The 71,463-nt window shown below is 39.4% G+C and overlaps 2 protein-coding genes across 5 annotated transcripts; one reads left to right on the forward strand and one right to left on the reverse strand.

The window, feature by feature from the left end:
• Positions 1-1,723: 1,723 nt before the first annotated feature.
• Positions 1,724-41,300, forward strand: NSMAF (neutral sphingomyelinase activation associated factor). Of its 3 annotated transcripts, XM_074898923.1 has the most exons (31): positions 1,724-1,936; positions 12,886-12,975; positions 14,004-14,082; positions 14,172-14,239; positions 14,329-14,365; positions 17,113-17,163; positions 19,494-19,565; positions 19,958-20,005; positions 20,104-20,156; positions 20,661-20,790; positions 21,784-21,855; positions 22,694-22,802; positions 25,234-25,410; positions 26,197-26,276; positions 27,671-27,761; positions 27,860-27,923; positions 28,040-28,091; positions 29,087-29,207; positions 29,485-29,616; positions 30,036-30,078; positions 30,518-30,681; positions 32,111-32,219; positions 33,565-33,623; positions 34,351-34,418; positions 36,044-36,111; positions 36,341-36,464; positions 37,172-37,255; positions 38,261-38,411; positions 38,748-38,850; positions 39,849-39,958; positions 40,941-41,300. In XM_074898923.1, the coding sequence occupies exons 1-31, from the start codon at positions 1,884-1,886 to the stop codon at positions 41,033-41,035; spliced, it is 2,757 nt and encodes a 918-aa protein (XP_074755024.1). In that variant the 5' UTR covers positions 1,724-1,883; the 3' UTR covers positions 41,036-41,300. The 3 variants fall into 3 exon arrangements, with proteins under 3 accessions (XP_074755024.1, XP_074755025.1, XP_074755027.1); XM_074898924.1 differs by lacking the exons at positions 1,724-1,936; positions 12,886-12,975; positions 14,004-14,082; ... (4 more) ...; positions 19,958-20,005; positions 20,661-20,790 and having other exon boundaries at positions 20,138-20,156; XM_074898926.1 differs by lacking the exons at positions 1,724-1,936; positions 12,886-12,975; positions 14,004-14,082; ... (16 more) ...; positions 30,036-30,078; positions 33,565-33,623 and having other exon boundaries at positions 30,551-30,681.
• A 3,062-nt stretch (positions 41,301-44,362) lies between these two features.
• On the reverse strand, positions 44,363-60,680 carry SDCBP (syndecan binding protein). Of its 2 annotated transcripts, XM_074898927.1 has the most exons (9): positions 60,571-60,680; positions 56,551-56,616; positions 52,794-52,872; positions 50,165-50,274; positions 49,701-49,859; positions 48,091-48,266; positions 46,570-46,741; positions 45,934-46,025; positions 44,363-45,073 (listed from the first exon to the last, which is right to left on the reverse strand). In XM_074898927.1, the coding sequence occupies exons 2-9, from the start codon at positions 56,599-56,601 to the stop codon at positions 45,019-45,021; spliced, it is 894 nt and encodes a 297-aa protein (XP_074755028.1). In that variant the 5' UTR covers positions 56,602-56,616; positions 60,571-60,680; the 3' UTR covers positions 44,363-45,018. The 2 variants fall into 2 exon arrangements, with proteins under 2 accessions (XP_074755028.1, XP_074755029.1); XM_074898928.1 differs by lacking the exon at positions 60,571-60,680 and having other exon boundaries at positions 56,569-56,601.
• Between the last annotated feature and the right edge of the window lie 10,783 nt (positions 60,681-71,463).

Genomic DNA, 71,463 nt, shown 5'->3' on the forward strand with positions numbered 1-71,463 from the left:
AATATGTATAAAGAAATCTGGTTTTCACCAACCTGGGAGTTAGAAGACAGAATTAGATTTCAAAACCAGTGTCATTACTTGGATAAATGTCTCAAGTTAGCAGGATGAAATCAAGGCTAAGGCAAAATATTATACCCCAGAAGAACTTAAATGTACAGCATAAAATGGGGAGAACTAGGTAGCAGTATGTTAGAAATTATTCTGAGTGGAAGTTTCTGTTACAATAAGAAAAGCAAGTTATTTCTGGGATGTATTTATAGATATTCCTCTTGTGTAATACATGGGACATAATTACTGCACTCTAGTTGGTGTTGATGCCTCAACTGGACGCTATAAGGGGCCTTATACCTTAAGATAAAGACAAAAATAATCCTGAAGTCAGAGTAAAGCTGTAATAATTCTTTATGAATGCAGTGAACAAAATTGTTTAGTCTATGAGATGTTATACATATCAGCACATATAAACAACTGTATAAATATGTATCTATATATTTACACACACATACTTATTAAAACATATGTGAACAACTTAACAAATATTGTCCATTTCCACTGGAACTTAAACAAGGAATGCAGCAAAGAAAATTCAGGTGGGATATTGGACAAATACCTATTCATATATGCTCTTAGACATCTGTACAAACTACAAGTGTTGCACATTTCCTTCAAACAGGTTCTTTTACAAATTGATTAGGCAAACAGTCCTTGTGGATATCACTGGTTTTCAACCTTGATCTGCTGCTTCCTTAGATTCTGTGAACTACTCCTAAGAGGTCCCTGAAAGACAAGCAGCAAAAGCAAACCTCAGTACATACACCACTTCTCACACCCATGTTTATGGATCTGCAAATTGAAAATGTTTGAGTAACACTGATCAACATATACCTGATTCAGCCTCAGAACAAATTAGATTAGACAATCTCTTGAGGCCTACAAACCTATCAATCTTTTTACTCCTATCTGAAAAATTACATTCCCTCTTGTGAATCATTTTTTTACTTGTAAAAATGCAAATAGCTGTATTTTTCTATCTCACAAGAGATCGTGTCAGTAAACACATTATAAATTGCTCAGATACAATAGCAGTTATATGAACCAAAGTGTTTTATATGAACTAAGGGATTTTATTTACGTCCCCCCTTCGCAGAGTTTTATTTTTAGGTTTTGAACACCTGGCAGATCTTTACCTCCTGCCCGAACAGCATCTGTCACACACATTACCGGCAGAAGGAAATCACTGCAATGGCTTTGTATTTACAACTTTTATTTAAATGCAAGTAAATAGACCCTTTCGCTAGGTAATAAAGCGTGCGCTTCCCTCTTTAAAGCACACGAAGACGATTTTCGCCCCGGGCGTTACACTCCGTGGCCGCCCCGGCAGGAGGCCGGGCCCACCGTCGCCCCGGGCCCCGCGTTTCCACGCCCAGCCCCCGCTGCCGTGAGACATGGACACGGGTGGCACCTCCGTGCCAGCGACAATAGAAATAAACAGACAAAAGCTTTAAGAAAAGGGATGGCGGGACGGGTGTGGGTGGGCGGCTGCGTTCCCGTGGTGAGCGCCCCCCCTCCCCGCCGCCAGGCCGCCCGGCGGCCCCTGCCCAGCCCAGGCCTCGTGGGCCCTGAAGGGCCGCAGCGACGCGGCAGCCCGGGCGAGGGCGCAGAGCCCTCGGTGCCGACAGGCTCCCTTCCCTGGCGGCCTGTACCACCTTCCCCCGCCTCTCCGGCGGTATAAACGGGGCGGGCGCCCCCGGCCGGGCCCGCCAGACCGGCTGCCTGCCTGCGGCCGCGGGCCAGCCCGCTCTCCCCGCCTCCCTCAGTCGCGGCACGGCACGGCCTGGCCTGGCCTGGCCTAGCCTGGCCTGCACTGCTGTGGCGGCGGCACCATGGCTTTCATCCGCAAGCGGCGGCTGGAGCGGGAGCTGTACTCCAAGGAGAGGTGAGCAGCCCTGCCCCGCCGGCCCCCGCGGCTCGGCCTCGGCCCCCGCGGCGGGGGCGGGGGAGCCGCCCGCTCCCTCGCCGGCGAGGGGGGTCGGTGCCGCCGTGCCCCGGCCTACACACACCCACCCCCCTCCGCCTTCCCCGGCCTGCCCCTTCGCCGAGGCGGGGAGGCGAAGGGCCCGGCGGGGTGCCGCGGCCGGCGGGGCCGCCTCCAGGGAGGCAGCCGGCCCCGGCGGAGGGAGCGCCGGCATCGGAGGCTAGATGCTGTGCTGGGCTTCGCCTTCGGTGGTACTGCTGTTTTACTCAGATGGCTAATGATCGCCGAGAGTTAAGGCTGACGAGGCTGGGAAAATATGAATGCAGCTCGCCTTGTGCATACTGCCTGGAAATAGCATGTGTAGATTTTTATTTATTTGTTTGCTCTCAGTAGTGGCACGGAGTTGCAGCTCTGCTTCACTATAGATGGAGTTTATTATTTTTAATCCTGAACATTATAATCAGTGTATTGCCAGCCCTTTAATTACAGACTCTGTGATGGTTCTTTAAAGTGTTAAATTCAATTAGCCCGTTCCTGCTTTCCGACTGTAATCTCTATTTTGTGTTCCTGTGGCTAACTGAATGTATAAGAAAGGCTTATTACACATGCTTGAGTATATCCTGAATTTGCTCTCTTATTTTCAGCTAGTGTCCTGCTTTCCTTTGTGTGTTTTATCTGCATCTGACTTGTCACCAAGTTTCAAACCCCTTTTCAATCTTAATATTGCCATGTAGGAAATCTCTATAAGGTGAGAGTAGTATTACCGTCAGTGCGGGTCATACAGTGGAAGGACACGGTTTTCTCCTCTGGGGTGAAGTAGGATTCCCTCTTTGCCTCCCTCTGCAACAACCAAGGGGCCAGCAGGCGCGGGGGCCGGACATCAGACGAGTCCTGTGCAAATTCCTGATGCTGCTGGTTACGCAGCACGGTTTATTGTTGGTGAGAAAACCCCATGACAAAGAGCTTGGTTCACTTTGTCCATATAAATTCTGATTCATAGCTATTCAGCCTGGAAGGCCACTACGGCTTTTGAGGTGTTTTTGAAGTACAGACATATTCTCGATCACTTTTTATCTTGTATGTCTTCTCCTTGTTGCTTTTGGGGGCTGCTGTGGTTTCAGTTGTGTATGAGGGGCTGTAGGGAGAATGGATAAACGTCCTGTGCAGAAGGAAAAGAGAAGGATTTTAAATTTCGAAGTAAACATCTTAAGTATAGGAAAAGCTAGAAGAATGACTATATTAGCTCTGTTAAGTATTTATTGTAAATAGTCTCCCTTTTTTGAGAAGCTGAGAAAAAGGCCGAAACTCATCAGATGCATCCCAAAGAACCCAAGGGAGTTCTAACTCTCTTTTAAAAACAAAACCAACATGTCAGTGTCTGTCAGCATTACTGCTCTGCAGTTATTGAAAGTCTCTAATGAGAAATATATTTCTTTGCTCATATTTGGAAGCATTTTAGAATGTTATTATTTGAGTTTGTAATTTGAGCACTTCATGAAAGATGAGTCGTTCTAATTTGCACTGGTAGCTTTTCTTATTTAAATATCTGTAAACTCTTTTCTCTGTTTCTTCCCCTTGCCTAACAATTGATAATTGTGTGAAACAGAAGTAAATTTGTAGATAACTTTGTACGCTATATCAGGTCTTACCCCCTCCTTCTCTTCTTGTGCTTTTCTAAATTAGGAAATCTTAATAACATTTTAGTAATTTAAAAGGTTTTGCACTCTGAAATATCAGATGAGAAATTCCAAATTCTGTCTCCTGTTTTCTTTATAGTCCTGCCTTAAAACAGTTCAAGAAACCCATCCCCTCTTTATATCACTTAATTGAAGGAATAGCCTCTGGAAGTTTTTCTTTTCACCTTCTTGCTGGGCAATTGTTTAACAGAGATACCTACTTATGCTTCAAAGCTTCTCTTGATTTATGTAATTTTGATGTAGTTATTTTCTAGTGAGATGAGCCGGTCTCTGCAACTTTGTGGCAACTGCATTTGGTGTGTAGTTTGTTTTTGTTTGGGTTGTTGCTTTTTTTTTTTTTTTTTTTGTTAGTAGTACCTTGCTTCCTAAAAAAACGTAAGCTATGAAAGTTCTGGTTAAGACTACTGTGAAACTTCATAGGTAAAAAGTTAATCTTCTCATGCAGTTGCTTTAGGGAGAGAAGGAAGATCTGATCAGTTTTAAAAGGAAATACAATTTTTTTCTTCAGATCACTTAACTAATTAGTTGGACTGCTTTAATTTCTGGTTACATAAACCTGCTTTTCTGGCTGTATGCAGTTTTCTAGAAGAAAACAAGAAAATACTGAAATGTCCTGTGTGCGCTTTCTGAGAACAAGCAGCAGGTTTTACTTTACATGTGATTAAACAAATCCATATCCTTACTAAGCAGGGTTCATTCTGGCAGGAATTTTCCCTTCAAATTCTTCTGTATTGATAGACATCTATTTTTGAATATGAATTTGAAGATGAAACACCTATTTGCCCAGGTGTTCAGACTAAAGAAAGATGAGATATGCCCCTTTTTAATTAGTGTTGTGTGCATGCTTACATAATTTGGCATTCATGAGTAGGAATCCTTTTTTACAAACAATTTTAGTTGCAAAACTTAAAATTAAATGGTTTAGTGTTTGGCTCAGGTTGTTGCTCTCTCTACAAATCGAGTTTTTGGTTCTGTTGGTGATGTGCCCAAAGAGGGCCAAGTCTAACGCTTGATAGAGAGGCTCTTAATAACTCAGTTCTGCTGATTTGTCTTGGACGCTGCTTGGCCTCCTGTTCAAGGGCTGCATCTCTCCTGCTGGGAACATCGGTCACGTGAAACAACCCACTGGCAGCATGTAGGACCTGTGGATGGATATTTTTGCATGACAGTTGCTTGGGCATTTGGGTTTTGTTTTTGTTTTTTTAATCTGTAACCTTATCTTACTCTCTTAGGACAAAATTTACATAGTAAAGGTTTTTAATCAAACATCAGCAAAAGAGTCCTACAGCTGGCCTATAGATATTTTGCTCTCATTAGGAGGAGGTTTAATTTTAGAATTGGTTTTACATAGCTCTGGGCTACTGCTGATTTGGGCTAGCCTGCTTTTTCATCCCTGGCAATGTCATTCTGTTACAAGGATTGTACTTCCAGTATCAGGTCAAGTGATTGTGCATGGTGTGTCGCATCAGCCACTTGAAACCCTCATGTCCAAGTGTATTTCCATCATGTGCTTTCCTGATGAAGGGATGGAAATGTTAAGAATTCAATTACAGATTGAGAATTTGAAGCAGGATCAATGGGGTGCTTTCTCTGGGTGGTATAAACAGGATTTTGCCAAGACACTGGTTGTTGTGCATTCATTCATGTGTCCTGTTTGGACAAGTCCACTGCTTCAGTTGATAGGTGACATTGGTACATAAGATAAATTGTGTGTTTGATGGGAGTTTTATTTTTTTCCCCTCCGTGTTGTTGGATCTCAGATGAGATCTTTTCAAACTGAAGTGTTTTAAAACATCAAGCATGTTTTAAAATTCTCAAGTAGACTCATCCTGATACAACATACTCTTTATTTGGATAATATTTTATAGCATCTTGCCAGGATTCATAAACACCAGGTTATAGTATGTAAAGTGTGATTTGCTTCTTCACTGCATACACTGAACAATGCTTGGAATGTTTGGGTGCCATTTGGGTTCCCAAGCCTTGTATATAGGTAGGTGATGACATCATATGGGCTGAAGTTTTGTATGTGTTTTCATGGTACTTAGTGTCATGCCTAGTTTTCCTATGCATCTTGGGTGTGTTCCTGACTCATATTCCTCAGCCATTTTCTGAGTAGCAATTATATGGGAGCTTTTCAAAAAAGGCAAAAATAAACAAGTTGCTTTCAACTTTGTATTTGGAAGAGAGAAACCAGAGTTCTTCACTGCTTTGTTCATTTACCAGTGTCACCCTTCCTACTGCTGTAGGCTAAGTTCTGCTTTTCTTGGCAAGGTGCTTGCCTTTCCCCCTGCCTCCTCCCCGCCCCCAGCTGCCTCTCAAACCACTACTCATTCCATTCACAAGAAAATACCTTCCACATCACTTCCACATTAATTTTTTAGATTTTCTCAATGTATTTTTTCTGGGACAATACAAAGACAGGAATTTGAAATAAGTCTTAAAGCAAAATTATATTAGCATGCTTTAATTTACCTCTCCCCTTAAGTGTAGGTGCTTACCTTTTAAGCTCAAACAGCTCATACACTATTAAAAGATTAACCCTTTACTCCACCAGGTTCTGTATACCTCTGACACTGAGTGGGAATTGAAGATGTTCCAACACAAAGGCTGTTAGAACATTCATTAAAGTTATCTGGATGGTCTGGGGGTGTGTGGAGGTGTGTGTGACTACATTACACTGATTATTTAGTGCTTCCCCTCCTGCCCCCTCAACATACACCCCCAGACAGACACACACAACTGTAACTGAACAGTTTTCCTTCCATTTCAGATCTGGGAAGCTCCTTATGTTCTTTAAAGTTGGCTGGGGTTTTTTTCCAGCTATGTTAGTTGTTATAATAGAAGATGTTCCCTGAACTAGAATGTTCTTCTCCCCACCCCCTCCTCATCTGCTTCTGCTGTTGATTTCTAATACAGGGTTTGCATTAAACCAGGGATGTAACATCTTAAGTGCCCTTCCACCCACTCTAAAGGTCAAAGGTTTGCTCTGGTAAGAGTGGTGCCTACCCATGTATTTCAGCTGGGCAAGTGAAACTGCCTCTTTCTCAGCATCTCTGATGGCAGAACTGCTTCACAGGCTTGCTGCCTTCCAAAGGCTAGGGTCTCCTTCCTGGCCACCTAGTTCTTGTCCCTGACCCCCTCATATTGCACCGTCTCTGGTATGTCATGTTCCCTTCCATGGACTTATTCAGGTTACTAAATCTGTGCAAAGCTGTCCTGGGGAAACTCCACAGCTCTGAATGGAAGCTTGTATTCTGATCTAGCTGCTAACATGACAGTCTTTTCAGTCAGAAGTGGATGGTCTCCACAACCGTAAGTAGTTGCATTACAAGTTAGTGGGCTAGGTTGGACCAGTGAAGCTGCTAAAGCTTATTTTTTTCTTAAATCCAGTTTTCAAATTATCATATGTATTAAGAATGTATCATCTTCTGAGAAGTTTTCTGAAAGCCTGTTGCTAGTGGTGAGACTTTGAGGATAAAGACCAGAGTGTTAAGAAGCTATGGTATTATGCATTGAATGTCTTTTAACTCTGACCCCTAACAGGTACTTTCATGGAGTTTGAGCTTTCTTTGAACATCTTGTCTCTTTGTCATTTTCAAAGTAATGCTTTTTTTTTTTTTTTAAATACTCTAGTATGTTAAGTTCAATACAAAAGAAAATTATAAATGATCCCTGAAGATATGACTGTCGTTTAACAACTTCATCAGTCTGTTGTGAGCTATTAAATATCATGCTGACCACAAACTTTGTGATCATAAACCTGGTAAATGTGTTTTCATTAGGAAGCCAGCATAAAAATAGCCTGTAATACACTTCAAGGTGTGAGTTTTATTGCTTGATTTAAAAGGATTTTGTGTCAATAGATGTTTGAGTCACTTTCCAAGAGAAGATATAGGATTACCCTTCTCTAAGTTGATTTTTAGTAAATGCTTATTAAATTGTTTATACTTGGGAAGTTTCAAGTAACAGTTGGGTTATACATTTTGAAAATGTGTTAAAATGAACCACTTCCTGATGCTAAGAAGAATATCTTAAACTTGGTCCTTTTTTGTTTGCCCGAAACAGAATAGTTTCTGATATTTGATTACCACAGTATTAAAGAGTGCGAAGTTTGAGAACAGCAGGCACATGCAGAAGATCCCTTTGCTTTTTTTATTAAAAACCACAACTGTTTGTGTTAGAACCAGAACTGTTTTTTACAGTTACTAGTTCTTGCTGATAATTTAAAAGGACAAAGGAATCCCCAACTTTTTTGTTTTAGATATGCTGGTATTTTTATACCTTTCCTAGTTAATACTTATGGTTTGCTTTTGGAGAGAAAAATTATAATTTTTTGATAGGTTCCTTTATTTTTTGGGAGGTAACCAATTGCATTATTGAAGTTATGCAGTCCTCCTCACTGGAAGACCAGTTTGCCTAGTTGCTGAGGTTGAGGTTTTTTAACGTCTTGGGGTCAGACTTGAAGGCAAGGGAGAATAGGCTGGGAACAGACTTGCTTGGTCTTACTTTACTTGACATGGGTTTTATGATCCAGGCTGTTCTTCCAGGGCAGTGTGGTTAAGTCATAGGCTTACAGCATGTGCTGTTAATTACTCAGCACAGGGTACAGTACAGCTGCTCAGTGGCTGAAGACCGAAATACAGTTCTCAACTGTACAGATTTAATCAGTTTCTTATACAGGGTATCATGCATTCTCTTCCTACTATTGTTTGTTGTTTTTTTGGTGTTTTTTTCCTTCCTGTAGTGCACAGAAGAACTAAATTACTCTTTTAGATCTATACTAAGTGTGTGTACAAATTCCTGTCATAGGACTACATAGCTGTTGATAGTATATAAATTTTGTATGTCAGTTTATCTTGCTATCACAAGTGTCTTTGGAATACCTTCTTTAGCTCTTTGAAAGATAGTCAGTCTAAAGTCCAATTGCTTAACTACATGTTGAAGATCCCCATTGCTTTAATTATAATAGCTACTGTGATTGATTTCCTATTTTTTCAGGCCTTCATAACACTGTTTGCCTACTCATGTAACATACCAGAGACTGATCTGTTCCCTTGCTGTCTGTAAATGCTTGTTTAAAATTCCTGTCAAGCCTGAAGTATCATCCTGTGCAGTGATGGTTCTCAAGAGGTACCCTGTTGATACAGTAACCATCAGTGACTCTTACTTATTTACATGGAAGAAGTCTGTTCTGTGAAGTTAAAAAGCTCTGACTGTACTCTGGTAACACCTGATGAAACTTGACTTTTCCTTTTTTTTTTTTTTTTTGACAACCCTATGGATTAATAATGCAGACTAATGAAATTTAAATACTTAAGCTTTAAGGACTGAGTTGAGTTGAGAAATTCCAGAAGGTTATTCCAGAGATCATGCTTCATAATCTTCAAAGTCGGTAATTAGCAGTAACTGGAACTGGTCTAGATTGGTTTGTCAGTAGTTGAGATGCAAGTCTGAAAGTTTTGGTTGCACTTATGGTATCATAACTAGAACTTGAAAATGTATTTGTGAAAATGAAGGTAAGATGGACTATTATCAGGAGCAATTGAAAGAGAATAGCAAGAGAAAAGGAGATGTGAAAAGCTCCAAGGACCTGGAACACAATGACAGTATCATGAAAAAGAGTTAAAGATAGACTTGATATGTGTATGCAAGCAGTTGGATTCCAGAAAAGAGAATTAGCAGTATTTCATCTTAGCTAATGATGTCTTTAATCATATGTTCTTTTGTGCTGATGAAGAAGCAGACGGTGAAATCATGTGGTTTGAGGGGTGCTTTATGGCCACGAAGGGTGGAATTTTGAAAGGTGCAGTTTTTGTGACAGGATCTTTGGACAGGATGTAAGTTCATCCCAATTGCAATGAGTGCTTGAGAAGAGTAGCAACTGGTGACTGTATTTGTGGAGATGTGATGTCTGGCTCTGCCTGCAGAATTGACTCATAGCAGCCTGAAAATAGAGGAAATGGAAAATAGAAGAAATAGACTTGCAAGTAGGAGACAAATACAGAATTACTTAGAAGAGACTGCAAGGCCACCTGGAAGACTTTGTGGAGAGAGTGGGGGCAAAGATAAAATGTGGAAAATGCACTTAGCCTATATGACATACAGTGTTTGGAGAAAAATGCTTTAACAGCTGCCAGCAATACAACCCTTTTTCAAGACAGGGAAGCTGAGACTGGAAAGTGGCATGAGGTTACAGCACAGGAGGTCGCTGGTCTCCAGCACGGAGCTCTACAGCGATGCTGTCTCTGTGAAACTGGGTAGTGAGTAGTCATGTGGAAGAGACAGAGAGACTGATAGAAAAAGGATAGACTGGATGCTGCTAGTAAATATTGTCTTTAAAAAGAAAAAAACATACAATTTCCCACAGTACCTATTGAGCTTATATGAAGAGTTATTCTTGAGTTGTGCATAACTTGAGTGTTATTTTTTTCATGAAATCATGAGCAACCTGGTCTAGTGAAAGGTGTCCTGCCCATGCAGGGGGGTTGGAACTAGATGATCTTAAGGTCCCTTCTAACCCAAACCATTCTATAGTTCTATGATCTGATTCATTAGGAGTGAGAATAATACCAGGGAAATGTACCTCAAATCCTTCCCAGTAGCACACAGCTTCTGATTTTGGGAAGGTGAATTGATGCATAAGATGCTGAGTATAAATGCAGTATAAACAACAGTTTCTAGGGGATAGTTATCCTCAAAAACTTGAAAGAGAATTATCTTGGTTTATGTATTTGGGCTTACGTAAGCATGATACTGTGAATAACAGAGCCAATATTTTGATGTAAAAACATGGTTTATCTTGAATATATGAAGGATTCCTGCATTTAGCAAAAACTTAAAAGGACAGTCTAATAATTACCAGTGCTGCCAACAAGTGAATTTGGAAAGAGTATAAAGATGTGGGGAGTTTGTCAAAAGAATAGGTGGAGACAAAAGAAAGAGCCCAAGAATTAAGAATTCCAGATATATAATTCTATCAAACAGGCATTACTGATTGTCTTGGAAGAAAAATTGTGGGACCATGAACATAATTGCTGTGAAGATCGTTGTTCCCTATGTCAATAGTATCTGCCCCCTGATGAGAGAGATTTTTTTCAAACAAATCTGGGTATTACCTCTGTTCTTAACTCTTTTTTTATTTAAATATTTTGGCTTGTGGATAATAAGTTCAGGGTGTATGCTTATGTATACTAGAAATAAAAACATTCTGATGATGAATTTTTTTTTATCTATCCCAACACAGCTTTATTAAAAAGCTTTTAATCAAAATGTGATTCACTTGCTCGATCTGAATTTGCAAAATCCCAGGTATTTTAAGTTTGTCCCAGATGATTTCAAAGGGATGATGTGTTGAAATATGAAATTTAATGGTAACTGTGGAAGCTGCTTTGATTTCATACTCCTCTTCCCTCCTAGCTGGTAGACTGTTCTTAGTTTTTTCTTCAAAAATTCTCTTCAAATTTTTTCTTCAGAAATGTTCTTTAAAAAATATTCTGTTTTTTTCTTCAAAATGCTGGACTAGACCTTCTATTTTAGCTTCCAGAAGGTGAGTGATCAAAATAAATATGAAAAGAATGATTTGGCTCCTTCAAAGGCACCAAGGCCTCAAACTTGGAAATTCAGTTTACACCTGTTGGTAGGACATGTTTTCTTAGGTGGCAGTAAGTTTGGAGAACAGATGTCTATGAGGAATGGAAGGCAACTGAAGTTATGTCTTCTGAGAATGGATATGTGAAGGCAAAGTCCTAAAACCCCACTGGAAACTAGAGATATTTAAGACCATTACAACAGCAACTGGGATAGAGGGTGAAGAGATTTTTTTGAGACTTGTGTTGAATTTTCTTAGGGAGTTTTGTATGGTGTATACTGTTCTAACATATGGTTTCTAACATTTTAACATCAGGTGTTTCTTAATGGCATCATAAAATATATGTTTTCAAAAGAGGAGAGGTAAAGATAATGCATTAGGAAAAAGTGTCTTGGACACAAGCAGTTTTGAGTATATAGACCCACTGTTACTTGTAGTTACAGTAAACCTTTATTGTTATGTTCTGTTTAATATAACAGGCGCAACACAAATCTTACATGAACAAGATGTATTTTCCAATAATGCTGGTTTTTCTACTGTGAAATATGGTTTCTTAACGAGCAGGCTATTCAGTACAGTCAGTTCATTTTGTGAACTCTCGACATGTTTACTGCTATTTGAATACTGCTCTGGGAACACTTGGCGTTTATTAGCATTGTCACAGGCATTTCTTGTGAAGCACATCAGGAACACAGTACAAAAAGCTCAAAGTGTGGATGTGAATAAATACTAAGTACTTCTGCAGATCAGACCCACGCTGCAAATAAACAAGCTGTTGTACTTCCAACTGAAGTGATACAAGATGTTTCTGCCTCCTCCTGCTGTGCCATTCCCCACAGCTGAAATGCATAGGTAACTGTGTGTTCACCTTGTTAGTAAAGTTGGTGAGTTTTAGTCACTTGCAGCAGTTTGAGTCATTAGAGAACACAGTTTCATGTTCTATCTAATCTAGCCTATTTACATTTACCTCATACCAGCACTGGCAGTACTATGATCCTGCAATTAAATACTTTAGAATATTTTAATTTTTTTGTTATTGTTACTGAGGTTTGTTTGTCTACTGGATTAGTCCATAAACAGGCTTCCTGTGGGTTTGAACAGGCACTGATGCACAGGAAGTGCAGAAATGTGGTTGGAGAGGAAGGTAATGCTTCCTCATAGGGTATCCATCAAGTCACTCAGCTGTGTTTTAAAAACTGTGGCCATGTTTTCACTTAACAGTTTAGGCCAATGTAATTTGACTTTGCTTCAGAAAGATCCAGTATCCTCCACTCCTAGAGATTAGTTCCTGCCCCTCCTTTTGTGTCGTGTATTTTGACTGGCATACACTGATCAGGGCTGAACTAGTGTTTACTGGGGGGAAAGCCTGTGTTAGGATAGTTCCCACCTAAGACACATGAACAGAATCAAAATATCTAACCTTATATATGTTGGAAGATCATCAATCAATCTTCATGTGTACATACATTTTCCATACGACTTTCTTCTTTAAGTGAATTCATTCATGGGGTGTGGAGCACAGCACAAAAATCAGTGAAGACTTCTCAAACACTTGATATATTTTATTAAGAATACTGTTATGGTCTTTTCTTTTTGAATAAAAAATTTTTATTTATTTGTAGGTTTTCACTGCTTCTTCTTAACCTGGAAGAATATTACTTTGAACAGCACACAGCCAATCATATTATAAATAAAGGTTGCAGAGATGAAAGGTACAAAACTCTTAAATACATTCATTTACTGGAATCATAGAATCATCTAGGTTGTAAAAGACCCTGGACATCATCTAGTCCAATCGTTCTCCTAGCACAGTTCCCACCTACAGCATATCCTTAAGCTCCAAATCGACCCTACTCTTGAACAGCTCCAGGGATGGGGACTCCACCACCTCCCTGGGCAGCCCATTTCAACACCCAACAACTTGTTCTGTAAAGAAATGCTTCCTAATACCCAGTCTAAACCTTCCCTGGTCAACTTGAGGCCATTCCTTCTGGTCGTATTGCTTGTTGCTTGGTTGAAGAGACTCATCCCCAGCTCTCTGCACCCTCCTTTCAGGGAGCTGTAGAGGACGATGAGGTCTCCCCTCAGACTCCTCCAGACTAAACACCCCCAGTTCCCTCAGCTGCTCCTCACACAACCTGTGCTCCAGACCCTGCACCAGCTTCTCTGGACACGCTCGAGTCATTCAATGTCCTTTTTGTAGTGAGGGGCCCAAAACTGAACACAGGAATCGAGGGGCGGCCTCACCAGTGCCGAGTACAGGGGTCAGATCCCTTCCCTGTCCCTGCTGGCCACGCTATTGCTGACACAAGCCAGGATGCCATTGGCCTTCTTGGCCCCCTGGGCACACTGCTGGCTTCTGTTCAGCCTGCTGTCAATCAACCCCCCCAGGTCCCTCTCTGACTGGCAGCTCTCCAGCCACTCCTCCCCAAGCCTGTATCGCTGCTGGGGGTTGTTGTGGCCCAAGGGCAGCCCCCGGCATTTGCCCTTAGTGAAACTCCTCCGGTTGGCCTCAGCCCATGGCTCCAGCCTGTCCAGGTCTCTCTGCAGAGCCTCCCTACCCTCGAGCAGATCAACACTCCCACCCAACTTGGTGTCATCTGCAAACTGACTGAGGGTGCACTCGATCCCCTTCTCCAGATCATTAATAAAATTGTTAAACAGGATTGGCCCCAAAACAGCCGTAGTTCTAGTCTCATGTATCTCTAACACATACTTTCTTTTTAATTGTTCCTTTTAGAAAGTTCAGAGGCTCTCTAAAAATCTGTTCGAAGTCAATAATTTTTGAACCTGATGACAATATCCAACCCATTATCAAGGTAAGCAGTGCAAACTTACTATTTCTTGGTAACTTAAGATTCTTTTCAAAAATCCTTTAAGGAGTATGTATTTTTATAACTTGCTGCAGATACCACTGAGAGACTGCGTTAGTATAAAAGCCCCAGAAGATAATGAAGCAAATAACCCTTTCACACGGTAGGTGAATTTGAGTTGCTGTATATATGTATTTAATGCCTTTTAAAGCTGAAACACCCATCTCTTCAAGTGTCTTATTTACATTTCAGGGATACATCTGGAGGGATTTCTGTTCTGTGTAACCAGGTAAGACCTGCATATAACAGATTCTTGATGTATAAATTAGCAAGGTTATGTTCTTTAACAGTGTCTTTCTCGAAGCTGGAGTCTTAGGGTGGGGGATTAACTGGAAACAAAACTAATTAGTATCAAAAATTTAGCATTAATGTGAAGCTGTTGATGCTGGAAATTTCAAACTGTTAATGACTTCATTAAGTCATTAATTTGATAAAGTGAACTTTTTGCACTGTGCATTTTATAATGGAGCTTAGGGCAATTTTAGAGTTGAATGAAAAAGGAAAATAGACTGAAATTAAACTGGTTATTAATCATCTCTGGTTTGGTCTTGCTATGTTGCTTTCTCCTGCGTTCTTCAGTGTGTAGTGGTAATGTCAAAGCTGTCTTGATCCTTGCAGTTCAACTTTGTGAAAACATTAGACTGTGCTATACATCCACCAAATAATTTTCAGTAGCTGTTCTGAAACATTGGGTTCAAATTTCAATCATGAGTTGTGATTTAACTTGGATATGTTCATACTTAATGTTAACTGAGGGAATATTTCAAGCTTTGATGAATTGCAGCTAATAGATGTTCCAAAGCTGTAAAAATTTCAGAAAAAAAAAAAGTTCATATTTTCCTTTCAGGAAAGAGCAGAGATGAGGTGGGAAATATCCTTTTAAACATTCTGGCATCTTTGTAAAATCTGTTTTTAGCAACTTTGATTTAGCTAAAATTGATAGCATTTCTCAGTTAAGTACTGCTGCAGTCAAAAACAAACTCAAACATTTAGTATTATGTATGTTGGAGAAGTTTGTGGAATGTGTTAAAGTAATCAGTATGTTTAATTTCATCTTGAAACTGCTTCTGTGAAGAGTATTGTGTAGTCAGGGTTTCTTGTGTTGACCGTTTTCTTGTGTATTGAGTGTTTTTTAAAAAAAAGGTATTTCTAACTGTTCCATGCAATTTTTCCACCATACATCATTAGTATATGTTTTTAAGAAAAATTATTATAAAAGCATTTCATAGGAGAGGAGAATTAACTTAAAATGGTTAGCACCTCCCACTCCCTGCCCATGTGTAGCTTGCCAGTCATCCTCCTGTCTCTGGGGAAATGTTCTGAAATAGTGGGGTGGCATGATAAATACTGGTATTTTGTATAAAAGTCATAAGACTTTTGAGTGTGAAGTACTCACTAGTTGTACTTACGACAGATCATGATCTAATTATAAATATTTTTTTCTAAGTAGAATTTCTACCCTGTAGGAAACTGCGGGTAGTGAATAATTGGAACATCTTAAACATCTTTGCCTTTGCAGCTCAAAAAAGCCTGTTAATGCATAGCTAGATAAGTTTTGATTTACATGGCAGGCAACTTAGAAATTAATGGCTATAAAATACAGCAATTGGAATAATAATTGGAGATATTTCAATATGTTTTTCTCAAGATAAAATTGGGGAAAAATCCTCCAAAATAGGAAATGAATACAGTATGCTAAAGTTTTTGCTCTGATTACATTATTTTTTTGATTTTTGCTTGCATCGTCTACTTTTTCATGTAATTTGGGGCTCTCAGTGTAGAAAAATGTTCCATTATCTTGTAGAAGAGCAGTCTGAGGGTAAAGCAGGTGTCTGATTCTTATTCTCCTATGGCCTGATTCAGGTCTGTATGTGCTGATGTCAGATGAAAAGCACTAATTGTCATTATTTTTTAATGTAGCACTTAGAGGCATGCTGAGCTTGTAAACTTCTAAGCATATCACTCACGTTTTGCTAGCTGGATGGTACTGTGAGTGACTGTGTGCTGCAAGTTGACTCTGTTGTCAGCCAGCGGTAAGTGGGAAGGCTGTATGTACCAGCCAGAAGGCTTCTGGCTAGAGAATGGTACAACATTTGTTCTTGCAGGTTTAATATTTGCTCTTGGTTTGAGGCTGCTGCCACAATGCCTGGGAGTGTAGAACCACAGGTGTGGTGCTAAGCTGTAGGAAGCAAACCAATGCACTGGAAAAGGCCCTTTGATCTGCCAAGTCTCTTGGGCCATGGAATAGAAGACAGTTGGTAGTGTAGTCCAGTGTGTTTTGTGCAGTTCAGAACCAATCCTGAGTCTTACACTCAGGCCTGAAATTTAGCAAGTTTGAGCCTTCCCTAGAAAGAGCAAAACCATGACTTATTTCTGGCTTGTCTTCTTTCAGACATCAAATAGTAAGGTGATATCTACAAACCAGTGTGCTAGCGGTCAGGTTTGACTATAGGAGTTGTGAGAATGTTGTGAAGAAGGAGAGTATTTTCATGCAGGTTTTGGGGAGGGAGGATTCTCTTGGGTGTGAGAGTAGCATCAGAGAAACAAAACTGCTCAAAAACATGCTGTTAGATGAGAGAGGAAATCTGGTATTCATGGTGGTTGGAACTGGAAGCAAAATGTTCAGCAGTGGAAAGGAGGAGTTCATTTGAGAAGGTTTACACAGTAGTTTGTTGTGAATTGCCACTGTGTGGCTTTAATGTTGCAACTCCTTCAAGGTCATGTGATTAGAATAAAAACCCACTAATAAACTACATAAGTAAGCCTCTGAACTAAATTGGACACTTGACCCTCTTGCAGTTAGCTGCTCTAAAAGGTCATTGTTTTTCTTCAGTTTATCTGGGGTAGCTAAAGCAGGTTATCACAACCCAGTGTCTCACTTGCTTAAACAGCTTTCTTAGCTTTGTCCTTTATCAGTACTTTTGATTTATTATTTTTTTTCAAGGACTGAAACTGTAACATCTCTTACTCTTTCAGGTTTTTCTCATTAAAGAAAGAAACATTATTGCACCTTACAAAACAGTAAGAGTAAGTGTATAATTTTTTTGCTTTTTTTAGCAAACAAATGTTTTGCAAGGATTTATGTTCTCATTTCTGAAAGAATAAGATAATTATCACTTGACAATTATGACAGTAAAGCTTTTTAAAAAAAGTAATTATGCATATTGATAAAACAAATGTCAGAATTCTCCCATAACGGGTTTGTGATATTTCTTGGAGTACATACTGCAGACTTGACACTTTACCTCAATGTGCAACTCTGTGGGCTCAACAGTCAGAACTGTCAGCTGGCTGCTAGTATTCAGTGGACACTGCATCCTGGCTAAATGGCTTCTCCTCAGTTCTGCCCACACGTGAGATGAGAGATTACTAATTGATACTTTCCAGCTAAGTGCTTCACAGTTTGAAGATGTGGCAGATAAGACTGCTCATAGCAGAAATCAGAACGAACTTGTGGTTGCTCTCTGCTTATGGGGTAGGTCTGCTCTGATTCTGATCCTGGAGGCATCAAGGCATAGAAGTAAGGGGTTTTCACTGGGAATGTGGGATGGATTAAGACACAAACACAAAATGAAAATGCAAAACACCATATTTGCCCAAGAATTAAAACAGACAAAATTATATTTCTCTGCGTATTTGTTCAAGTAATAAATTTCAAGAATGATAAAGTCCATAAATTTGTGTTATTGTAATGAACAGAAAAGAGGCAAGAGATTATCTCTGTTCTTTCAACTGTTTGGGTTGGTGTTGTATTAGATCTGTCTCTAAACTAGGATTTTTTTCAAAATTTTATTTGTTTATTTGCTTTATGCCAGTAATTCTTCATGTATTGAACCTGTTTTCTCTTCTAGTCCTTCTATTTTCTGTTTTGCCTCCATGTGCAAGTTTTTTTAAGTATCATACAAATATCGCGTTGCCAACATTATGAAAAAGAATCAAAAGGGCTATTTAGATGGCTTTTCACTTTATTTTCTCAAGTTCTCTTTCTCTTAAAACATTCCTGAGAGTTAACCATCACAATTTACTTCACAAAAGTGCAACTGTGTTTCTGCATATTGAAACAAGAAATCTAGTTTGTCTTCAATCATTTCAGAATTTTTTCTGTTGCTGCTAAGTATCTTCTGCTTGAATAGATGCATCACCAAATGCTGGTATTTGGTAGTACATTTTATCTTCCATGTCTTGCATTGATTGTTTCAGATCAATTACAAAATACTGAGCTTTTGTCTTTGCATCTGACTGGAGAGCTACAGAGAGAACTGCTCTCAAAAACTTTTCTGTTGTTGTCTGTAAGCAAACCTTGCAGACCATTCACTAGGTTTTCTGAGCGTTGTGCTTTTCCTGTTGAAAGAAAATGGTGCTCTGGGTGTAATGTTACAAGGCTTTTATTTAATTGCTACTGCATTTCTTGTTTCCCCTTACACCAGCTCCGTTTGCTTCCTGAAGCATGCTTTCCTCTTGGATTGCTGTATGTTCAGCTCAGATCACATACATTACACTGAAGGTCATCTAGATTTCTATGTCTTCTTTCCTTCAGTTTTAAATTAATCCAGTTGTATCCACTGATCAATGTCTTCATGTAGTCTAACTGATAGCTTTTTAAAGTCTAGTGCAAGAAATTACATAATTACAACCTACATAAATGTGTTGATTCAGTTTTATACTAGATTCAGGTGTCATCAAATGATCCCACCACCTTTGTTATGAGTTATGTTTAAGAGTTAATACCAGTTGATTCATGCACATACTTTTAATATACTTAAGTCAAACCCAGAAATATGTACTATGAAAAGACTCTTAAGAAAGCTGGGAGAACTGTGTAGGGAGAAAATGAACATGCCACATATGCCGGGTGATGTGTTAATGAGCTTTTTATAAATCACTAGTCAAAACAGGTTGTGATTGGGTTTAGGATCTCTTCAGCTCAAAACTGTTTATGTAGAGGAGGATGATTAACTTTTATAGCCTAGTCTTTAAAGATTTGATGGGCTGGTCTCTTTTGTCCAAAAGAGATACAGTAGTTTTTTAAACGTTTAAATGTAACGTGTCATTGACTAATTTTATATTTACATATGTTTACCTGATATTAAAATAGAGCAGGTAATAGTTCTGCATTTACTGATGTTTACAGTATATTAACTTGTTCACTTCAAAGCTGTTGTGTTGTACTGTAGTAAATAACGGACTAAATATTGCACAGAGAGCTTACCACAGAGCTCTTGAAATGTTTCAGGTATACTGCAGCCTTTGATAGCATACTTTGACCAGGTTTTAGAGTATTTAGATTTTAGTTTTAATTTTTTTTTCACTCAGCTTTATTTTAAACTTATGTGTTGTAAATGTGCTTTTGGTTTTAGGGTAGAACAGAACACTTGTTCCAACTGGATGTTGCTGGGAAACTAGGAGATGTTGTGCAAACACTGCATCAGGTATGCAGTTATTTAATATCGCTACACAACTCACCACAGCATCTTTTTTTTTTTATATTTAATGGAGAGCTTTCTTTAAATACTTATTTTCAAGTTGAAATTCTTTGAGTATCTATTTTTAAAATGCAGCAGTTGAACACAGCATCGAGTTCTGACAGCTGTTGAAAGTTACCCAAATTAGCTTTTACTATGCATGGTGACAGTATACAGATAAAGTAATAACTTGACAGTGAACAAACATGTCCTACTGTAAAAAGAAATAATAATTGCTCTCTTAGTATGCTGTCACCAAGAATGCTAAAGCCGCCCCCCCCCCCCCCCCAGTTTCTATTGACTTCTGAGCTGTGTGGGACATCTTTGTGCTAGTTCACTTAAAACTCATTGTTCTTTAGCTTTACAGGGCTTCTTGTCTAGATAAGATGGGAGATCAAGCTGCCATGGTAAGTATCTGATTCATTCTGATATCATTGTTTAATAATAAAATTCTAACTGCATTTGAGTCATAGACTATATTAATGGTTTTTTCCCTTCACATTAGATAACTGCTATATTGCAATCGCGCTTGGCTAGAACTTCATTTGATAAAAACAGGTATCTTTCTAATCACTTTCTACTGGGAAGTTATTTTAAACTTGCTTGTTGGTTAATCTACTGCATCAGTACAATAAGTGCATGTTTGGGACAGCATAAGTTCTCCAATTCAGAGAGTTATCATCTTTTGTATTCTGAACCATCTGGAATGGAGACTGGGAAATTCTAGGTTGTGAAGATGAATGTGTTACTTTTTTATCTCTCCAGACTGTTCCGTTTGAATTTGTTGCAAATTGGGCATCAGTATATGCCAAATAAAGCTCTGTATAGAAAAGTCAGCTAGCTTACTGCTCTGAGGCTGGTGCAGAACTTTGCAACTTCCCTTTCTGGAGTGCCTGTTAAAGTAGATGTCTCAACGAAGAACATGTCTAAAATAGGCTTAGTGAAGTCCCCATTCTGATGTCCTAAGGTTATAAGCTGACCTAAAACCTTTCTGAAGGACTTAAGGGTAGCTCTACCTAAGTAAGAACTGGAGGTAAACTTACTCCTTTTCTTCACTTGTAGATTTCAAAGCATTTCTGAAACGCTGCATATGGAATGTAAAGCAGAAATGGTGACGCCACTGGTGACTAATCCAGGGCATGTGTGTGTTACTGATGCTAACTTGTACTTCCAGCCTCTTAATGGATATCCTGTAAGTGCCTCATAGATGGTCTTGCATACAATGTGAGCACGCTGCCCCTCTAGTGGACAGTTTTCATTTTCTGTATTATTCTTCTTAAATGCACATGGAGCACATTTCCAGGAAGACTATTTTCAGTTATAATCAGAAGCCTCCTTAGTTTTCCTGTGATCCATGCTGCTCTGTTGCATTCAGTGTATTGCTGCTTCTGAGGCTTTATTCTGTGCTAACTTGCTTAAATTGACCTTCTACTGACAAAGCACAAAATGTCCTTTACTCATTCTCTATTAATTTTTAAAGAGCACTTTTTGTAACTTTCATTTAAGATAAATTTCTTAATCTTACTCTGTGATGCTGTTCATACCTAATGAGAGCTTTATATACATTTAGTTTATATAGGAAGATCTTAGCTAGGTTTTCTATTAAACCAATCATTTCTTTCTCTAGAGGAAATCTGAGTGCATGTCACAGACAGATTACATATTTGAAACTTTGTCACAGAAATAGCGGCTACATGCTAAAAGTATAAATAAATAAAGCTAAAATAGCTCTAATGTGCTAAAACTATGTCCAGACAAGGAAAGTGTGTTCACAGCTGAAGATGACAAAATGCCATTCAATTTCCTTCCACTAGGTGGTACCATTGGCAAACAGTTTGCCCAGAAGCCCAATGGCTTTCTTATTTTTAATGCGGTTTCTTGTGTTTTGCTCCTCTCTTGCATGATTATTATAACTGGTGACAGACTCGGGTGATAATACACTGTTCTTTATTCCTAAACTGCTTTGCTACTCAGACAAGAACCAACAGCAAAGACAAGCTTACTCTCTTCAACATAACTGCTTAGCATCACTGTTCCACTGCTAAAATGACATGGATGGATATTGTTTTCACATTGTTAGTATCTCTGGTCAAGAGAAACTTCAGATTGACTGGAGAGGTTAATGTAGAACATGTACCTTCTAGAATATCTCCATCTTTTCTTCCCCTTCCCTCACCCCACGCAGAAACCGGTAGTACAAATAACACTGCAAAATGTGCGTCGCATCTATAAAAGAAGACATGGGCTAATGCCATTGGTAAGCTCAGATTCTACGATTTTTTTTCAATGTTTTGCTGTATATATTGTTTCTTAAAATGACCAGCTGAAACTGCGTGCATCATTAGGTAAAAGCTACATGTTTTTAAAAACTCTTGTTTAAGTAGTGAACAGCACTCAAAGATCCTTTCTGGTTTTTAAGTGTTTTAGTTCCCTGTGTTGTCAAAAAGATGAAAACAGGAAGAGTGAACTCTGTCAAGGATGAAAAATGTCTTTCATAAGCAGTCAGTATAGGTGAAGGGAGAAAGGAGTGCCTGCAGGGAACAATTCATTCCATTTATCTCAAACACCTATCCTGGGATAGAATGAATTGCTCTCTCATGGTGTATTTTCTCTCTGGATTGATTCATGGAAGGAGCATGATCACTGGTTCAGATTGAGACTAACGTAGAGTGATGAATCTCGCTGTACATGACTGAGGGGTGATGAGAGTGCTAAAGTGAAACCTCAGTTGTATGATTTCAGTGTTTGCACTGAAATTTCAGTCTTGAACAAAATTTTTGTCTCAAAACGCATTTAAACTTTTGCCTCACTCCATTCACTTAGGACAAAAAAGTGTATTACCTGTGCTTAATCAATCTAGACAGAGCCAATCTTTGGACAGCTGTAAATCTGTTTGCTCAGTTGGGTGGAAGCGGAATGCTTTTATGATTGGAAATAGGAAGGATCAAAATGTTAGACTTTGTGGGTAAAACTGCTATCCAGTTTAGAATCTTGAGTTTTAGCTATCAGTAACTGGAATATTCTGTTAAAAAACAATATTACAGCTTGTCAGTAATTGCTCTCATTTACTTTTTCCCCTCCCTTTAACTTTTAAGGGACTTGAAGTATTTTGTACAGAAAATGATCTATGTTCTGACATCTACTTGAAATTCTACAACTGTCAAGATCGAGATGAGCTCTATTTCCTTATTGCAACATATATAGGTTTGCAGTATTTATTTATTAATGTAGTCTGTAGTACCTCATGAGGGGAATTTGGGTTTTGCTCTGTTGGCTTGTGGGAAGATTAAGAATACAGATGTCTTAGTCTTAAAAATTTTTGATAGAAGTAAGCAAAGTTCAGAATGCATGTTGCAGAGTTGCATATATATTCTGTTTGTGTTTGGAGAGCTGAGTATGAAAGCTAAGATAGCATTATTGAGGTGAAACTAATTCTCTTGATTTGCAACTTGATATGCACTGTCATTTAAAATCCTCCCCAAGAAAACAACACCAAAACAAATAAATGAAACCAACCAACAAACAAAAAAGACCCCACAAAACACTTCATCTTCAAAGCAAGGGGTAAATAAGATCCACTCAGCTAAATCGTGAATATGGACTGATTTGTGGGGGGATCCACCTGGCCACCCCTTAAGTCCAAGTAAAAGTCGTTTGAGAAAGTTCTGTAATGGATGAATTTCTAGTGCACACATAATTACCTGAACTTTCCTCAGTCTTAGCAGTGGTTGATGAAAATTACCATTCTGAAACAGTTCTTATTTCTGTTAAATCTTGTATGCATTAATTCATAGAAAATTATACATATCTTTTTGCAGATCATGAACAGAAGCTTTCTAAAAGGCTAGATTGTGTGCTGGAAGAACGTGGAGGAAAAATTAATATTTTTTCTGTAATGCTACTACAACTGAAACGTTGATACTCATGTTTACTGCCAATATTGAAAGTTTTTATAAATTGTGTACTATCTTGTTATTGTACCAGAACTCTAGTTCTGCTTTAATGAATTTTTCTAAATGTAGTTGACATTTTCCCCACTTCACGAAGAAAAGTGGTAAGTCCACAAAGGGGAGTGATCGCTTCTAAGAATTGTTTTAGGCTTTTTGATTTTCCTTTTGAAATGGAAACACATTCTGACGTGATTTTCTCTGTTATTGAAATAACTGCATGCTGTTACCCTGCTTCAAACTTTTTTTCTGGATAAGTTTCAGAGGTGAAATTTCAAGGTGCAGATGATGATGATGTTCTTATTAGAAATAAAAAAGGATGAGCCGTTTCTCTAAAGGTGTTTGTAGCACCTCAGTAGCTGTCTCTGACAGCAGAAGATTCTCTCTTTGAAAAAGTGCTAGCACTTCTTACTTGTAGAATTTAAGATACTAAGTTGAAGGGAGGGTTGGAATATGTTTTTCCAGTCTATGCTGAGCTAAAATAGCCATATCCTAATCTGAATTCCTCTCCTTCTAGTTATAATGCTAGTAGTGATAATATTTGAATAATTTGATGTTCCACAGAAATCCTAATTCTTTAGCTTTGTGTTGTAGCCATCAGCAGCAAATGGTGGTAAAAGGTATTTAAAGACTTTTAGTAGGAGAAGAGAAGCCTGTAACACAGGTGCAGTAAAAGAAGCATGCAGAAGTGTGCCATATCATGCTTTGTAGGGCAAAGATGTGGTTTCCCTGTGATTACTTGACAATTGGGTGGTTTCTTGACGTCATGCCATGGTTGCAGTCCTTCGGTTCTGCTCTTTCAGGTACTTGCTGAGGTGCTGTAAACTGAAGAAACAATTAAAAAAAAAAAATCAAACCCTCTCCCCATGCAAAACTACCCCTGCCACCTGTTTCTCTCAATAAACCTGCCACACACAGAACAGACTGTGGTAATAAAGAAAGCTTTTAAATTTCATTTTAAGGTGGAGGGACAGAATGAAATTAATATTCCCAGGTCATTTTATTGTCCAGCAGCATACCTTTGTATTATAGCTGTTGAGTAGAGAGTAGTGCAGTTTTTAATTTTTTGAGCCACTGCCTAATGCTTCAGACAGAAGCTCCAAGTGCATAATTCCTACTTTCTTGAGTGGTGATCAGGTTTTATCTTCCACTAGTCTCTCTGTTTCAGTGGTTCTGAAACTGAATACTATTTACGTACATATCTGACTTCTTTCCAAAAGTTGTTGTTAGTGGGGGCATCCTTAGCTGTCCAGTAGGAAAATAATTTTTTTTTTTTTTTGACTCTTTTTAGTTCTTAGAAATCTTAAAGGTTCTTTCTTCTTAGAAATCTTAGAGGCTCCCTGATTGCCAAGAGAGCTGTTCATGGTCTGCAAATATTTCTCTATACCTTTATAAACATTCAAGTTCTTTCCCATTCACTGTTTTTTATGTTTGGTTTCAACACTCTTTCTGCATGATTTTTTTTTTTTTTTAGGTTGAATGCGATGTAAGCCTGTTTGAACAGATATTAAAAAAATGTATAAAGGATGCTAGCTCTTGAAACATGAAGTTACTGCTTAATTCTGATTTGTTCTTTTAAACAACTATGCCCTTAATTGTCTTATAGTACCTTGCATAATGTTAATCACAGTATAATTTAGGGGTGGAACTCCAAACATCAGAACACTTAATGTTTTCTTTTATTTTAGAAAACCATGTTACAGAGCATACAGCTGAAAGTTATATGTTGCAATGGCAGCGAGGGCATTTATCAAATTACCAGTATCTCCTTCATCTCAACAATCTTGCTGATAGAAGCTGCAATGATCTCTCCCAGTATCCTGTATTTCCCTGGATCATCGCAGACTATTCTAGTTCAGTGTTAGGTATGTGTATACAAAAAGACATGTTAGTGCCTCATGTCCAACCTGATGTCTCAGGGGGATCTTACACTGCATGAAGTTTGTTACATTAAAATGAACCTGGCATTAATGATCTCAGATGTTTTCTTATGTACTTACCCCTCCTCTGGAGTTTAGTGGACAAAATAACTGACCATTTTCTGTTAAATATTTCACTCTTCACATACAGAGTATATACCAAGCATCTGCTTGGTTGTGTTAAAAATCAGCGGTACTGAGCATTTAAAGACTTTCTATGATTCTAACAAATGCAAACGAAACGGTAAAATAGCTTTTTATTTATCAAGCTGGATATGTTGAAATGTATAGAATTGAGGTGGGGTTTTTTTATAATTCTTACCATTGCAAGTTGAAAGGAAGAGGCTAACAAGGCTTGTGCCTAAATAGGCTCCTTGATTTAAGGGTCTAGATGCAGTTTGTATTGGAAGTTTGTCCTTTTGAGGACTGCGTCCCCTTACAAGGAGTAGAGCAGGGAAATCTCACACAAGTAACTACTCGTTCACGTACCTGTAACTACTAGCTCTTAAGCAAGAGGGATGAGATTATATCCATTTGGAAAGAAGATGATGAGTAGCCGTTTACAGTAAGACTTTGTTTCTGTCCAGTTAGGGAGCAGAGAAAATTACTGGAGGGGTTCTGTGTTGTTTTTTGTTTGTTCTGTTGCTGTTGGGTTTTTTCTTTTGTTTTTAAATATTTATTAGATTACATTCCTGTCTAGCAGAATTCATGGAGTCTAACTGTGTTTTTTAGATCTGACAAAGCCTGAAACATTCCGTGACCTTAGTAAACCAATTGGTGCCCTGAATAAGGAAAGGCTGGATAGACTATTGGTATGTAAATCTTGGCTTTTGTGTTGAACATCTTGGGCCTTGTATGTATTGGCAATAAAAGAAGCTTTGTCTAGCAAGCCTTAAGAATTATGTAGATATCTAAAACTAACTATTAACCTTATCAGAAGCAAACATACTTATACCGCATTTATTTGCAGCTTTATTTCATCAGTACTAATTTAAAATTATTTGAATCTATTTCCTCTCTCTTCCTACAGTTTCATACGTATCTGGTTTTAATTTTTTTTTACCTCACTTTTAAAATAAAATCCCCAAATCCATTTAACTATTGTAACTGCATTTGTATGGCAGGCACGGAGATGCTTTAAACATATATGGAAATATAAAACTTCAAGACCAATGGATTTAAATGTGTAATGTAAATTCATACGTGTATAAATTAAACAAGACAAAGTAGTAGAAATCTTAAGTACTTCCATTTAAGAAAAATGCTGAATTTGAGGGAGAGTACTTCAAAGAGAGGAAATCTGGATCCATGAAGACCAGAGCACCAACCTGAAATTACCACATGCAGATAATAGTGCATGTACTTTTTCCATTTCTCAAAGTAGGCAGGCTTTCTTTTCATAAGCAGTTAAACACATAGTTACAGGCTTACAAGATCCTCATTTTTTTGGCTTTCAATTCTTTGTATAAAAACATCATCTCCTATGATAAATTAATTATTCCAAAATTATTTACAGAACAGAGCTATGTTTAATGTTTTGGAATCTTTATTAGGTTTTAATGAGGCATTAGAAAAAAAATTGCCAAACCAGCTGCATTATATTGAGAAAAAGGATTAAATATTTCAAAATCATAAAGCTTCCTAAGGTTGTGGAAGGTAAGAATGTGATTGATGTTATGTTTTCAATTACAGTAAATTTTTCTTTCTAAGATCTGACTGTTTCCTCAAACTGTCAGCTCCCTCATGCTTACTGAAGTAAATGTAATTTTATTTAGATTATGATAGGTTTTAGGGGTAATGTGTAGGAGCTTTGGACAGGAGGGAATCTTCCAGGTTGAATAAAGTCAGTATGTACTTCCACATTCTTGTTAAACTTCATGTGAAAGACAAAAAGAAAGTATTTGTTTGCCCTCCTTCGAAGTCGTGTCACTGCAATTAAGGGTGAAAGTGAGTGAGGAAAAAAAAGATGAAAACCTGATAATTCTGGATGATAAGTTATAACAACTTTTTTTGCCGTTGTATTACCCTGATCTGATTAAAGCTACATGGTTATTAGAATTTAGAGTTATCATTAGGAGAAAAAAAAAGAGGGTGGTCCTAATCTGTGTCTTTACAGAAAAAAAAAAAGGGGGGGGAGGGGTGTTCAATATTGAAGGAAAGCAGGAATGCTGACTTTAAACAGACCTCTCTTCTTCATATGTTGCAGACACGTTATCAGGAAATGCCAGAGCCTAAGTTCATGTATGGGAGCCATTATTCATCTCCGGGTTATGTTTTGTTTTATCTTGTTAGAGTTGGTAAGACAGCTTTTACATACTCTCTGAGCAGACAGTTACCTCCAAAGTGGACAAGGTTTGGAGCAAGCTGGTGACTTTTTTTTTTTCTTTCTCCTTAGCTCCAGAATACATGCTCTGCCTGCAGAATGGGAAGTTTGATCACGCTGACAGAATGTTCAACAGGTTTGTTTACATTTGGCTATAACTAGGTTGGTTTTGTTTTCAAATATGCATCAAGGGACTGCAAAGCCCTAAGAAATATTTTGCTGACAAATACATGATTGATATGTGTTACTTAGTCTTGCAGAAACCTGGAAAAACTGTTTGGATGGAGCAACAGATTTCAAAGAGGTAAATGGCTGGAAAATGATTCAAGTCGTCCTTTGTATCTATGCTAAGTTTATTTGTTCTTTGATGTCTTCTGTTGATTTGAGAGTTTTGAGGTGGGAGTGGGGTGTGTTTGGTGGGGTTTTTTGTTTGTGGTTTTTGGTTGTGTGGGTTTTTTTTAAGGCTGTTGACTATGTTTTATGAATCCTTCAACGTTTTTAACTCCTTCCTTCTCTGTAATTACATTATTAATAGCTTGTCTGTGTCTGCTTTCTGGCTTTTACTTTAACAGAAGTGTTATTGTGAATATGTTATTAAATGTGAATTCTTAGAGTGGATTAAGGCTGAAAAGATGCAATTTTATGTATCATCTGCTGGAACCCCATAAGAATTTGGCTGTATTACAAGAGTACAGCTGGAGAGGTTAAACTAGAGAAGTTTTTTCTTGGCTTTTTGAGCCTTATAGAAACCATAACTTGTAGAATATGTTGAGAATCACTAACTAGCAAATAGTGGGTGCTGTTAAATAATATTTCTTTGATAAAGGAGTTTAATGTAGTGATACTTTGAAAAAGAAATCTGTAGTTACTGGTAATGGAATTTAAGGTTGATTAGTTGTGGTGGTCTTTAAATAGTGGACTTAACCTCTGAAAATTTTGTCATCATTCAGTTTTAGTCTAGATTTCTGTCTTGACTCTTACCTGATGTCTTAAAAATGAGAAGATAGCTATGCGATTATTTTTCTAATGGTGCTCTTAGATATTATGGATTCTTATGTCGCACATCCCATGTTAAAAATATTTATGCCGCACTAATTGTCTTGTGTGTAGTCAGGGAGCCTGAAAGTAGTTTGAAGGATAATGGGAGGCATTTTCCAGTCCTTACTTAGTGACAGAGAAGAATGCCTGAAAAAATTACTACCCACTTAAGGACTTGACATATGAACTTTGATAACTTCAAGTGATCAAAGCTAACCTAATCTCATAACTTCCTTTTTTTTTGTTTTAATTTTCTTCCAGTTGATTCCGGAATTCTATGAAAATGATTCTAGTTTTCTAGTAAACAGTTTGAAGTTGGACTTGGGAAAAAGGCAGGGTGGAAAGATGGTTGAAGATGTAGAGCTTCCCCCTTGGGCGTCAGGTAATAATAGTCAAACTTCTTGTGTTGTGAATTAATTCAAGATTGGATTCCTGGGATGGTGGTGGTTCTCTCAAAAATGCCCATTCTATTTTTATTTAAAACATTGACATAATTAATAGTTGTGTTTAATTTACACAGCAGATTGGAGGTTTGGTGTGGGGTGTTGGGGTTGAGATTTTTTTTTGTTCAGTTGCTTTTTCAAGAAGAAAGAAGAACAGGGGTGGATACCAATACTGAATGGGATATTTTCTCCTTTAATTAACCTTTCTCTTACCAGGTCCTGATGACTTTCTTCAGAAGAGCCAAGAGGCTTTGGAAAGTCAGTATGTATCAGAGCATCTTCATGAATGGATTGACATAATATTTGGCTACAAGCAGAAAGGAAGTGAAGCAGTTGCAGCTCACAATGGTAACATATACACTTTATAGAAATAGCAAAAAAAAAAGAGGGGGGGTGTGTGCTTTAATTAGCATTAATGGTAAATAACAGCATTCTGTAATGCTTGATTATACAACGGCACTTTTTTTTCTTTATTGAGGTGGGGGCAGGTATTTAATGAAGCTTAAATAAGTCCTTCCTTTGTAAAAGGACTGATTTCTTCTGAAGCTTTCTATGAGTCTCTTAGCAATCCAAAACTTCTTTTGAGTAAGAAACCTACGATTAAAACACAGAATCTAAAACTCTATAGCCTGCTGAAATAGCTTCTTTGCTTAAATATAACCAAGTTGAGTAAAAAATACAGCCTTCTTTATAGTAGCTATGCGAGACAAACGAAATGAGCCTTGTGTATCTACATTGTACAAATAAGTTGTTTTTTTTTTCCCCAGTGTTTCACCCATTAACCTATGAAGGAGGAGTGGATTTAAACAGGTAATTAGCAAAAATCAGAATGTTTTTGTTAAAGAGGTTAGCTAAATTTCTCGGTATCCCTCCAGGTTCTCTGCTGGCTGTAAAAGTGCTCTGTACCTGAATGGTGTAGCTCTTCATTTTATACTCCCAAATATGCAGAGAACCATCATCAGGTTGTCATTTTTAGCAGGCATTGGAAGATCATTACTTGCACATTTTTTCAGTCTGGCTTTCATGAAATTCTTTATTTTTTAATTGAGCATACTGTCATCGTACGTAAACAAACTTATGAAGCTGTCATATGACTGTCCGTCACATCTGTGGTAAATCAGTTCTGTAAGAATTTGTGATGGCCTGTGGTGCTGTAGTAACAGCACATGCATGCCCATGCTTTCATGGGAGGGGAGGAAGAAAAAGTACTCGCCTACTTGGCTTAATTAAAAATCTTGTTTTTGTAAAGTATTATGGACCCCAATGAAAAAGTAGCTCTGCTGACACAAATCTTGGAGTTTGGACAGACGCCAAAACAGTTGTTTACAATTCCTCATCCCCGAAGGATAATACCGAAGTTGAAAAGCTTGTCTCGAACATCTAGTCACAGTGTTTCCATAACTGAGTCTCCAGGTAAATGTGTAACAGATAAACTGACGATGTAACGGATTTGCAGTTTTGAGAAGTTCTGTATCTTTCTCCCACAGGATCTCATTATACAACTCTCTTGGCCACTTTCCCTGTAAGCCCACTCAAAATAAATCCATGAACTAACCGTTAAAGAAAAACTGGCAAGACCAGTTTCAAATTTGTAAAGACAGATGTTGTCTTGCATTTTTGCCTTCTGTTCAAGTGGTCTTCTCTGGTACTGTTCAACCTCTGCTTTTTAAGCTGTGGGAATGCTATCATCCCTTGCCTTTCCTGACACTTCAAAATCAAGCTGGTATGATAGCAGCTTCAGTGACCATATCTGCAGGCATTCTAAATGATGGAAAGATTTGTTCAGGTTTTGAAAAGGGATGTCTTTGGGGTGATCAATTGGCTTGGTCTTAAATTAAGCATCCGATTTTTTTTTTTTTTTTTTTTTTTTCGTGACTTTAATGAAAATCTGTAAAGAAATTACTTTGTTTTCCCTGCATACTGTAGGGACAATGTTGACTGAATAACTTGAAGGCAAGGATATGTGATACCATCACAGACTTCTGTTCAGTGTGGAACTTAGACCATTTTTCTGAAACTAAAATGATGTTCCTCATCATAGGTACAGTGGTCTACTATAAATTGGACTGAATCTTCAGCCTGGATATCATATGGAAAGGTTTCTCTCAGTTGGTTGTCTTCACTTACCTTTTGATGGCTTTCATCTTTAAGCAGGGAAGTGAAGATGAGTGCTACTTAGTATGGCAATCTGTAGCATCCAAATGGCAAGAGTGGCTTTGAAAGTTGTATATGGTGATAATAATGTTCATAAGTGTTAAATTGATATGATGGTACGCTGCCTAAGTCATTAACTCACAGATCATTGGTTCCTAATGGGTTTGGCTCTTTGATAGTAATTGACATCTAATTGTCTCAATTTTGTTGTGTTTTATCCTTTAACCTTTGCAACATTGCAGTGAAAATGAAGCTGTGACGTTCCTAACAGAATGTAATAGAATAATAGAAGTACATGCTGTATCATAGCAGTAGATGGCTTTCCTGGTATTTTCCATTTGGAAGGCTTTTGTCATCTCAATGGAACACTAAAACATCTCTGCAGAAAAGTTTTTGGTTTGGGTTGTTTTTTCCCATTTTGGAATTGTATTCTGTAAAGTTGAAAAGCCCTGGTTTTGAGAGAAGAATCGTATTTTTGACTCTGTAAGCCTATGCATTCAGGAAGAGATTTGGAAAAAAGTTAGTGATCTTGTTGCTCTCTGCATTAGCCAAAGTTTCTTATTTCTGGAGCTCTGCATGACTTCTGTACTTTCATATTTATGTTTGCAACTTCAGCTGCCTAGTTATTTGAAATCTATCTTTTTATTTTCTATTTGTGATGAAACTTTATTGTGGCGTTTTATTGCAGTTTCTCCAAATGAAGAATCATTTGAAGACTTGACAGAAGAAAGTATAACGCTTGCTTGGAACAATATTGCCAAACTAAAATTAGATGAGCAATATAAAATTCACAAAGAGTAGGTACTATTATTTTCTTTTTACAGTCAAAATTGTTCCATTTAAGGGGGGTGTGTGTCATGTATCTGCATGTCAATCTGAATAAAGGGTTAGGGTTTAAGGTAAATACTTTGTGAGACAGCTCATTGATTTGATTACACAAGATGAGTTTGAGTAAAATCATGGGTGTCAATCCAGAAAAGGTATTTTTGTCAGCTTGATTTTTTTGTTTGTTTGTTTCTTATACAGATCTAGAGCTAAGTTCATTATCATTCTAGTACCTAAAGCAGATATTGATTACCCTTCTCTAAAACTGTGATAGCAGCAGCCAGATAAAGACTTCCATTTATTTATTTATAACCCCAGGAGGACCTAAATTCTATTTGAAAGGTTAAACCACTTAAATTTAGCTACTGTACACCTTGAACTGCTGCTGTGTGAGCAGTTTGCCAAGTCTCCAACTACAGGTTTTCAGTTAATCCAGCTACCAAACTACTCTTCTAATGGATTCCTAGGGAGTCATGAGTCAGCAGGAGCACTTCAGGTGAACTTTGAAAATACCTGACAATGAACAGCAGCAGCTGTATTTCAAAGAACAGATTTTCCTTTGGCCCCATCTCTTGTCATAGTGGCTGGACTAGCAGAAGGATTTCTTACTACCTGGAGCGCAGCTACTTTCTTGGTGACTGTAACCCAGTCTAGAAAAGATATATTCTCTTGTCCAGAAAACAAAGTAATATTTGTAGTGAAAAAAGTGCCTTACCAGGTTGTTAGGGTTAGGGAAGTCCTGATCCTGAAAACAGACTTGAAATTCAACTTCTGATTCTTTTTTTCTGAAGACTGCTGGAAAAATAAAAAAAGAAGTAGGCCTGTATATCCGAATTTTGGTTGTGCAGAACGCAGTGTTTCCTAACAACTAACTCCCTGACATAAGCTATATGTCTAAATTTCTAGACTATTGTGACTTTGCCAGTGTCAAATCTGAGGAGAAAAGACATGCAAGTTCTGACTCCTGACACTTGAGGTATTCAGTATCTGCTTGTAGGCAGGTTCCTGACTCTGTAGTTAATCCCAAATGGGAAAGACTGATTGTGAAACTGTTTATCCTTTCACATGGGCATGTCCTTTCTGATGAGGATGATGTTCTTGTAGAACAACATGGGGAACCTGTACTCATGTTTCACATATCAAGGTATATTTTTGTTTCTAGGCATATAACCACACCACTGTAGTGTTTTTAATCTCCTTGAATGTCTTAGCTCTTAGAGAGATCAAATAACAAATTTCAACTCTAGTCAATTTACAGTTTGGTGGTTAAGTTTCAAAACCCATGAAATCACCTATAAGCTTACTTGTATTAAACAGGGCAATTACTGGAATAGCAGTCACTTGCAACGGGTCTTCTGTTTTCACTACATCCCAGGGTAAGTATTATTGCAAAGGCATTTACTAGAACCTGCAGTGTAAATGCAGGTTGTAAGACCAAATAACATGTTGTAAACAAAACAGCATGAAACTCTGAAATGTAGTTAAGATTGAACCCCATGAATATATTCATGGAGAGCAAGAAGATTACAACATTAAATGGGATATTTCTGGTATCAGTGAGTTCTATTTTTTTTTTTACAGTCATGAAAAGAGCAGCCCTAATCTGACAAATGCCAGATTCTTGTTTTCACTTCATGCTTAATTCTTTCTTACTGTTTGGGGGAATTTCAGTATTCATATGCAAAGGCTATTTCTGTTTTACTTTTGGATTGTCACCTTTGCAAGTCATCTATAATAGAAATCAGATTAAATATACATTTTTTGTAATTAAACATCTTATGTACATGAATTTAAGTTTTAGATCACTTTGACTCAAGGATTTCAGCATTATCTATATCTAGGCTTGGGAAGGTGATAATTTCTCCCTTTAGATACCAGACCTCTGTTAAGAGTTTGATGGGTGTGGAGGTGTACATCTGTAACTGATGCAAAACAGGCTAGTTCCAGGCTCCAGTCACAAGCTTATAAGAGTTTCTCAAAGACTATGAGAAACCTATACTTGTTTTTCATATTAGAGATTTGAATATTCAAACAGGAGCAAAATTACCAGCTTCTATAATAGAAAACAGTCCTTTTATCTTCTATTTTGTCCATTATCCTCAGATTCAACTTTAAAGATGTTTTCTAAAGAGTCAAAATCAATCCAGAGAAGTGTGTCCTTTTCAAACATGGTAAGTTGCTGTCAAAATAAAAATGAGATTGTTGGGAATCTTCTGAATGCTACTCACAGAAATGGCTCTTAACTTACATCAGTGTCTCTTTTCTTCTCCTGCCTACTCAATTGTTTTGTGTGTGAATAATTTAGCGGAGTGAATTGAGACTCTGTCAGGCCTCCAGGGAGACAGAGCACATTCTACAAACATGGGAAGGAGCATTAAATGGTTGTGCTTTGCTTCTGTGTTAGCTCTGTTCTGAGTTGCTCTGCTATCCAGGGAAGGGCTTGCTGTAGACAAAGATAGTCTGGCATGAGCAGAGAAGTCTTTCTGAACAACCCTGAACTGCCACTGGGACCAGAATCACAAAGCATAAATTCCACCTATGTGCTTGCAACCAGCATTGCCTTACTGCTCCCAAGTGTTTGAAGGCTGTGAGTCAGCCAGTAGAGGAAAACCAAGCACAGAGAGTGGAATCTATGCTGGATGAATTTCAGCCATCCTTCCTCAATGAGCAGTGATCTCAGCAACCTCTGAACAACATTTTTTTAAAACAAAACTTGTAAAGAGATTCCATACTTGACTTTCTGTGCTTGAGCACTGTGGCCAGACCTGGGTCATAGAGATTCACTTCCAACTGTCATGTTCAGGGTCCTTTATTGAGGCAAGATACTAGGATATGTCAACATTCTCTGTACCCTTATCTCTAGGAGGAACAAAAAAGGCAAATAGGTTGCCCAAACAGAAGACATAGCATGCTTTACCAGGTCCCAAAGTAACCTGCAGGATCAAGACCTTATGGCCTGCCATGGCACATGCTACCAGGTTGATCTAGATAGAGCAATTCCCGATGCTTTAGTCAAGGCAAACTTAGGACTTCTTGGCACTAAAAAGGGAGCTCTTTGCTGACTCCTAGACCAAAAGTCAGTTTTTCATGAGCAGGCCTTGTATACTCTCTTTTTTCTTTATTATTCTCCTCTCTGTAGCTTTAGTGCTGATCTGTTGAGGCAGTGTTAGAAGCAGTAGTCTTTTTACAGTCTAGAAGCTTATTGTTTCTTAGAACAGATTAAAAAATAACCATTAATAATACTAGTAGAAGCACTGGGATGACTTTTTTTTTTCCCTTGCTCCTCCCAGTGATGGTCATGTAACTGAGCAGCTGTCTGTAAAGCATGTTGCTTGTTGAGAATAGTAGAAATTAGACAGTTACATTTGTTGTTTGAAACAGCTGAGCTGATAAGTAGCTGTCATGGAGAACAAACATCAAAGGAAACCTTCATTTTTAGTTTTGGTTAGATGTTTGCATCTAGAATTGGCAGTAGCTTACAAGATGAAGAGCTGGTCCAGTTTCTCCGCAGTGAGGAATTACATACCATGTCCTTGAAATACCAGCATTTTGAAAAAGGAGATCCATCAGTTCTGCATGTGTTTCTGAACTTCACTGCTACCTTTATATTTACTAGGGCTTAAGTATTCTTGCTGTTCAGTGTCCAACCTATGAGATTTTTCTTGATTAGTGTTCATGTAACACCAGTATGTTGTGTGTATGGAAGATTAAAATGCTTCTTGTTATCCAAAAGCATGTTAATGTACTTCTTTTGATTTGGGGTAAGAAATTCAACACTACTTTTTTCTTCTTACAGGCTTTGTCATCTTGTCTAATCTTACCAGGAGACACCACTGTCATAAGTTCTTCATGGGACAATCATATGTGTGTATTTACTACCTATCGACTTTACTGAATTACATTTAGTGCCTTGGTCATTATGTTTATGGTTTTAGATAATGATTAATTGTTAAAATGCAGTGTCTATATTTCTACTTTTTTTTCCCAGTAGATTTCTGTTAGAGACTGTAGAAGCTAAGTTACTTTCATCTATTTAGAAAAAAATGTTTACATTTTCTGAAGACACAATGCTTTTATAACCTTTTCCTGTTAGATATTTTTATTCAGTTGCATTTGGAAGACGACAGGACATCTTAATGGGACATGATGATGCAGTCAGTAAGATCTGTTGGTGTGATGGGCGTTTATATTCTGCATCTTGGGATTCCACTGTGAAGGTATGGGGTTGTTATACTTCAGTAACTATTTATAGCTAGCACTTTGTAATATTCAGCCAGCCAAATGCTTTGAAGTAGATGTACCTGTTGTACTAGAATAACCTAACTAGTATCACCAAGTTTATTTCTAGAATACCTTCTTCATTTAGCTTTATCTCAACCATTTCAAAGTTAAAGTGGTACTCAAAGAAATTTCATTCATTCTAACTTACTCAGAATGTGGGGTTTTTGGAGGCAGACAATATTTGTTGGAGGAACTGGAACGTTCTGTGACCTTGACTGGTGATTTTGTTTGCTGAATGGAATAGGCTTCTAAAATGTTTAATAGTTTTGTAACTTAAGTTCTTCAGATAAGTGAACCAGGAACTTGCTAATCTAAAGAGCATGCCTGCGGTTAGGTGGAAAGATAATCTGGAAGTTAGGGACAGGAAAGAATTTCCCAAAGTCTACATTCAGGGCAGTGATATACCTGTACTTAAGTAGGCTTCTGTAAACTATCAGGAATCAGCATAGTCATGTTTAGTATGTAGCTCTGCTTAGGGTAAATGAGTTCAGGTGCCATTTGCTGTTGCTGTATTCTGCCACGTAGACAAGACCCACAGTTAACACAAGCAGCCCTCCTTGTAATGTGAGAATTCAGTACTGACGAAACTCATCCAGGGTTATACTAATGCTTCCTTGAACAAACTTAAATATCTGTGTTGTAGGTGTGGCACTGTGTCCCTGGAGAGACCTTGAGCAATAAAAAGCACCACTTTGAACTGCTTGCAGAGTTAGAACACGATGTTAGTGTAAGTATGTGGATAGAGAAATATCTCAGAATATGAAAATTAGTTGCTTATTAAAATTGAAGTCAAGATCTAGTGGTAAAGCATAAGGATTGGGTTAGGGGGCTGAAGGGATGTGTTGTTTGGGAAAGTATGTGTGTAGGGTTTTTTGTTTCATTTTGGTTTTTTTTGTCTGATGTGTCCTGCACCAATGTCCCCGACTTCCCTGGTTGAAAGGTCCACTCCTGGGGATTGAAGCAACAGTATAAACAGAGGTTTCTTATTTTTTCTTGCTCAGCTTGCATGCACAAAGTTCCAGGGGGGAGAAGGAGGACTGGGGCTTTTTGTTTGCTTCTTTGTTTTTGAAAACAGATTAATATTTTTTCAAGTATTTTTATTGTTACAGCTGCTTCTTAATGTATCTTTGCCAGAGGCAAGCAAATGAAAAAGAATTCCTTTGAGTTGTTTATCATGCTGTAAAATATATTAGTGAATTTCACTGTAAATATATAAACACACTGTGTGTAGTGAATAATAAATGTGTATATGCACACTTTTATTTATAGCCTCTAATGTCATTCTAGTAGGATATTCAGAATTACTGTGTTTTAAATCTTCTTAGGAGTTAGTTTTTTAACAGGTCAAAACATAGGCAAATACTGAAACAGTTCTGATAACACTGAAGAACTGTACCCAAGAGAATTGGAAAGAACTGATGGCTAGGAAGTTCTTTAAAAGTAAAGAGACTTTTATCCCTAAGGGTGAAGTCTTGCATTTAGATGGAGAGTATGGGTACTAAAAGTAGTCTGAAATGCCAATTTGCATTTCTGATTCTGCAAAGAAAAAGTATTTTAAAATACTATCAAAGGGACCTATCTTTTACTTAATGTTGCAGAATTAAATGTAAAAGCTTCTTGTAAATAAAATACCATCTTACAGATAAGAGACTTGTTTTGTGTATGTTTAAAATCTGTCTCAAGATGGCTTATGTGAAAGAATAGGAAAATCATGGGATGTTTAACTTCCTAGGTAAATACAATCAACCTTAATGCTGCAAATACTATGCTAGCATCTGGAACCAAAGAGGGTACCATTAGTGTTTGGGATGTTACTACAGCAACAGTGTTGCACCAGTTGCCGTGTCATTCTGGGACTGTGTTTGATGCTGCTTTTAGTCCTGGTATGTTGTATTTCAGTTTTTAATATGCACTGTTGGGGGTTTCAAAGGGAATCTTATTCCTGATATCATGTAATATATCCTTGTCACTGGAATTACTACTTCAAGGGGGATGGTGATATGTTTTGGATTGACCCACATCTCCATTATAAATAATTTATTAACTGTACACAAAGCCATACTAGACTGTAGACCAGTGGTCTAGACTCTAAACCAATTTTGTTTATCATTGCTTGCTCAGAGACTTAATTTATAGTAAATTATTTTGGTAACTAGAACTAATGTCTAAACATGCTTTTGTGGTGGTGGTGTTCTTGTTTGTTTTTTTCTTTTGTACAGACAGCAGACATCTACTTAGCACAGGAGAGGACTGTTGTTTTAAAGTAATAGATGTACAGACTGGAATGCTTATATCTTCTGTAACCGCTGATGAGCCACAGAGGTAAGTCTGAGAACATCCAGATTATGAGGCTGTGTGGCCAACTTAGTTAACTGTGGAGATGCTTGATGGTTGATGATAGCAGAATGAAAAGGGCAGCAATACCAGCAACAGTGTTTTATTGTATTACTTTTTAAAGTGCAAAGGTTGACATTCTAACATGTGTGCATTATGACCAAGCTTTCCAAAGTGGGACAAAACCAGACAAGTAGATAAGTAAATAACTCATGTTTTTTTCAGCAACTTTAACATTCACAAAAGATGATGAGAGCTGTAGCTAACCAGCTCTTCCAGCAGCTGAGCTACTGAAATGTCTAACAAGGAGAAAATTCTCTTACATGAATAATGTCTGTCAATAATCTTTTTTTTTTTTTTTTTTTTTTTTGGTTCAATGCTTTGTTTTTGTTTGATAATTACAATAGCTAATCTTAAATGAAAGTGTGATCACTTTTTTTTCACAAACCAAAATGCATACAGTTCTTTACTGGATAAACCATAAACAGATGCAATGCTTACTCAGTTACTGGAGTAAAACTATAACAGCTGTATATGGAGTACACTTGTTGGCTTCTTGTGTGCGTGGATACATAAAAATATATGTATATGCATCTGTATATATATGATTTTCTTTGGTTATTTCCCTGAAAGACCTACTTGCACTTCAGGCGATTGTTTCAGGAACATGAAGTGACAGAAGCAAAAGTGGTGGTTCATGAGATGAGTTCCACACACAAGAGGGGTCCTCTTCTGTTATGGAAATACATTTCATCCTTCTGCTGAGGAAGGTCTGGTTGGGTCTAGGGCAGTCAAAGAAGCAAGTTTGGGTCATGACCCTTTAAGATAATTTGGGAATAGCCTTTCCAGAAAGACTGGGTTAAAGGGTGGAGTTTCATTCAGTTTCGTAGCTCCATTTTCAATTCTTTTTGGCTTAGTCAGTTTGGAAATGTTCAGCACTTGTTATACAAAACCTTGAAGTGAACTGATTTCAGACTTACCTGCAGGTGCTTCAGATGGGATGGAAATACCATCTTATCGGGAAGTCAGACTGGTGATTTACTGATTTGGGACCTTCTTGGTGGAAAAGTTATTGAAAGAATCAAAGGACATACAGGTATGCCTGAACTATTTCTTGTCTCAAATTGCATGGAAAATTCCTATTTTCCAGCTTTGTTAGAATTGAAAAGTTTGAGAGTCATCTGCTCAGTCAGTGAGCTGTTCTTGATGTTAGTGCTGTCTGGAACACCAGAACTGACGGTAGGTCTACATCAGCTTTCAGGGAAATTTAATAACAATGGAGGAATGTTGCTATTTAGAAGATTGACCAAAGGTAAATGGCCTGGGATTTTTAATTCACACAATATTCCAAGAGTCAACTTTTTTCTACCTCATACCCCTAATAAAGTGTAGTATAGACTGCACTGTATACTTTGTCGAAGTCTGTCCAGACTGTGAGTCTAACAACAAATTAAGTTCACTGTTGTTTTGGGTGGGGATTTATAGGCGGCTTAAATGTATCTGTATATTCTTCAGTACAGTGGCAACCAGGATGTGTGAGGGAGCAGAACTATCTCATTTTATTCAGTTTGGTTTTTAAGGCTGCCTTCATGAATAGTTATTTCAAATTTCTCTGCTCTAAGCTTATACTGTAGAACTTGACCTGTATCGCAATCATTCTATAGCTTGGGGAATCTTCAGGAGTGGTCTTCTAGGCATATGCTAGAAGATGTGAACACAGTTTTAATATGAAAAGTCCAAATGGCAGAGTGAAAAATCTCCCTTCCTAGAGAAACCCCTTCAAGCCCTTATCCCCATGAATCCTTTTGCCAGTGTGCCACCTGTGTTCTACACTGGCACTGCCATTGTCCCTCTGGTACCCAAAGTCAGCTGACACAATGTAGCATGAGTAGTATTCATTACTGTGAATAAGAGCAGCCACTTAGTAGCCTACTAAAATTTCTTAGCATATGTGGTGTCAGTTGAATCCCAACTAATGATCAGATGATCCTAAACTCTATTAAAAAGATCTGTTCCATCATCTTGAGAACCACACTTACTTGCATTTGGATTTACTTGTTTGGTTGTTTTTTCCCCAGGTGCTGTAACATCCATGTGGATGAATGAACAGTGCACCAGTGTTATTACAGGAGGGGAAGACAAACAAATCGTGTTCTGGAAACTGCAGTACTAAGTGCCTTTCCCTCTAGACATTTAAATGAACTCGTATTTTAAACCAAATCTTTTAAAGGAATTTAACTGTGTGCAATGATGGCTGCTGAAGTTCAACCAGACAAGAAGCTTTGTTCAACTGCAACTTTGTGATGGTGACTTCACTGAGAGCTCTTAACTTCCATAGTGTATGCATTTGTTTTTCATGGACTATCATACTGAAAATGCTTGTCAAAAATTATATCAGATTTGAAATTAAAGACCTATTTTTCTGTAATTAAAGAGCTCTTAACTTGCAGTCATTGTTTGATTTACATAGAATGCATCATAGCTTGCTGTTTGAACTGGTTTAAAAGCAGCAGCATTTGCATTCTGAACTTAAGTCCTCAAGGATGCTTGCAGCTTAGTGCCATGTCTCATGACATAATGTATGTACCTCTTGCATAGTCAGCCTGGCTTCCTAGTAAAGATGCATATGATGGTAAGTACTACTCTGAACACTGAGGCAGCTGTTGCTCTGGGGGCCAGTCTAGGCTACTATCTAGTTTCCAAATGTGGCTATTTGCAAAGGCAAAAAGAAAAAGAAAATATTCTGTACTGCTTTTTCCTATTGAAAACCAGCACTAATGTATTACCCTGAAAGGAAGCCAAACATAAAACTGATCCTGTAACAGGGAACACATACACATAAATCTTCCCCTAATAATGTGCCTGAAGTTAGTCTTATGCTCTATTACTACTGCTGTTCATCACTTGTATTACTATCCTTTTAATAATCTCCAGCATCCTCCTGGAATTTAAATACAGCATTTAAATAGAGCTACAGCTTCTGGCTTTATCCAGTCCCTTGTCATCTTAATCCCATGGCAAAGCTGTGTTGCACTAGGCTTACTTTCTCTGTAGGACTTAAGGACATGATTTCCCTCAAGGATCTGTTCTGAAGTTAGACTTGAAATGGTCTTTGAATTGCTTATTACAGCAACAAGCATCTGCAGTTGTGATATTGTCCCAAGATCAATTGTGACTCAAATTCAATAGTTATTTCTCTGATGGTATTCTCTACTGCTGCTGTGAAGATGCCCTGTCAGTATGTCCAGGAGAAACATGTTTCTTAGCATTGTAAAACAATCTTTTTAGGGTTAGGGGCTGTATTTTCTTTCCCCCAATTTTTTTATTATGCTGGAGTTTAACTTATTTTTCAATAAGGTAACGGTGTGATGTTAAAGCAAATTGGTATTTCAGCCACATTACTCAGTTGGCTTAGCAAATAACTGATTCTTTTATGTAATCAATGAGTGTGTGTGGTGAAGGCACATGAAAAAAGATTAAGCCATATCATGCATGCCTGCTGTTACCAGTCTTAATCTTCCAGCAGTGTTTGGTGTCTGCCCTCTTTCTTCACCTTTCATTATATTTATTTCCCAAATATAGAAAATCACATTCTACACATGCCTGGAAGTGTCTTAGCTGACTTCTGGATTCCATTAAAAGCTTTACATGTGTATTGCTTGTTTACCTCCACCCTACTTGTCCTTGCCCTGTATTACAGTACCAGCCCAAGTTTAAAAGTTGCACTGTAACTTGTTTTACCTTTTAGCACATCCTGGTTTTGTATTGTTTCTGCTAATGTGCAATTTCACAACTCGTTTTACTCCAGGGTGCTTGAAAAAATCACAAAGGAACTACCTGAGCAATAGTAAACTACACTCCCAAGTAAAAACAGCTATGAAATGCTGACCTCTGCATCTAACCTAAGCAAACTCACCTGCCAAGGAACTTCAAGAGGACTGCTACAGGCCACAGGTCCTCTGCCTGTAAGGCTGAATCATACCAGCACTACATGAAACCACCAATTACTGCCAGTAAGTGCTTGCCACAGTGGTTCCAGAGACATATCATTTAGTAACCAAATGATGCAGTTAAAATGGCTCCCAGGGTTAATTTGATCACCAACAACAGCCTGAAGTAGTGTAATGATTTTTCTCAGTTACCATAACTGAGAAATTCATTTGATAAGCAGGAAGTTACAGATTCTTCTTGACTGGCACAGCTGAGCTAAACTTAACAGTGCTCCCAGGAAGAACAGGTCTGCAGCTCAGATCCACAATTAAAGCTCCCAACCCTACCCCCATCACTACTTTTCCTATAAACTGGAAAAGCTACAGCTAGCTACACATGCTAATAAGGGACCAGTCTACATGACTTGCAGAGTGACAAGCTATGAATTGCTTGCTTTTTTAATGTGAGCTTTTGAAGTATTATTTCACTATGGACAAGCAAGTAAATAATTAAGATACCACCAGCCCCTGACCAATTCTGGATCTAAGTTAGTTCTGGAAGAATAGCTAAACTGATTCCCCACACCCATCTTATAAAAATAATTACCAATACTAAAGTTATTTGCACTGACTTTGGGCTACTGCCCCCTATGAGGAAGACTGAAGTTCAGTAATCTTGGAACCTGGAACAGAGAGCATTTAAAAAAAAGAAATCACTCACAAAACTGGTATTAAACATCACTTCACTTATAAAGTGTCAGCTGAGCATGCTTATGACTTACTGTGGTGGGTTGACCCCAACCAGCAGCTAAGCCCACCCCACAACAGGATGGGTAAAAGAATCAGAAGGGAAAAAGCTAAGAAAATCTGTGGGTTGCAATAAAGATAGTTTACTAAGTGAAGAAAAAACAACACACTGTAGTGTAAAGACTCACTCACTGCATGCCAGCAGCAGACTGATACCCAGCCAGTCTCCAAGCAACAACTACTTTGGAAAGACTCCTCACAAATTGTTGCTAAACATGATGTCAAATGGTGTGGAATTTTTCTTTGGTCAGTTTGGGTCAGCAGACCCAGCTGTGTTCCCTCCCAGCCTACTCACTGGGAGCAGGGGGCAGAAGGAGAAGCAGAAAAGGCCTTGGCACTGTGTAAACACTGCTCAGCAACAGCAAAAAACCTGCTGTGTTAACACTGGCTTAGTCAAAAGTCTCAAACACAGCACCATACCACCTGCTATAAAGAAAGTTAACTCCATCCCAACTGGACCCCCTACACCCAACAAGCAGCAAACAGCTCTAAAATGAAATTGCAACTGTACAATTAATATGTCTTGTAGAACAGCTAGGCTACTGTTCCACATGTTAAGCTGAAGGTATGAAAAAGAGTTAAGCATATTCTGTCTAAAGTATCCCTGATCTACCCTTTCAAAACACTTCAACATTGTAGGCAGTAAGCTTATTTAGAAAGTTATTTTAAACTGTATTTCTTACCTTGTCTTTGTTGTTGGTTAAAACTGACCTAAACAAAACAAGCCTGTCTTAGCTCATCTTGCAATGCATGCACACAGTATCTAAAGTTTCAGTCATTTATTTGGTGATTTCTGAATCTTTAAGAATGGTTAAGGCAAAAGATAAGCATATTAGTTACATTTCATATAACAAGTAATAAAAAGATTTGAGTATCTGTACACTAAATACGGTTACTTACTGAATGATGCCTTTAGCTACATTCAAGCTTAGCTGGCATTCTTGTGTAAACATTATTTACTAGAACAAAAAATTAACTAGTACTAGCCATACTTCTAATATGTTATTTCAAATCTACTCTTGCAAACAGAAAGCAGTAAAAATACTTGTTTGTCTTAGACATACAAAGCACAGCATTGTCCTAGGTAACAACACATAACTTTGCAAGTGATACCTGGTTCCTTTAGTTACAATGGCTTATAAGAGTAGTAAACTAAATAAGACCTATGAAAGAAGTCATAACACAATTGGAATTTCACATTTGTCAAGCATAAGGCTACAAGTTTTACAGTTTGTGAATAAACAAGATAGGTTGAACTCTAACATTCCCAGCCATTATAGATGCAAATGCTTGATGCAGCATATCTTCTCGTAGCCTCCAGAAAGGCTCATGTGCAGAAGAAAGAAATCACTGAGTATAATAGCCCAAGTGTAGTGGAATCATCATTATATATATGTACACACACATACATGATGCAAGTTTAAACTTCAGGAACAGAGTGATCCATCAGGCTTTTCATAATGCTAGTTGCCATCCTAAAGAAAAGGAAAAGGCATTCAGTTTTGTAAGGCAACTGTAGGAGACCACTAAAGCTTCTGATCGCTGTATCTTTGTCATTGCTAGCCCTTCAATACAGTTTAAAGGCCAGCCATTTACTCTGCTATTTTTGACAACAAATACATTACTACAGAAAGCTGCACCAAACTGCACACACAGGAGAGAAGCCCACAATACTCAACATTTTTAATAGTAACTGAGCTGCGTTATCAGCATCTTTCAGGATGTGAGCATGTGTGCAGAGTCTGATCACAAGTACAAGGGGAAGGCAGGGGGAAAAGGTGGCTGTTGGTATGCTTTCTGCAAAACAGTCTAAGTGGAAGGGAAAAAAAGACCGAATTGTACCTGAAGCATTATTAATTTCTAACAACTTCAAAAACATATTTCTGCAGGAGAGATTTAGCTGTAGAAAGCCACTGCTGGCAAAGGATTAGAAAAAGCCAACTATATTCTGCCAAGAAACACGTTTACGTCACCAGAATTAGTTGCAACAGGAACATTTTAGCTACAAGGTACCAAAATACTTGTTACCCACGTATTTGACAGTTCTTAGGAACTCACGTTCAGTCAAACTATGTTTAGAACAGGGTTTTTCCAAACAAAAAAAGGCAAAGGAGAATCACTAACCAAGAATAGTTTAAAAACAGAACTGAAATGGTGTGTTTTGGTTGAACCATCAGATTAAGCAATTTTTCAGACGCCCCCCATCCCCTCTCCAGCCTTTATATGAAGTTTGTAATTAGGTCTTACCATAAGTACATTTTATTTAATGTACAAAAAAATAGTCACTGTCAACTTGATTATAATTAACACCATGGCTGCTTTGTTTATTACCCACCTCTTTATTATATACTCATAAATACTGGAAGGCATGACAGTAATGGTCACTACATTTCCAGCTGTTGCCAAGATGTCCGCAATCTGAGGGTCCTGTTATTAAAACAAGAAGTCATATGAGCAACATTACTCAAGCTGACTAATAAAGCAGCAGTTCAAAAGTTTTTTCTAGGCATGTGTCATGCAGCTTAAGAGACCTACAACTCCTTGCCTGGAGTATTTAACCTTCAGGGCAAGTGACTAAACCTGCAATACCACTTCGTAGATGCTGGGTTATCAGTATCTTGCACGAACTGACTAGAGAAGGAATACAGAAGTTATACACAGAATTCCTACTAGAATTTGATGCAGGCTGGCAGGAAGAAGCTTATTTTCTGTTGTGCCAGCAAAGTTAGATAAAAACTGAGGGTCAGCCAAGCTAGGCAGAGGGGAAGAGAATGAGTTGCCCTACCTACAGATACAGAACTGCAAAGAAGCCTCAAGACATGTCTCACATGTACAAGTTAAGCTACCTCTCATGACTTATTTTATGAACATTAAACAATATTACAATCCTTTCCCCCCTCCAAAACACAATTAAAATATGCACACAAAAAGCTCACAGCTATCCACACCCACCACTTACTACTTATTTTACCTTCAATCCAATTACATTCTGGCCATTAATTTCACAGATATTGTGCTCTGTAAGAAGTCCATTTCTCGCAGCAGAGCTGTCTTTCACTATTGAGGTTATTTTTCCATTCTTGAATATGAAACCAACATGCCCTGTGCTGTCCTTATGCATAGTAATAATTCGTTCAAAAGGCCTATAAGACATTTAAAATGAAAAAACATGTTTTCAGTCTACTAAACCACAGAAAGAACCACACGCTATTTCAGCATCTTTGACTTACAGAAAGTAATTGCACTCTAAAGGACTCTCATCAACTATAATGAGAGTAGGTGAGTTTAACTTAATTTTGTTGATATTGTTCTATTAATATATACTTGTTTATAAACCTTACATGTTTATACACCCACCCACCAACCAAACACAAAAGGCCATTAAAAACTAAAGTCTTCTCTACAAATGTTACAAGGTAGGTAAAATAGTGCAGGCAGTTTTAACAGCTGTAGGTAGACCACAGGATTCTGGAGTACAAGGCTTCCCCAACTGCCTTTCTACTGCTTTACAGTCATTAAACCTTCAAATTGTGTCTTAAAAAGCTAGTAAATCCAGGAAGGGGGTGGGGAGTCAGGCATGGAAGTGGTAGACAGAGCAGGGAATCTACTACTACCACAGTATTTTTTATTCAATGCATGATAGAAATACCTGCCCTGATAGAAGCAGCATGCCCTCCACTGGGTCAAACTTGGTTCTTAAAGACAAATGAAGCCCAGGGAGGTGGTGGAGTCCCCATCCCTGGAGGAGTTTAAGAGTAGGGTCAACACAGCACTTAGGGATATGGTGTAGTTGGGAACTGTCAGTGTTAGGTTAATGGTTGGACTGGATGATCTTCAAGGTCCTTTCCAACCTAGATGATTCTGTGAACACTGAAAAAACTTCAAGACAGAAACCTAGAAACCTAGTCATACCATCTACCATCTGTCCTCTCACAGCCTACAGACCTTATGTTGAATCTGACCTATTATTACTATATAAATACTGAGCTTGTACCTAGTTGTAATACAATTAAAAATTTGTATTGGTTCATCAAGCATACTTTTAGTGAAACAGGCATTAATTCATATGGAAGCAACAGAGTTCACAAGAAAACTATTGTGCTAAATAAAAAAGCAAATGTATTAGTTAATACAGTGAATATTTTGGTACCATCTTTTATTGCTTTTTCAATCAGTAGAAGCAAAAGTCAAGTTGTGACTGAAAAAAAAAGCACAGAACTCTTGAATTCAGAGTTTAAATTTGACTTGTGCTATCACTAATTAGTTTACTTAGAAAAGTGTTATGCCTCATCATGCCCAAACAAGTGTGCACAGGAAGTTGACAAGAACTATTTTGACTGTTCCACCTTAAAAAGGAACATTTCTGAGGATCTTTACTATGGAAGTACATGAGCAAATTTTGTTATGCCTGCAGTCCTGCTCAAGCAAGAGGAGACCCAAACCCCACAGAATTATTCCAAGATGAATAATGACAATCTGCAGTTGTCTTTACCTGTCCCGAATGATCATTGAAATCCTTTCTCCAGAAGCCTGTTTCAGAACTTTATGTGCTTTATCAGAACTCCATCCTGCACAGTTTTCACCATTGATCTGCAGAACTTGGTCCCCAAACCGCAGACCAGCAAGGGATGCTGGAGAGTTTGCCTGAACTAACTGGACAAATATTCCCTACAAAAGAGAAAAAAAGGAAAAAAAAGAGAAGTTCTTCATTAAAGATGAAGACCAGTAACAGAACACACAGCCCTTTAAAGTTTACCAATCAAATAGGAGAACTTGCTAATTACCTCTCCTTAAGGGGCATTTTTGAAATTTCAGTCTGTTTCTAGATGTCTTTAAGGGACTGACAGATAACTAATGCTCAAATACAGTTCAGAAACAGGCAAATCTGTTCTGTATAGATCTCTAGACATTAAAAAAAGACACGAGATTAACATTAAAGTCTTACTCAAAGGGGTAAACACTATTCTGTTTTAACAAGGTATCTAAACAACTGGATCAAGACAGACTAGTGGTAAATTTACACATCTCCTTGTGCATTTAACTAGTAATTTTTTGCCAGACATCAGAGTCTATATATGGCTGCAGAAATAGATCAGCAATGCTAGGAACTCTATGGCAGATATTTTCCTTCTTTCACAACCCCATTAATTTTCAACTTTTTATCAATTATGACTTGCTAGCACCTCAGGTAAAAAAAACCCAAGGTGTTAAAAAGCTATTTTTAGTCAAGTACCTCTAAAAAAAAAAAGCACAACAAGTAAAAGCATATCAAGGCAAACTGTAGCTAATACCTTGAGGAGGGGGGAGATACAGGATTTGGATAAAAAAAAAAACAAACCACCCCCACAAGAACAAACCACCCATGCTACTCTAAGAAAACCCCAGCATTTCCTGGGTTTGGAGAACTATAAAAAGCACTTTAACCCTACATGAAACCTTGAGTACAATTTTTTTAAAAAAAAAATTCAGATTAAATGGCCTTGCCAAGGTAAAAAAAAAAACAAAAAACAACCAACCACAAAGTAGCGTTTCCCACGTTTAAAATCTAAAGATACTGAAACAGAGAAGCTCCAGAGTAGATTTAAGGATCTTCTTGCAGCTATGGTCATGTTAAAGGAATTTTGAAAAAGCCTACTCTGAAATTAGTCTTTACATATAAGTAAGATGACACCCTCAGTATCCTTATTTTTCTCATCAGCAACACACTGAAATAATCTATAAAGGATGAGCTACTTTTAAGCCATGGGCTGTTCTCTGCATACTGCTGAACTTTTAAGTACTGCCCAGTGCTTCCACAAAAATAGAAACAAGAAGTCTTGAATTGCTAACGAGTATCACAGCAGCTCTGCAAGGTCAATTTCATGCTCTAAATTGGAAAAAAAAAAAAAAAGTATTTTTCAGGTGTAAAATGCCACTGCAGGTTTAGATTCTACTTCAGGCAGATGGAAATCTAGTTACTAATCTAACGAAGGATTTTAAAATTCTGATATTGGATAAGCAAACTTTATGCAGAAGACAATTTTTGTGACCAAGTACTAACTTCACTACTAATTTAATACAGCAGTAAAATCTCTATAGGCAGAAGCAAGTTTCTCTACTTACATTGTCAACAGACTTAAGGCGAAGTCCAATTTTGCCATCTTGATCTTTACACAAAATAGCTTCGCGGATGCCTTGTTTAATTTCTGCTCTGCGAATTCCAATATCATTTCCAGTCACTGGAGCTACCATGTAATTAGTAGAAGGTCGTGTTACCAGTTGCTGATTAAAACAAAATAGCCAGACAACTTAGTTTCAACATTTAAATAGCTATACATCAGTTTATATGAAGTGATATTTAAAAAAACAACACAAATTAAGTCACAGCACCAGCTCTTCCCCACCCCACTACTGGAAACGGACTGCTCAGTTTAAAGCCAGATTAAAACAGGCACCGTTGCTTAAAACAATTCATTTATCAGTCAAGTATAGTACTTAAAACTAATAGTAGTCCACTCTCCAGAATGCTAGATATATATTTAGTCTTTATACTTTTACTGTCTAAAACATGCTTGACTGGTACCTACACCCTGTGGCTGAGCAGCTGCTGCCACTGGTAAGTTTCTCTGCACCTCTTCTTCATTGAGGCTCAGGCCCATGTACTGAGAAAGTTCTGGATACAGTCTGGGGTATAAGCCTATAGGAGGAAGACAAAACAAAAAAATACAATTGTCAGTTTAACAGAACAAGCGGTTACTGCTTTCACATGTACAATTACTTTAACAAATCTTGTCCTATTATAATGTATTTAATTTGAAGTGGGTCTTCTGCTTGTAATTTTCAATCAGGACTCTTATTCTAGCCCAGTTTAGAAAAGTATCCAGATAAGTTCTTTATCTCAAAAGTGCTGCTTAAGAGAACTTCTCGTTTCAGTTACTCCATTCATCCTTTACAGCACAAACAACATCAGATACATGGTGATAAGTTCCAAAGCCAATGTTGTGCTGCAGTCCATGAAGGCGTGCTCTTGCTCCAAAGTTTTTGGACAATTTGTGGGAAACTACTCTCCCTCCCACCCCCAAACCAGGTATGCTAGAAAACACACACACAGAGTCACCTTCCACCAAGTGCAAGACAGCACTTGCAAGAAGCATCCATGCCAAGGACATTCCAGATGCCAGGCAGAGTTAAGTTTCTGCAGAAGACAGCCTCCTGGCTATGAGGTCCACAGTGTAGTCTGCTTTAAGAGTCTTCATAAGAAAGTACCTACCATTTTCTCATAGCTTCAAAATTAATTGGTTTTAGATACACTTCTCAACAAGAGAAAACAAACATGGCCCTTAAAATATCCAGCAGGAGACTGCTCTACACCCAAGAGGATTGGGGCGCTGGGAATGGGAGGAAAGGAAGTTAAACTGACAGACTTGTCAGATCTGAAGTCAAACCACTCTGGAAATAAGCTTGATATTGCTTTTGGCATAACTAACTGGTGCCATTTAATAAGTGGCAGTTACGAAAACTCTTAAGAGTCCACGTGCTGTTCAACAGAATCAGCAAGAACAGAAAAGGCTGCTCAGAAAGCAAGGTGGTGCAAGGGACAGCCTTGGAAGTGAACAGGCTCCCCAGTTCACAAAGCTTAGGTTTCTAGCATTCACTTATGGGTACATGTACAAAACCAGCTATTAGAAGAATCCACATTTGACCAGAAATCGAAAGGAACTTTTCTGAAAAGGCACAAAGGTCATTGCAAGGTGAATTCCAGTATAAACAAAAGACTTTTTTGCCCCTTAATATTTTCACTGGTCATATTGGTATGTTGTTTCACATGAGAGCTGACCTTACTTCCAGACTGACCTATCTGCCTGTAGTTTCACCAATATTGATTAACAAGCTGTTTATCTTTATATGTTCTATTTTTGCTTGCATTTTCAAGCCCCTAGGATCATACACAATTAACGCTGCACAAGACTTTGTGCAGCTACTTGTTTTTTCTCTTTTGTTCTTCAAAGACCACACACATGATGCATCTCTGCTGGCTGTATTACATTCTTATTCAAAAGAGAGACTTACAAATCACAGAACAAATCCAGAAGTTCTTGATGTTTTATGTTCTCCTGCTTCTGCCAGGACAGAGGGATTCCCAGCAGGTTTGGCACACCCTATAGATAATGTAGGCCTCCCTTCATTTGGGATATATCTAGTGATTAATCACTCTTCAGCCACATGTAGATCCTGAGCAATTCATGCACAAGCTGATGTCAAAATTATGTCATTCAGGCCGCAGGCACAAAAATTGCTGGAGAATTCAAACTCTGGACAGTAGAAAATTCTGCCAAGAGGGACTGCTGAAGCAAACTCAAATCTGGTCTAGTGAGGTTAGGTCAGGTAAGTATCTATTCCAGAAAGGATCTATGAGAGAGAGCTTTCTGGTGAGCTATACAAACTCCTGCCTTAAAGTCATCTTATACACACCAGCACCAAGAGGAGAACTGGAGACATGTACCAAGCTTTAATCTGATCCACCAACATTCTGACAGCTGTTCTAGCACTGCTTCTAATCATGCTGGTTAGTGTCTTAGGCCTTTCAGACCAAGCATAACTTACTAACCCAGATCTCTGACCTCAAACATACCTGTGCACCTTCATGGATGCATGGGAGAAAAGGAGGAGAAACTGGTACAAGTCATTCAGTTTTAGGTCTAATGGACCAGACATCTGATCCCAAAATTTGCTGGAAGCTTTACATTGATACCATGACAAGATCAAGTTCCACCTTCCTATGTACTTTTCTGTTGACAGAGACTTGTGTTTGTTCCTGAGCAAGCTCATACAGAGAGGAAAGACAATCAGACTCATGCTGGCCTCTGAAGCTTACAAATATACATGCTATAAATAAGAACAACTAAGCATTTGAGGTAAGAGATAAAAAGAACACAAATGGTATGAACAGCAAATCTTATGTTAGGCTCACTTGGAAAAGGTTTCAAAAAGTTAAGAGGAGGGTTAGTGTTTGCCACGACTTCCTTTTATAAGCAAACACTGTTTTTTGACTCCTACAGCACCTTACTAAGGTAGGTGTTGGCATTTCCAAAAAGGCATAGTCTCACCCTTTGTAAACAGGGTTAGATATTTATATGTATTTGACTGTACTGTTAACTTTAGGATTTCATAACTGCTTTCCAGAACATTAGAATACTATATAGTACACAAGCTTACCTCCATCATGAGGAATAGGAGCAGAAGCTTCAGACAAAATTGCTGGATTAGCTGGATTTGAAGAAAAGGCAGTCTGAGCCTAAAAGCAAAGAAAATCACATTACCTTGTACAAGAAAAAAACCACATCTATGGAATCTCCATTATGCAGGCAGGAGACTTAAATACTTTTTTTCTTCTACATGCTAGTTACTATTCATCTTGAAGTTCTGAAGTCAATCTTCTTTAAAATAAATAACTCCAATACAATATGCTGTAGTAGTATCAAACTACTTCAGTAGATCAACCTGTATCTTCCTTAGAGACAAGGCTACAGTTATAATGCAGCAAGGCTTTACTGTCAACCTGTTCTATTTTTGTCATCAAGCAACTTAAAGAGCCTTAAAAGACACATTAAACTTGGCTGATAAAGTGTTACAAGTTTAAGTTTTAAGGTATGACCTTTGGCAGAGCATTTTGTAATTACTTTTTACAGCTGGATAGTAGCAGATTTACCTCTTAACCACTTGCAGACATTATTCATGAGCTCTACCATAGTCCCTTACAGGTTGCAAGTTCATGCTACTAGTTTAATACCTTCTGAAAGAAATGAACCTTCTTTTTCTACAAAAGGTGCCACTAGAGCAAACACACTAAGTTTGATTTCTATATTGCTTACCAACTCACAAATACAAGAGACTTTATTAAAGTACGCCAGTTTCCTTCCTTCTCAATACCTGAGCTACTATTCTTTTGGCCTTGTGTAATCATGACCAGTGAAAAACACTGCCTTACAGAGGCCTGTTAAGTGTGATGAAATAGCTATCCCAACAGCTTTCCTGAGGCTGAATGTCAAAGGTGTGGGGAGGAATTACTAAATGCACAGCAAAACATTATGCTAAACAGGACATATAAATCTTCTAATACAACGTAACAGTCAAATGACTTAATGTTTTTAAGAAAAACATGCTTAAAAATAGAAGACTTCATGGGCCTGTACTCTCCAGGAAGCTGTTTTTAGAAAAAGTTTCAGAGCAAGAATGACTCATTACTTATCAATATCACATGTATTTCAAATAGCCTCCAACTCAAATGCTGGAGAAAAAGAACAGGTTAAAATACTTAATGTAGCAAGTCTGTTTGTTTTAACCAGCAGTCAATTTAATCTCACTTAGGTGTTGTGGATACAGACTTTGTCTTTCAGTACTCTGCCCCCTTTTCTAAGAGCGCTCTCAGCAGTATTTAAAAAGACAGCATTTTTATAATGCACTTTTTGGGAGACGCAAGTATTTTAGCCTCTACTATCTGCTGTAGCCAGCAGGTTGAGGGAGGTGATTCCGCCCCTCTGCTCTTGTGTGACCCCACCTGGAGTACTACATCCAGCTCTAGGACCCCCACTATAAGGGCATGGACCTGTTGGAGCAGGTCCAAACAGGGGCCATGAAGATGATCGAGGCGGCTGGAGCACCTTCCTTATGAGGACAGGCTGAGAGAATTGTGATTGTTCAGCCTGGAGAAGGCTCTAGAGAGACCTTATAGAGGACTTTCAGTACTTAAAAGAGAGCTTACAAAAAAGATGGGGACAGACATTTTAGCAGGACCTGTTGCAATAGGACATGGGGTTATGGTTTTAAACTAAAAGAGGGTAGATTTAGACTAGATACAAGGAAGGGTTTTGGTTGTTTTTGTTGTTTGGTTTTTTGGGTTTTGTTTTTTGGTTTTGGTTGTTGGGGTGTTTTTTTTTTTTACAATGAGGGTGATGAAACACTGAAAGAGGTTGCCCAGAGAGGTGGTAGATGCCTCATCCCTGGAAACATTCAAGGTCAGGATGAGCAACCTGAGCTAGTTGAAGATGTCCCTGCTCACTGCAGGAACTAGATGACCTTTAAAGGTCCCTTCCAACCCAAACTATTCTATGAATATCAGTGAAGATGGAATGGTTTAATCTTGAAATAATGATATTCATCAATAACAGTATTTACTTGCCCCCCTCTCACAGCTACACTCAATACACAGCCCATTACCCCACTAGTTCCTACTACAGTTGGTAGGAGTCAGATGCTGCCACATAACTGTTAAAGGGCATCTACCCCACTGAGGACAGCAACAAAAACACCCAAGCCTCTCCACTGAGGATGTGTAACCAAATGCTCTTGGCTCTACCTCCCTTCCCTTCCACATCCACATGAATTTTCTCATAGGCTGTGTTGCTTGACATTCTACCCATCAAGTGGTAGAACTTTGTGAAATCCTAATTTAAACTTTGATTGGACAGTCATCTTTAAGTAGGACAGCAAGCATCTGTCCTGTATGAACTGATTCCTGGAAAACTGACCTTTGAGATTACAGTGTCACCAATGATTAAACTAGTTTAACAGAACAATTTGTTTCACTCCCTATAGAAACCTCTATAGGGTTTATTCTTACTTGTCTGTGAAGCTCCACAGTAGACTACAGGCACAATCCTATGGGCAAGGCACTCTGCCCAAGTCCATAAGCCCTGCTGAGCGTACTGGCAAGACAATGTACAAGAGTCCCTGCTCTATAAAATGACAGAGCATGTATCTATGGGTATCTATGGTTCAAGGTTTACAGGACTCACCATAGAGATACCCTACTACCATTTCCTCACTGCTTCATTCAGTGCTCACAAAAGTTTAGTAGTAAAGAGACCATATTTAATATTTTTAACTGTAACACTTAAACTCTCTAGCAATTAGTTATTAAAAGGCTAAAGGAGAAATTCTTAGCTCCAGGCTACTTTCCCCCCCCCCCCCCCCCTCAGTTCAGCATTACCTGACTGTGATAAAGGACTCTGGTAAGATAAGAAGAATGAGGTGGGGAGGGTGGACACAACAAGGAGAAATGCCAACACAGCACCTACAACTTTAAGAGCCCCACCCCACACAAACACAGGTGAGACCGAGGCACTCTACTTCGGGACAGCACAGCAGAGTTAATAAGCTGTTCTGTGCAGTTTGCTTGCTTCCCAATGAGAAGGACAAGGACAGAATAGCAGCCACCTTAAAATGCAGTGTAACTCGTTGTTGTCTACACTGGGAGGGAATCCAGTTTAAGCTTAGGAAAGAAAAGTGAAAGCTAGGTAAAATGCTGAAATAGCAAGGAAACTCCTCGTAAAATACATTCACATCAAATTTCCCATGAGTTTTTAATCCATTAAAATGTTTTTAATTATTTTTTTCCCAGATATTTTTTTCACCTTCATCCTGTCTAATAATAAAGCTACCAATATTCTTACACACGAAGAGTTTTACACAAATGCGATAATCTTGGAAGTTGAGAGAAATGGTCACTACCATAAAATAGCCAGGGCCCAAGTCTGTAATTCTAGATGACACAGAGAGCCAGTACTCTTTTTTTGTGCCCAGCTGACCATCAAAGCTTTCTGCCACAGGTCTGGACACTGGAAGTGAGACACAGCAGGTTTATTAGCTCAGACAACACCTATTCATCATGTCAGAGCTGACTTAAGACTAACTATGTTTGTCTACTTAAGACCAAGTATCTATACTTCAAAAAACCCAAACATATCAGCACATTAAAGACAAATTACTATAAATGAATACATAAACCAAAATAAATATACAGTGGTAAAATAAGCTTGATTATCAAGCTACAAAGTAACAGATTTTCTTTCCCCTTTTAGAGGGTGATGGTAAAACAAACTGTCACCTACAATAAAATTCTCCCCTTCCCTGAATTAAATATCATCAGATATATTATTATCATCAAAACTCATCTTATTAAAGTCCACCATACCTGAATAACTTTGTCCACCTTCAGATCTTCCAGGGAAGGGTAGAGAGACATTTTGGTGCAGTCTCACTAGGTAGAGGGAAGACCAAAAAAAACAAGGGGAGGGAAAGCAAACAAAAACAAACATCAAGGTTAGCCATCAGATATTTACTTAGCATTACAACTTAGAAAAGAAAACAAAAAGACAAAGAAACTAAAGTGTTAAATAAGTGATCTGTGACCTGCAAGTCTTAGCACTACAGATAGATCCCATTAAGACTACCCATTTAATCTATTATCAGTAATAGCCTTTGCATAATAGGCTTTATTTAATTTACTTAGTGTTGTCAAAGTTTAGTCCTTAACGATGAGAAAGCCTCAAAGAGAAAACTGTTTCACATGAAATATCACAAAGACAGACTTTAGGAGGCCCGGATCCAATGACTGATGAAGGTTAAGAGGAAAAATTTAAATCACTCTCCTCCTTCCAACTGGGACAGTATTTTATATACAACTGCAGAAGCTTTTACTCTGTTACCCAAAATATCTAAACACTTTCATCAGTTCTGATACTCCAGTAAGAAACCACTAAAGAGAACTGGCTTCCCATGTCCATTTGCAACACATTAATTGCAGCAAGAGACCATAAACCAGTAAGATTCAGTCAGTGGTGAGTTTCAAAACACAGAGGCTTCAGGATGGCTCTCATGTGATGTTGGGAGAGCCCTGTGACAACTTATCAGGAAGTAATGCAACAAAAAAACACCAAGGAAAAAAACCCAAGCAAAACTGAAAAAGCCGCTTCACATGATCTTCTCAGGCACTGTGCTGACATCCAGCTCTGCTAGAGCTGGGCAACTGAGGCATCAGGAAATCCCATTTTTCTAGAGCTCACATTCTCACTGAGGTCAGCTGAGGGTTTCAAAACCATAATAAAATATTTCATATCAACATACAGGAATATTTTAATAGGGGGGAGGGGGGGGGAACAGAAACAGAAGACAACAGAATGTGATACAGTTTTACAGCTAGAGAAGGCCATGATAATGCAGTTAATGAGGCAGCTCTATTAAAAGCTTTCAGTCTGGGGATTAATTTCCTCATCAAAAGAACAGAGGTCCTTTTTTGTGTAGCAATTCAGCAAAAATTCCAGACTAAAAGTGGCCACTGCATAAACCCTTGAGCTACTGCTTCTCCAAGTGCAGATATTAAGTTGATTTAAAAAAAAATAAACACACACTGATGCCTAATGTGATATCGAAGTAACACAATAGGCATCTCTTCGTATTACACTAAGCTCATCAACAGCTTTTCTAGTTGTTCAGAGTGCCTAACAGCTCCAGTATCATCAAACTACAATTAAAACTTCAAAAAAGTGTGGCCTAAATGTGCCAGAGATCTAAACTGTGAATGGGTGGCTGTTCTTGTTATGTTGCAATAATTAATTGCTACTGGCATTTTTGACTAATTGTTCAACTAAACCAAATATAGTTAAAGCTTCTGGGCTCCATAAATTAAACATACACATTTAAAACCAGTTTAAAGTTCTATTTCAATCCAGCATTGACCTGAAACAATCAAGTGCTTTTGTGCATCCAAAACGGGTAATAGCAAATGCAAACTCAAGCCAAGCAACCCCTTGCTCAGGTATGTGGTGTCTGGACACTGCATTCTGCTGCTAACACCAGAAAAGTCACACACAGCATCAGACTCACATTTACTTCTACACCACAGCTGCCCTAGTACATTCAGGTGCTGGTCCAGGCCCTGGTACACCCCCAAAGCCAGCACACCAGCAGGAAAAGGGAGCAGATCAAGGCCAGTGCATTCCCGAAGGAGTCACCCTGTTTCGGGGTAATGAGGAGCACAGGAGCAGCATTTTGCAGGTATGGAGCTCTGACATTCACACAGCAGCAAAGCACAGCACAGGGTCTGCTGGGTCCCTGGTCCCAGTGACAGACTTCCACGCTGCAAAGCCCAGAGCATTTGCACCTTGGCCAGCTTTAATTCTCCAGTCTCATTCTGCATGCGATTACTGGTGATGTCTGTCACCGACAGGCAACCTCAGCCTTCCTTTAGTTTACAAAGAGGAGCATGGCACTTTCTGTAAAAAAGTATTAGCAAAGCTAAACATGCATTAGTTCTCAGATCACGTAAGAGGACACTCCAGAAGCTTATCCTGACACTTGACAATGCTCCCCCACTACCTCCTTTCCCCAGCCAAGGGCTCACAAACTCAAACGTTTGTCACTGCTATCAAGGAGCTGCCCAGCTAGCTCCCTTGTCATAATCTCACCAGTTACTATTTCTGGTTTTCCAGCTAAACAGCCAGAATAACTGCCACCACTGTAATTGCATTCAATGAGCTCCTAACTCTGTGTAGTGAATTTTGAATTTCTGCACAGGCAGTTGTAGCAAATAATCCTTGTTAAGTAAAGCAATATCTGCAAAAATACTGCATTTAGTTTAAAATATGATCTTTCAATAACAATTGCCACTGTCAGGGACCACCAGGAATTACAGGAAGAACTTGTCCATGACTTCCGTGCAGCATTATTCACAGCATAAACAAGAGTTTCAGCAGGCGCTATAACGGCTTTAGGCACTGGGGAGTGACTACCACAAAATATGAGTCACTATAACCTCCTTTTCCCTCTTAAAAATCTACACTGACACCAGAATCATTTTCTTTGATCATTTCCATATTCCCACGTCTTGCAAGGAACAAGTGTTCAGGAAAGCAAAGATGAAAACCAAAGGAAAATCGTGGGGCAAGAGAGACAGCCATAACTCAGCTAGTGACCCACAAAACCTGGTGGTGAAGGCCTCTCACTATTTCTCAGTACCCTAGCTGGGAAGTCCAACTGCTGGCGCCTGTCAGCAGATCCTGTATGCAAGGGGAAGTGCTGGGCCATTGTCCAGAGACCTGTGGAAAGGCAGCACTCGTGACACCCTGGGGCTGCCAGCAGGAAGTCCTGCGTGGGGGAGTGATCCCGAACTGCCCTCGGTAGCAGAAGAACGGCTTCCCGACACTCTCCAGGTCAGAAAGCGTGGAGCTAAACGCAGCGCGGGATCCAGCTGAACCCCAACTCTGGCCAGCCCGTAGTGACTGCTGGCCTGAAAGCACCAGCAGCCAATACTTGGGAAGGGGACAAAAACAAAGCGGAACGAAAAAACAGCAACCACTAGTGTTTTCTGCTTGTGGCCATGAAGAGATTACAGCAGGCCACAAAGCCAGCACCTATACTGAAACACCAGTTTTCACTTCCAGAAGTTAAAAGCTTACAAACCCGAAAACTCATCTTTAAAGCAGATCTGGGACAAGGAGGTCAGGCTGAGACATCAGGAACTGAGCAACTGTTTTGCAAAACGCTTTCCCCACTAATAACTCAGTGCTGCCCTTCTGATACATATCTAATTAGCCTCTGAGCAACTGCTCTCATTATGCATTTAGCTCTGAAATCTGCTGCCTCCATTTCAGACCTGAAGCAGGGCTCCCTTGCCCGAAAAGGCACGTCGCCATCCACTCCACCCCTGCAGAAATATTTACCCCGTCTACAAAGAAGCTATCACAAATGTCCGAGTCTCCTTACAGACCCCGGCCAGGAAGTACCGTCCTTACGCAACGACCCGGGAGCCTGAACGAGAGGTCAGAAGACACCCCCAAACCCAGGACCGGGGCAGCTGCGCACACAGACACACACACGGGCGTTTGTCTACTCGCTGTGTTCTCTAGCCGCGGACGAAGGAGCCCCTCGCCCGGCAGCAGTCGCCCGCCCTCCCCCCGCGCCGGCCGGGTCCGGGGAGCGGCCGCCCCACGATGCCCCGCAGCAGCACGACATGGCTCCCCGGCGGGAGCGGCACGGCGAAGCCGGCTCGGTACCGGCCTCCCCCGCTACGCCCCCTCCCCGCTCCGCCATGCCCGGCCGCCGCGCCCGCAGCCCCCCCTCCTCCTGCCGCCGAGGACGGGCCGCCGCCCCGGGCCCGCGCACAAAGGGCCGCGGGGGAGAGGGCTCCGCCAGCCGGTCCCAGCCCCTCCTTTACCTTCGGCCCAGGCGGCGGCTGCTGTTCGTCGGGGCCCTCAGCGCGGAGAGGGGCAGCAGCGGCAGCAGCTCCCCGAAATCCCGGCAGCGCCGCTATGAGGGGAACGGCGGCGGCGGAACAGGCCCGGCCCCGCGCATGCTCCGCCGGCGGGAGTGGGCCGGGCCGGGCCGGGGTCTCAGCGCCGGCGGCCGTGGGGCGGGAGGCCGGGTGGCCGTGGCCCAGCTCTGTTAGAAACAGCCCCCACTCCCCACCTTGGCCGGCACCGCTCCCCTCTGGTCCCATGTTTTACTTAGCCTATGGCTCACCGCTGGCGTCCTTCATTTTTGTACTGCCTTTGCCTCATTCATTTGCCTTTATTGGTTCACAGCTGTCATCTTCACGAAGAAAAACTTACCATTTTCTACTCATTTTCCATCTTTCTTTTTTTTTTTTTTTTTTTTTTTTTCCTGTAATGAAGCATGTTCAGCTGACTGCCTTCTGTCAGCTTTGGTTTGTGTGTTTGCCGGCCAGGTGTCAGTGTCGCCAGACACCAGAGCTGGGGTGACCACCTCACCTGGACCGTGGTCCAGCACCTGCATGGGCCTTCACCCACCAACGTGTGTCTGAAGCAGAGCAGGTGTCCCGGAGAAACTCCCCTGGAGAAACCGTGATTTAAGAGAAACCAGGGCGTTCAGTGAAAGTTTAACACTTCGCCAGCACCGAGGAAGGAGGTCTGCTCCCACCTCCTGTCTTTCTCCTGTTCTCAGCCAGTCAGTCGCAGGAGTTGTCAGGCTACTCTGTGGGACAGCTTAATTCACTGCTCCAGCAGAAATTAAATCCAGCAAAAAACATGAATGTTTTTCTGCTAGGTTAGTGAGCCAAACCAGCAACAAAAGGATCTCGCAAGCACCAGCACCAGCCAGAGCAGGGGAAGGGAGGGTGTGTCTGGAAACAGGAGAAAGGAGGAGGAAGGAGAAATGGGAATGAGAGGAAAGGGTGATTCCCTTTGTTCTGGCACTAACAGGCTGTTTCATCATTGGAGCTGCCTGCACAATTATAACCTTAGTTAAGTTAAACAGATTTTGATGCAATGTATATTTTCCAGTCTTAATAAGTTTCTTCATCCTCTCCAGTAGCCAACATCTTCTGTGAGCACCACAGGGGTGTGTAGGATCAGGGCTGGCAGCCACAGCAGTGCTGAATACATAGCAACAGCCTCTCCCTGGCTGCTCGGAAGGTTCCTCTTTCTGTATCCAACAATCAGTCAGGCCTGACACCTTTCTGCATGCCAGAGCTTGAACCATCAGCTACCGAGTCATGCAACAGATCATTAAATATATATGATGTGCAGTTTTGGGCTTAGGGTATGAATTCACAAAAATCCTGTGTTAGGTGCCTTCTGGGCCAGGAGGGAGGGAGGGAATCTAGCTCTGGTTTAATAATGACAGATGATTACTGCTTCTGAAGTGCTAAATTTTCTGCATAGCCAAAAGTCATTTTTAACATAAGTGCAGTGAAAGGTTTAAGACTTTGTATGCTCAGACTGAGCATGTAACTCTTCATCCTGCAGTGAGGTCAGTGCGGTGAGGCCTTGTACCCACCCTGGAGAATCAAGAGCACTGTAGTGTCCATATAGCATGGAAACTGCAGGTGTGTGATTGACAGCCGTCCAGGTGGTGGAATTCTTCTGGCCACCAGTGCTGACAATTGCTGAAGGGCAATGTTTTCTTTTGGTTTGATGTTGAATGCCCCTCTCATTGCAAAGACCTTTCTTTTCTCCAGAAAGCTAGTTTATTTCCTATTTTCTACATTACTTTATCACTTGTCATGGTCTTTCAAGACAGCTTGTTGTCAAGGTAGCAGCCTTTGTCAGTGGATGTCAGACCTGCACTGTCAGTCCACACTTCCTTATTTTACCCACAAAACTAACGAATGTTCATTTTCCTTATGATGATGTCCTAGCCCAAACATTTGGCTCCATATAGTCTATTACTTGTTGGGCATACAGCATATGCGCAGCTACCAATACATGATCTAAGAACAAGTAAAGTCCAGGTTACAGGCAGTAGCTCTGGCACCACGTCCGCCTAGGGGACATCCACCTTGGATAAAAGTGACTTATCATACTCATCTACAAACGTATCATGAAACACAATTTCAATAAAGATTTTGAAGAACAGTGTGAGGCTGTTTCTTCTTGCCTAAGAACAGTTTTCGGACAGAGAAAGATAAACGTTGTTGTACTGAAAAGCTTTCTCAAAATTGTGGTTCATTTAAATACAGGGACAATACATAGTAAAACAGAAAGGTAATTGCTGGAAAACAGCTATGTCTAATCTGTGTAGCCAGTGCAGCTTGTCATGTCTCAGGGTCCTCACCCTTCAAACAAGCAGACCAAAGGCAATTCAAGCGCCTGTTCTAGTCTTGTTTCCTTCCAGGGTAAACCAAGACTTGGAAGGGGATGGCACAAGCCTCAGTCGCTCTGTGACGCGAACTGAGGACCTGGAACAAGGGAAATACCTCTGTGCCCCAGAGTTTGGGAGGGGGCAGCAGAAGGGCCTAGCCGTATCTTTCTGGGAACTCCACTGGGACTGGGGAGCTCTAAGGAGTCAGAGGTGAATCGCCCAAATAAATGTCTCATGATTAGTTCCTGAGGTATTTGCAAAAAGATTATCTATTGTTTGAGAGATGTGGAACAAATGGCCAAGTTATCAGATTTTGCATGTTGAAAGTAGAACTCCCATGGGCAATACTGTGGTAGTTTTCCATTGTCAATATACTGTTTGTCATTTTTTTACTAGTCTTGTGCCAAGTTTCAAAGAATAATAGAAACCACCTACTGATCGGTATCAGTCTCAGCTGTTGTAAAAATCTTAATAAAATAATTCATGGTGGTTACCCAAAAAATCACATTTCTCCTTTGAAGCTGGAAACCAGTTGTGCTTTTGTTCATTAGGAAACTCTCCACCCATTCAACAACAAGACATTATCAGTGGTTACTTAAAACGTACGAACTGCAAGATAGCACCCTGTCAGTACTGGAAACAGAATAATTGTATTAAAGCAGTTTTCTACCTGCGGTAGTTGTGAGGGAGTTAACAGGTCCTACTCTAAGCCAGGTGCAAGGAGTGACCTGACGTATTGTTTGTATTTCTAGAACAAACCCACCCCCAAATAGTATAAGTAACTGTGCTGCATTTCACTGAGCTGTGCCGATACATCTCTAGACTTTGTAAACAGGAATTTTTGGAGTTTGCATGTAGAAAAAAGAATTTCAGCATAAAACCCTGTTATACAGAAGAAATTACATTACAGGAGCTTCACTCCAGTAAGGTACTTAACATTAGAAAACTGCTGGAATTAAAATTGCCTGGGTCACTTTTTTTCTGGCTCCCTGTTCATATATGTTTGATCCTGTCTTTTAAGAGCAATATAACTTATTACTTTCATTGTCCCCTCCTCAGCCCACAGGGGGGATGGTGCTCAGTGAGTCTATAATTTTCCACCGTTCAGTTGGCAGTTTCATGCCTGATTTCCTGTCTGCTATTCAAACTCTGCTCTAAAGATGGAAATACTAATGTTGTCACCATCTTTTCTAAGTAACACTCTAGTGTCCAAGTTCTGTGCAAACAATCTCTCATTATTTTCTGTCATAATTCCCAGGATACAGACAGAGAATTCAGTCACTTAAGTTGAATATGCTTATAATGCATTATTCTGAGCTCTCACTTCTACAAACTTGTGTCTCATGTTTGTGAGAATACAGAAGATTTTTTGTTAAATCGCCACCTTCCTAACTTCACTCACGGTTACATGCGCCCAGCACTTTTGCAAATGAGACTCTAGGGCCTCTGTGGGGCAACTGGAAAATGAGGAAAACACAGGAACCGCTTATGGAGAGCCTGGCCAGAGGACTTGTTTGTCACTGCAGGAGAGCTCTGCGGCAGAGTGGGAACAGCATCCAACTCTGCAGCCTGCCAGTCCAGGGCGTGAGCAGTAAGATGTTCCTCTCTCCTTGTCATTCATTAGACACCTTCCAAACTTTACACCAGACGAAAGAGAGATCCTGCAGACAACAGGCTTCTTCATGCACAACCCTGAGTCAGTCCTAGGAGAGAAGAGACAGGAAAGAGGGACAAGGAAGGGGTGGATTTGAGCTCTACGTGGGCAGGCGGGAGGGGTGACTGTGCGCTTCCTGTGCTTAATCCACAACTGGGACTTTGCTGTAAAGGATTTAAATAGACTGAACAGCTCTTTCCTATTTCTTATGTACATATTTTGATGTTTTAAAATTTGTGTTCTTTGTTTTCATGTTGTAAAGACTAGAAAGAGTATCTAGGCATAGTAGAAATAAGGCATATATTCCACAGTAACAGTAATTTTTACTGTTTAACTGCTTCCCCAGGATTTCAATGTTTTTTCCTTTCTCCCAGTGTCTCTAAATCAACATTTCATACATTCGTGTTATATACAGTCTGTTTCAGGCTGAGGTTATGGTTTCTGATTTAGGTGACATTCTGTGGTCTAGATGAACTATAAAGCCAGACTAGAGGACTACAAACAGATCCCTTTGCCCTCAAAATATGTGAATAAAATAGCCTGGTGGAGCATACCTCTGTGTTCTGCCTGTACTGGGTCACAGTGATACACTGGAGTCAGCTGAATGTGAAAATGTACCAAGAATTTAGACAGGCTTAAGTACCACTGCCCAATAAGCTCCACAGAGTTCATTTGTCAAACATTGTGGTGACTGCTGGTATGCACAGGGAGGACACGCCAGCCACCTTTTCTACACACTTTGCAAACACAGGGCACAAGTGTTTGCAGCAAATGCGGCATGAAGAAACATGAGCTCTGGTGCCTCAATGGGAGCCTGGCACTTTGTCTTAAAATGCTGCTGAGGATAAATTTCAGCAAACACTGGCCTCTGGGCTGGGGTGGTGGGACAGAGGTGGGTGCTACTCTTGCTCTGCTCTGGCTACTTGCTCTGTAACCTCTGTCAGAAGAGGTGGAAGAGAGACGGGGCTGACAGTGACGTCAACCGCTTCAGCAAGGCTCACCAGTGGCATCTGTTGGAGAATTTTTATGGTACTCCTCAAGGCAAATTAAACACATGTTTGTGCTTATAAAAGAAAAATGTAATGGACAGTTCACTGGGCATAGTCCCACTGCAATACACGGTCCTGTGTGGAATCTGGAAGGATGCATCACAAGCAGGTTCCTTATTGTGAGGAACTGAAGGAGTTAATGTCTCAAATGTTCATTTAAGGAACGAACTGTTTGCCTAAGGAAGCGTAGAGTGCATGGAAGGCACAGCTCCACTCCCTTGTGGTTATATTAACTGCACTGATCTTCTAAGGAGCACTGCTAAACATTGGCTCTATTGTGCAAGCTTGATCCTTTGTATAAATGATGCAGGCCTTGCTAATGACTATACACTTGAAGAAGAGCTAAAAGATTGATAAGAGGGGAATATCCTACCCCAGAAGGAGCCAAAGGCTGCATGATTGCCCAAGAAATATGAAGTCTGTGATAACTGTGGAAGAGGGAAAGGCGGCAGTGAGTCATGACCACTGACTCAACTGGACAAAAGGGTTAATGCATCCCATTCCCCCTCAACGCATGTGAAGGACCCATGCTCCACCTTTTCCTCGCCCCTCATGCAAATGTGGAAAATTCACCTTTCTTTGTCTAGTATGCACATTCTTTGTCTAGTATGCACATTAGCCGATAAGGTGAACTTAAAAGGCGACAGAGAACATTGCTGGGTTAGCACCCACCACCCAAGATTACAGGACCTGAGACAATGCTGGAACCCAGGGTAGTGATCCGGATTCTATAACTCTCTTTCTCTCCCTTCCTTTTCTTTTATTTCCTTTCTTTTCTTATAGATTTTTCAATAAGAGGCCACATCGCCCACTATTCTTTCCAAGTTTTAAGTCATTACTACCACAAGAAAACATTTTAACCAATCATTTGGTGTTGTTGCACCTTAATTTAACCTGAGGGAATCAGGAAACCTTTATGACTCTCTGGGCTACCCAGTCTGGGTTGTAACACTTATGTACACTTGCACCAGCAGCAATCCCTAGAGCAGTTGCATGGGGCACCTCAGTCCCACCATAAGTCCATGCCCCAGCCCACCTCTGCTGCCCAGTGGTGGCCCATGAGCTTGCCCCCCTACACACACTTCCATTCCAGGATGGCTACAAGACAATGCCGAGGCTGTTTCTTATCACCAAGGGAAACTTCACTCCCTTGCAAGAAGTCTGTTCTGTCTTTGGCATTCTTCCTTCCAGCCAGTTTAACCTCTTCCTGAAGTTGAGCCTCCTTGCCCTCCATGCCAGATCATTCCTCAGTCACAAATTACCACAGCCGAGCAGTTATAATGAGAATTTCCCTTTCATGTCTGTCACCACTGGAAGTCTTTAGACCAACCTGAAAGTTTTGGGGCAGACTGTCATGGGAACTTGAATTGCCATGAGCGATCAGAAGGCGGCTCATCCAAAGGCATGTATTGGTGTTGGCACAGTGCCTGCGCTTTTCTGGGGAGCCGTCTCTGCACTGACCCAGCAAGTCAAATGCTTTCTGTAGCTCAGGAGTGGTTGTTTTTGGAAGTCTGCCACTGCATTTCTGACTACACCAAACCTATTTAACTTATGAGATCAGTCTTGAGTCATATGGCTACAGGAGCACTGATATTTGTTAATTTGTTAAGAAAAGCAATAATTTGTTCCCTTTTGTAAACTTCCCAGCCGTTTCATTGCTTCTGTCTTTTACCTTGTGTTTTGTCTTTATCTTCCTCAGCTTCTGTTCTCTACTGTATGTACCTGTCATCCCTCATCCTGGTATTTGATTATTTAAATTTAAAAAATAATTTAAAAACATATAGAAAGAAATGAGTAAAATGCAATATCACAGCAATTCTGGTAGTGGAAAGTCAGAATTACTTGTTAAATATCAGCACAGATAGACAGTTATTCAAATTAGCCATCTGCATTCAGTTGCAATTCAATTTTCTCAGGCCAGAGGGCTGATTCACATGTAAAGCTAGTGGACTGTGCTGTGGACAGCTTGTTTATGTAGTCCCATATTCATCTCTTTTTAATCTAATCTGTACAGTTGAGCAGCCTCACACTTTGAAGTTGCTTTCATACTGTGTCTATCACAGCACCAGGCCTTATTTTTCCTTTCTTCTGCACAATGAAGACATTGTTCACTGCCACAGTTCCCTTTAAAAAAAAAAAAAAAAGAAAGAAAGAAAGTAAAAAGCTTTGGCTGCGTAGAAATATGATCATGGAGAGCAATATATCACAGAACAGGATTGAAGCTGACTGGCAGGTTTCTACTGCAATATAGAAAGGCACTCACTCTTCAGTTCTTCACTTGTATCCTCCAATAAATACTGTAATATAAGAAATAGCACATAGAGATGGGGAAAATATAATATTCAAGTAATTCTTGTAGTAGAAGAACACGTGTATTTTCTCTTGGAAGAGTAAAATGTGGCTCAGTCGCATAGCTGTGTGCCCCACACTTTATTGAGTTCTTTGCATTTTGCACAGTCCAATGAAGCTTGGATCTGCATTAAAAGACACATTAAGGTACAATTGTTCTAGGCAAAATTTTCCATACCTAGGCAACAGTCTAGGAGAAATTCACCAAGGATGCTTTCAGAGAATGATCCCTGTGTTCATGTATAGATCCAAGGGAGAAGTGATAGAAGATCCTGAAACAAGAGAGAAACTGTCCAGAGAAAGCTATGATGATAACTTCCTTCTGCCCAACAGGCAGCCCCCAGCATTTCCACCCAGTGGATCCTTTCCAGCTGTCATTGTTAATCCAGCTTCTCCATTTCCCAGAACTTCTGGAGACTTATCCAACCCAAAGTGGCCACAATAGCCACTGAAATCACCACCAAGGAAACTCACTGATAGTTTCCAACTACTGGTTGCCTGTTGGCCTTTGTCTCCCCTTAGATCTGCAGTGGCAATAGCCTGAAGGAAGAGTCCCCACTGTGACGACGTCTCAAGCTGGCTCACAGCCAATGTGGTGTCCTGCCAGTAAGTTGGTGGGCCTTTTGATTGCCTTACATACTGCAGCGATGGAGGGTGCCACTGCACAGGGTGCAAAGGCTTCAGGAGCAAAAGAAGCTCATAGCCAACCTCTCAACAACCTGATGCAAAGTCTGCTGAACTGGCACAAATCCAAGCTGCAGGACCAGAGAGATACCAACACCTGCACAGAGAAGATGGAAATAGCTGTAAACAACAGAGTGGTTCTGAAGATGCCATCCTTCCCACAGAATAAGTACTGGTCTCACTGGTTATTTTTAATATTTTCTTACATGCCTGCCCAGTCCTTTACAAACTGGCCAGCCTGTCTCTGCCTTCTCCTGTTATGTTCTCAAAGCCTTGCAGCTATCTTCCAGCCTGTTAAGGATTGATTTCATCCAGATGACTGCCTTGGAAGGGAGAACAGCAAATCAACCCTTCTCTCTTATTGTCCTTCGGTCTCCATTTAAGGTATCTGCTAAACAAACAGTCAAGGTATCTATGAAAGGATCTGGTGCTTTCTTGTTGGTGGTTGAGCCTCTTTGCTGATCTGCAGCCTTTGTTTAGACTTGCTTGGCCAGCTTTTTATGTTTTCCTTGACAATTGTGAAATTTAGCTGTCCAGCAACACACATGCAATAGTATCTTACTTGGATATGTAAATAAAAAGGGGGAAGGTCTCACATATGTTTGTAGAAATAAACTTGGATGTACATATTTTAGCATCTACTTTGGGTTAGGAGTGCAAAGCAAACCTTCTGGATGTCCCCTCTGGCAATGCTTTGGTTTGCATTTGGTGAGGCAGGCTGGGAATTCACAAAGTGCATTTTTAAATTTTAGATTAATGTAAACCTTTGCAATACAGGAGAACATCTAATCTGTTCTGCTGGTGAGTATTCAGTCCATTGGGCCAGGGAACTAGTGTAAAGACAGAAGAAGAAAACAAAAAATATGGATAGAGTGGACATTCAGCACCATTCCACTCCTATTGTCTCACACCACTTGCTACTGCTGACATAAACTTGGATATGCAGGAACCTTCCAACATCTTGATCTCTGTGGCTTCTAAATGGAGATGTAAAGTGAGCTGTGAATATGAAGTAGGGGACATGAATTGAGAGCTACACTTAATGGATGGCTAACTCAGGCAACTAGTAAGCTACAATGGTATGTGGGAGATGCACTTTTTTTTTTTTTTTTTCTTTTTTCTTTTTTTAAAGGAAGAAAGAAAAAGCAGCTTAAGAAAAGCAAAGCAAAGCAAAGCAAGGCAGAAGGTGCTGTTACATTCCCTGCTCCATCTGCTGGGGCAACCCAGAATAGCTTGTCATGTTCATCCAGACAACTGTACTGTAGTAATCTACTAGCTTGTTACCTAATTACCTTTCTCCCAGTAATTATTTGGTAGTACTGAGCTGCATCATTTTTGTAATCACATCTGTGCTTTGACTTCTCCCTGTTCAACGTTTTGAGTGCCTGTAATTAGGCTTTTAGGTGTAATAAGATAATATAGAAGCTGCTGTTTTGTTATCAAATGATAAAATTTGACTCTAGAGTTTAGAAAAAAAAATGTCTTTAAGATGCAGTTTGCTGCACTGAGTGAGTAGTAATAACTCCTCATGGTTTATTTTGCATCCATTTCCTTTCCCTACTTCGGTTCCCATCTCGGTTCTCTTTTGTCTCTCTTTCTTTACAGTTTCTTCACTGTGATACCTAGATAAAAGTAACTTACTTAAATCTGCATGTTCCTAATTTTTACCAGCAGTCATATGTTTAGTAATTAATTTTTCTACAGTTTTAAGGAAATTTGTCATGCCAGAATGGAACATATTATTAAAATACTCTCATTCAAATGGAAGGATGGTATTTGTTAATGTGATTTAGTTTATAATGCTTGGTATTAAAGGGAAGATAGTGGCATTGTAAATTCCAGGTTTTGACAGAAAGGTTACTAAATTTTGAATTGACACTCCAAAAGAACAAAGAAAATCCCAGAGAGAAAATTAACTGATATGGTGTAAGCAAGCAAAGTTCATTACTTGATATATGAGCACATTCAGAGGATACTCTGAAATAAATATGTAAATATTAACTTGGTCATTAGAGGAATCATCTGTCCATACTATTTAAATGCTATGGGGCAATTGTCCTGAAACAGGATGCAAATAAAACCAGTTCCCAAGCCTGTCCAACTTTATAACCCACCAATGTTGATTATGCTAATGCAAATACAAGGCGTTGTATATGCAGAGTGCTTTATAATGAAAAAAAACGACAGGGTCAAAGATATCACAAAGATAATCAGATTACAAAAGAGTTGTATGTCTACTATACTGCATTCAAACAATCTACAGAAAAATAAATAATAATTTTTAAAAATAAATCTATTTTCTTTTTCTTTTCTATCTAGCATGCTATTTTCCTGGAGCCAGATGACTCACAAATCTTGCAGAAGGCAGAGTACCATGTAGACAAAATCTGCCCTTTGAACAACCATGACAGTTGCTAAAATAGAGCTGTAGCATGACACTATAGGAGCATGAATTTATTATAGATAGTGTAGATCATTAAATAATTAAACTGATTGGCATTAATCTCTACAGCATCTTTAATATATTTTTCCTCATATTCTTTTAGATACTCTGTTCTTATTCAGGTATACAAGACTTCTGCCTTTTCCATTGACCCAAGAAAATCAGGGAAAACTAGGAATCTGTTGAGATTTTTGGGGGATTACAATCTCTCTGGGGAAGAAACTACATTTCTGGCATGATCACTTGATAACAACAGCTAGTTTATGCTCTTTCAACTGAGCTCTAAAATGGTAGAGGGGCTAAAATGGGATCAGAAGAGGCAGCAATCAA

This window comes from Athene noctua, chromosome 2, assembly GCF_965140245.1.
Source record: "Athene noctua chromosome 2, bAthNoc1.hap1.1, whole genome shotgun sequence".
Lineage (NCBI taxonomy): Eukaryota > Metazoa > Chordata > Aves > Strigiformes > Strigidae > Athene > Athene noctua.

Bases quoted from the DNA above. Each gene is read 5' to 3' on its own strand.
- NSMAF (XM_074898923.1), top strand. From the start codon at position 1,884: ATGGCTTTCATCCGCAAGCGGCGGCTGGAGCGGGAGCTGTACTCCAAG. The intron at 14,366-17,112 runs GTAAGACCTGCA...TTACTCTTTCAG, and splicing joins TTTCTGTTCTGTGTAACCAG to GTTTTTCTCATTAAAGAAAG. The intron at 19,566-19,957 runs GTATGCAGTTAT...ATTGTTCTTTAG, and splicing joins TTGTGCAAACACTGCATCAG to CTTTACAGGGCTTCTTGTCT.
- SDCBP (XM_074898927.1), bottom strand. From the start codon at position 56,601: ATGTCTCTCTACCCTTCCCTGGAAGATCTGAAGGTGGACAAAGTTATT. The intron at 52,873-56,550 runs GTATGGTGGACT...CTTTGCTTTTAG, and splicing joins AGGTGGACAAAGTTATTCAG to GCTCAGACTGCCTTTTCTTC. The intron at 46,026-46,569 runs GTAAAATAAGTA...TTTTAATAACAG, and splicing joins AGAATGTAATTGGATTGAAG to GACCCTCAGATTGCGGACAT.